General features: G+C 31.6%; 6 protein-coding genes and 1 pseudogene across 6 annotated transcripts in view; 3 read left to right on the forward strand and 4 right to left on the reverse strand.

Annotated features, from left to right (window-relative positions):
* LOC123194509 (developmentally-regulated G-protein 3) overlaps positions 1 to 545 on the forward strand; it is a 13,143-nt gene extending 12,598 nt beyond the window's left edge. Inside the window, exon 10 of the mRNA XM_044607736.1 lies at positions 64 to 545. Coding sequence (XP_044463671.1) covers positions 64 to 114 — 51 coding nt within the window. The 3' untranslated portion in view covers positions 115 to 545. The remainder of the gene's footprint in view (positions 1 to 63) is intronic.
* A 1,888-nt stretch (positions 546 to 2,433) lies between these two features.
* LOC123214563 lies at positions 2,434 to 4,018 on the reverse strand (annotated as a pseudogene).
* Positions 4,019 to 4,622: 604 nt separating this feature from the next.
* LOC123193830 lies at positions 4,623 to 7,627 on the reverse strand. Its single transcript, XM_044606893.1, has 3 exons — positions 7,418 to 7,627; positions 6,130 to 6,405; positions 4,623 to 4,899 (listed from the first exon to the last, which is right to left on the reverse strand). Exons 1-3 carry the CDS (start codon positions 7,433 to 7,435, stop codon positions 4,852 to 4,854), a joined length of 342 nt encoding a protein of 113 aa, XP_044462828.1. The 5' UTR covers positions 7,436 to 7,627; the 3' UTR covers positions 4,623 to 4,851.
* Positions 7,628 to 21,904: 14,277 nt separating this feature from the next.
* Positions 21,905 to 27,151, forward strand: LOC123228251 (ABC transporter F family member 5-like). Its single transcript, XM_044653597.1, has 9 exons — positions 21,905 to 23,051; positions 23,439 to 23,780; positions 24,440 to 24,580; positions 24,694 to 24,873; positions 24,993 to 25,148; positions 25,881 to 25,982; positions 26,111 to 26,239; positions 26,580 to 26,684; positions 26,760 to 27,151. Exons 1-9 carry the CDS (start codon positions 22,206 to 22,208, stop codon positions 26,853 to 26,855), a joined length of 2,097 nt encoding a protein of 698 aa, XP_044509532.1. The 5' UTR covers positions 21,905 to 22,205; the 3' UTR covers positions 26,856 to 27,151.
* Positions 27,152 to 40,750: 13,599 nt separating this feature from the next.
* On the forward strand, positions 40,751 to 44,288 carry LOC123211243 (programmed cell death protein 2-like). The gene is made up of 7 exons (XM_044629843.1): positions 40,751 to 41,042; positions 41,138 to 41,221; positions 41,748 to 41,845; positions 41,941 to 42,239; positions 42,545 to 42,779; positions 43,516 to 43,720; positions 43,921 to 44,288. Exons 1-7 carry the CDS (start codon positions 40,950 to 40,952, stop codon positions 44,044 to 44,046), a joined length of 1,140 nt encoding a protein of 379 aa, XP_044485778.1. The 5' UTR covers positions 40,751 to 40,949; the 3' UTR covers positions 44,047 to 44,288.
* Positions 44,289 to 44,921: 633 nt separating this feature from the next.
* LOC123213249 (DNA-directed RNA polymerase II subunit 4-like) lies at positions 44,922 to 47,615 on the reverse strand. Its single transcript, XM_044632646.1, has 6 exons — positions 47,455 to 47,615; positions 47,262 to 47,370; positions 46,619 to 46,696; positions 45,723 to 45,756; positions 45,564 to 45,632; positions 44,922 to 45,248 (listed from the first exon to the last, which is right to left on the reverse strand). The coding sequence occupies exons 1-6, from the start codon at positions 47,501 to 47,503 to the stop codon at positions 45,171 to 45,173; spliced, it is 417 nt and encodes a 138-aa protein (XP_044488581.1). The 5' UTR covers positions 47,504 to 47,615; the 3' UTR covers positions 44,922 to 45,170.
* Positions 47,616 to 54,379: 6,764 nt separating this feature from the next.
* LOC123214631 (alkane hydroxylase MAH1-like) lies at positions 54,380 to 55,897 on the reverse strand. The gene has a single exon (XM_044634571.1). The coding sequence runs from the start codon at positions 55,895 to 55,897 to the stop codon at positions 54,380 to 54,382; it is 1,518 nt and encodes a 505-aa protein (XP_044490506.1).
* Between the last annotated feature and the right edge of the window lie 16,192 nt (positions 55,898 to 72,089).

The raw sequence follows: 72,089 nt of genomic DNA on the forward strand, positions 1-72,089 counted from the left end.
TTGTGATGTTTTTTCCATGCCTATGTTCATTCACTTGGCCGATTGAAATTTAAATCTTACCAGGAGCATGAGCTTGAAGATGAAGATGTTGTTCAAATCATCAAAAAGGTGTGATTAAAGAATATTGAAATCCATTGGTATTGTGCTGCAAAAGTCTACCTGAAATCCTTATGTAAGGGTTCAGATCCTGTGATGAGACTAGGTAGAGAGACCAAGAGACAGGCTTGATATGTAATTAAGCCATTTTGTGATCAAGCGCTTCGAATGGGTGGATGATTCAACTTGTTTCTTGGTTAGTATTTTTTTAAGCTTGTGTTTTGTTGTGTATGAGATTAGAGAATTAAGAGAATTTAGCACTTCTGCCTCTTTCTGAACCTCTTTTTGCCTTTTCTTAGTCATCCCTGAATCTACATTTAAAAAATTTGAGCATTGCATTGTAAAAGTCACTGAGATGGCTTATTTGTAAGTTATTGACAGTTGTTACATGTGATAAGCACTCAGAACAATGATTTTGCATGATATACTTGAGATATACTTTATACGAATCTACTTGTTCTTATTTCGATTGAGGATTTGGTTACATAGTTGTAAGGATATGTATGGAGTATATATTACTTAATGATGTATGTGGAGGGCAATACTGCCCAGATACCGTAGATAGAACTTTAAGAATGGATTGAGCATCAGAAACAACAATGATATATGTTAGAGGATACGTTAAGCAGATACTGTAGATAGAACCTTTAGAATGGATTGTGTTTAAGAAATAGAAATGATCTCTGTGGAGGGAAATGTTACCCAAGTACTATAGATGGAGTCTTGCGGCTGGACCGGGCATAGAAAACAAATTTAGTAAAATTCCTATTTTATCACTGCAATAAAAGCACAATATCAATGGTGGTCATTGTTGTCATAGCACATGCATGCTACAAGATGTGACGAAAATAATTAGAAAGGCATTTAATCTCACAATAATAGCACATGTATGCCACTATCATATTTAGATCTTCATTATTCCAATCTTTATGTCAGCTTATTTCAACTATTATGTGTACAGTTGTATTTGTACTACTTATACAATTATATTAGCTACGAAAATAATAAAAATTCAATATGATGAATATATATATATATATGTGATCTTGTTATTATTATTATTATTTTGAATTAAGGATTGATTACTTTGTCTGTATGTCTTTTTGCCACAAGATGGACCGTTTGTGTGTGTGTTATTTTTTTTCTTTGAATTAAGGATTGATTACTTTGCCTGTATGTCTTTTTGCCACAAGTTCTGACCGTTTTGGTACTATTGCTAAAAGATCGGCCGTTATGTGTGTGTGTGTGTGTGTGTTTAACATTTTATAAATATAAATATAAATAAAAGGTAAGTATCACTTTCAATCTCTTATGCTATCACAATTCACATTATGGATGAACTTGTTTTAGCATCAATTTATAGGTGTATATTGATGGACTCATTACACTCTGTGGGTGTATATTGTCAGCGACGTATTATTTTTGTGGGTATAACATATCTCTACAAATGCATAGTCTATTTCAAAGATGTCTTCTCCTCGTAATGACTTTTTAGAAAACATATCCAAAACCATATGAGAAAATCATGTGGTCATGGGTGTCTACGGGAATTTTATGTCCTACACATACACTCAAGAGATATCTGAGTCTTACACATGTTCCATGGATTTTCTATATCCCAAATTATTGCACTAACTCTCATAAAATATGAAAAATCATTTTTTCTCAAAATTAATTCAAAAATCATCAATTAAATATATGTTTTCAAAATCATGCTCTTGAGGGCATGTAAATCTTATCTTGGGTTTTATCTAACATTCACATATCATGTACATGCGCATGATATTTCATATTCTCTTTTGGACACAACTCGGTACTTCAACATATTTTATCGTCTCTTAAATTCTCAAGAGATAGCTTCTATGAATGTTTCTGCATCTACCATGAACATGCGTCCATTCTCTCTCTTATGCATGATTGTGCATTATGTGTAAACAGACTTGTACTCTAGCGCGACATTAGATTTGAAAATGAGCAGGTGGGTTAGGTGTGAGTCTGGTAAAACAAGTACAAGTCAAAAATATATTGATTTATACGAGTAATATTTTTTAAAATATGTACTTGACTTTGTGGGTATAGATCAACTTACAAATTACCCAGCAATATTAATTTTTTACTTTTTTTTATTTTTGTTAGTCTAATGCATTTATTTTGTAATTTTCAATATTTTTTTTTTCAAGTATATGCATATTTTGTGGAGAAACGAAAATTTATCTCAAATTATAAAAAATACTTTCTATAAATTGGAAGAATTTTATTGAACACAGAATAAATATCTATAATAAAGTGCTTAATTAGTGTTTATATTTCTTAAATTTGTTTTCAACACAATAAATTCTTTAATTTTATGATAGATTTGAGTTTATTTCATATAGAGTTGAATTCGAACAGAGTCGAGCACGAGCTCAACCGAATTTAAACTCGACTCGGTTATTATTGAAATGAGTTTGAACTTACGCTCAACGAGTCAAAAAATTCAATTCTTGAATTCGGCTCACTCATGAGCCAAGTTACTTGTGAGCCACTCGCAAGTTTGGCGTGGATAGACCCAACAAGTCTGATCACAAGCCAAGTTTGACAAGCTCAAACGAGTCTATCCAAAGCTTATGTGCTTCTAGGCAGAGATTTAGCTTGAGGTGGTGGTTGTTCAGGAAAGTTGAGCTTGGCCTTGTCGCCACGTATGCGCTTGGCGGCTTCATTGTAGGCTCTGGTAGCTTCTTCGACTGTGTTGTAGGTACCAAGCCAGACTCGGGCTCCTTTGTGAGGATCTCTGATTTCAGCTGCCCACTTCCCCCATGGCCTCCGCCTTATTCCTCTGTACACGTGCTTCCGAGCTCGTTGAGTCTTAGGCTTATCCTCCATCTGCCTCTTCTTTTCACCATTTTCATTCCTCACTATATATTGTATTAGAAAAACAAAATAAAATAAAGTAATCTTTCAGAGAAATATAACTTTTTTTCCGAGAAAATATGAAGGAAATTATAAATTTATGGGCTGATTAAGATTTAATATTCGATTCTGGATCTGCCATATCCAAGAAAGGCAACTAATAAGAGAAACATATTAAATGAAACTGTAACTTTAATAAACCATCTAGAAGATCAAACAAAACAAAATGAAACGACAATATAAACAGAAATTTTTACAGCATCAAATCACAGAAATTATCAAAGAGCAGCTAAGAATATTGAACCTTTAAAGTTTAACTGTTGCAAAAACCCCGATGAAAAAAGAAATGTTACCTTGGCAGGCTTTTGAGCTTCAAACTATTTAGCGTAGTCCAAGCCCAAGAGGTCTAAATTGGTGTCAACTTCCGACCATAAGTCTTCCGCTGTCAATTTCGGCTACATTTCAGATCAACGAAGTCGGGAATAATGGCACCGCCACACATTTTTTCTGTGGTACTTTAAGAGAAAGCAAAGAGAGAAAAGAGAGATATTATGTTGTCTTGTAATGTGAGAGAGAAGGTCTGCTGCCCGCCTTGGCTCTCGAGCCAAGTCAAGCCGCTAGTCTCAAAGTTGGAGTTCGTTTTTTCAAGTATATAAAGTTTGGCTCGAATTCATTCATATATAACTCGATTTGAATCTAATTTTAATTTTATGTCAAGAGAAGAAAATATATGTGAAATTTGTATTGAATGTATTGTAAGTCTGATATTAAAGAAGAAAATGAAGAAAATGAATAAGAAAGAAATCACAAGTGACCTATGGGTATTCACAGGGTCCACTCAAAGGGGACAACTTACATTATAATACTCTTGTATAACACTCATAACAGGTTGAATCACACTACAGATTTTTTGTCTTAGTATTTCTTATAATTATCTTTATTTATTCTTGATCAAAAGACTTGTTCTCACCAAAGGTTAAGTGTACTCCCAAACCATACCATTTAACTTTTAAAAACTCCAACTCTCATTTATGAGCAAAATTCTGTTAAAAAATATTAGTTAAAATTAAAAGCAGAACCTTCATTAAATAAAAAAATTTTAAAAACTAAAATTTTATTACATTTTCCCTTCTTCAATTTGAAAATCTAATATTTTTCTCTTATCCAAAGTTTGAAAAGCGATAATTTTTTCTTTAGACTTCGTTGTCTCTGATCATATTATCTCTCCCTCCTGATTTATCTTCTCCTCTCAACTTATTTTCACCCACCAATGACATTGATTTCCTTTGACGAAGACAAAATTGTCTTCATTGATGGCAAGGTTTGATTAGCAAGAGAAGATACGCTAAGAGGAAAAGCTAACGCGGTCAAAGACGACAAGTTTTGTTGTCTCCCACAACGGTTTCAAAACTCTAGAAAAAAATTGTCATTTTTCAAACTTTAAATAAAAAAAATTTTTAACACAATCCTTATAAAATTGGTTGACTACAAAATACATATTTGATTATTTTTTTCTTTTAAATTTTGTTATAATAGAATTCCAAGATTGAACCTTCTAGAAAGAGATGATCATTTTTACTTTGTTAGGCAAGAGGTTGAGGTGGGTTATTTTTCATCTCATTATAATTGGAATTTCATTCAAAGGAAATCCAACAACCTGATAATTAGAGTAATAATTTGATGATACAAAAGAGTGGAAAAGATGAAGGTGAGAGTAGCCATTAAGATGAAGAGTGAAAAAAAAAAAATGAAAAGAGAAAAAGAAAAAAGAGAGGATTGGTTCAACTCTTCATTACAATTTATGATTTCATTTTCATTACACAAACTTCCCAAAACCATCCAAAAAATGGCGTTGCTTTACTTTCTTTAGGCTTTCACACAACAGTTGAAGTAGCTGAAAATGCCCCTCCTTGTCTGTCAAAAAGCAAAAACAAGAAATTGTAATGAGAATCAAATTGAGCCTACTTTGAAAAAAATTATACAAGTTCTTTTCTTTGGTTCCACCATTTGGGTCTCTCCAAACACGGAAAGATGCAAAAATCTTCTTATAGACAAGACTATGCAAACAATCAACATGCATAATATGTGGCTAAGAACAGCTGCGGCATGTGCACCATTTGAATTTGCGGCCTAAAAGTTTATCATCAAGATCAAGTTCCAACTCTCAAATATTAATGCTTTCAAGTTCCCTTCTCCCCTGGGAACACGTCTCTATTATGAATAGCCTCTTACATAAAATTGTAGCTTTCTAAACGGCTGACCTACAACCCATGGAATGAAGGTAACCAAACCACACCAAATAGATCAAACTCTCAATCTAATCAATTTGGTAAGTCAAAAGTTTGATTTTTATATGTCGTAAAATGAGACTTAAACTCATCTCATGCTCTTATATACACGAAATCTTTTTTGTTACCATTCAAACTACTCTTAAAAGTTAACACACTAGACTTAACTAGGTACAACGCAAAGTTAACTTACTATGCGAAGAAAAAGTCAAATTTTTAGCGCACTGCTTGAATTCTATTACACAATTTGTAACTTGTAAACTTTTCGAGTTGGTTTTCGAAAAAGACGTATCTAAATAGACAATATCCTATTCAGATGTGGCTAGTTGTCTCTGCCTCGGATCCTTGGTACACCACATGTTTCATCAGAGATTAAGCCTCCACAATCACATGGGACCATTTCCTTCTTCTAATTGATTAGAGTCATCTTGTGGCAAGCTTAGAATTTTATATTTGACACGGCAAAGTATGAAACAACTCAACACGTACAATATATATTTTCTTATGTCACTAATAACTATGCAACAACCAAATACATAAACAAATTTATGTCAAATTATTTATACAATGAGCGGACCATAATGTTCTAAATCCCCTGAATCTGTTGTCTAACAAGCCATAGGTTAACTGTCTTACTAAAAAAAATGCTTCAAGTTAATTGCTACCTACTAACTGGTTGAAATCGACCCACAGAATTTAATAGGTAACAAGTAAACAATTACCCCACCAGTTATATTATAAAATGTAAGCAACAATACCCACCTATTTATTATACAACAGTCTGAGTTTTAATCAATCATGTTTATGTTACCTAAAAATGCTCTACATTCAAAAAGGCTCGGCCAAAGAATCTTACCGTCGGAGAGTGGTGGCGGCTCTGATGATAATAGTGGGGCTGGTGCTGATCATGGTGACCATTTTGGGTGGTGGTGGCGGTGATGGTGGTGGTGGTTGTGGCCGTGGCAGAAGGATTAATGAAGTCTTCTTCGTTTCCAAGACTTGCTCTGGAGACATCTCTCTTGTTTTGCTTCCTCATTTCTCTGATTTTGGAGAAGTCCATGGAGTAATCAGGCAACTCTCCCTTCTGATCCCAGTCCCCAAATTGTGGCACTGAGAGACATGGACCATTTTTCTATAAAAAAACAACTTCCAATGAATCCAATATCCAAGTTTGCTTTTTTCCAGAAGTCTGAAGCTAAACTTAGAAGTTAAAACACCGCTGTACTAAATATGAAGATCTTTTGAAACACTCAACATGCATTAATGCGCCTTCAAACCCATGAGCAGGCAAAAAACCGAGAAGAGGCAACATTAATTTAATAAAAATTTGTAATTTCAAGAACACAGATTTGTGACAGAGGCCAGTGGGGCCAAATTCCTTAATTTTCAAATCCAATGACACAAAAACCAAGACTGGAGGAGAAAATTAGTATAAAAAATTAAATTTTTAATTCAAATGACCAAAAACCGTTGGCAGCTTTGACTGTTTCTCAGATTTGACCAAGTGTGCTGATTGCTACTTTGAGTGCTTCAATAAAGGTCAAAGAAAATTAAAAGAAAAATCACTACCAAAAAATGGTAAATAAATGTTGAAACAGCCAATCCAAAACGACGAAAACAAAGATTATTGTTTATTTTACTTAAATAATTTTCATGTCATGAATGAAACCCAGACTATGGTGAAAACTTCAGATTCATATGGTTTTTAAAGGTGAAAATTTTAATCATCTAGAGCTTCAAATTGGAAATATAAACTTGATCTTATGTCCGTTTGGTTTCTGGGAAATCATTTTCAAGAGAAAAAGAAACTAAACTCATAAGCACTTCCAGTCAGAAGCACTTTTGGAGCTCTCTTTGAAAGTAAACTAAACTACATGTTCTAAATCTACTTTCTGGAGCTTTTTTCTCAGTAAACAAACACCTTAACAATATAAAAGGAAAGGAGAATCCATTTTCCAAGAGAAACAACGAAATCAATGCATAAGGAACTTCCATTGAGAAGCACTTTTGCAGCTCTTTAAAACAAAAAAGAATTTCAAAACACATGCTTTTCACTCACCATATTGAACATTTTCCCGGCAAACAAACACCCCAGAACAAGGAAAGAAAGGAGAAACAGCACAGATAGAGAGAAAATCAATTACCTCCTTACGATCATCCATTAAAAGCTGAAAAGAGATAAGCAAAAGCTGATTGTTATCTCAAAGTTGATGGAAATAGCTGGTTTTTAGAATGGAGTAGAGCACGAGAGAGGCAGGAAAAAGAGATAGATATGAAGATGGTCGACGTGATGGAGAGAGAGAGAGAGAGTGCGCAGTGCTTTTGCGCTTTGGGATGGAAAAGCTTCCGAGGCAGAAGCACTTTTAAAGTAGGAACTGCGAAGCTTCGAACTATAGGAAAGTTACCGCGGAATGACAGCAAGATCCAGAATGCTCTCATGCAACCAATAAGGCAAACTTTGGTTAATACCTTAAGGTGCCTGTATTTGTATTTTTTAAAATTTGTTGCCAAAGCCCATACTGAATTATTAATTATATTAGATTTATAAAAGATTTTTATAAAATATTTTTATCGTGTTATTAAAAATATAACATGGAAAATGATATTTGTTTTGAGTGTATCAAATGAGTTTACTTGGTTATGGAGACGGTGTTATAAAAGGACACCTTAGTCTATTAGGTGAGAAGGCATATACTCTACTATTAGGGGGTTTTCTGGGATTCTTGGAACCATAAGAACGTCTTTGTAATCAAACTAAAGATTAGGGGATGTTGTGAACCGCCCAAAAAGTTTTATATTGAATTACTAATATGGGCTTTTATTTTACATTTATTAACGAGATTTCCCCAACACGCTTTCGGTTTGTACTTTCTGCGGACACCTTTAAGGTTCCGTGTGGCTCCGTCTCCTCTTCCTAGCTGTCTCCAACACGGTTATTTTTTCAACATTTCAACATTCAATGCAATAAGCAATTATTTTAAAATGATTATGACATATCTTCATCTCTTAAAATATTATCAATTAATATTAGTGTTAACGCTGAGCATTTAATAAATTAAATAAAATAATATAATATTTTAATATTTTTTATTATTATCAAATAAGTATAATAATTAGGGCTGGATTCGAGCCGAGCCGAGCTCGGCTCGCAGCCAGCTCGGGCTCGGCTCGGCTTTTTGAGGGCCGGCTCGAGTTCGGCTCGAGCTCAGTTCGAGTTCGGCTCGTTTTCAGTTCGGCTCGGTAACGGTTCGGCTCGGCTCGTTTTTATATCAAAACGACACCGTTTTGTATATATATAAAAATCAAAACGACGTCGTTTTATATAAAAAAATTTTTAAAAAAATATACCGAGCCAACCCGAGCCAGCTCGGGCTCGGCTCGAGCTCGATCGAGCCGAGCTGAGCCCGGCTCATTTCGGGCTCAAACCGAGCCGAGCCGAGCTCGAGCCCGAGCTGGCTCGGCTCGAATCCAGCCCTAATAATAATTATCAATTTAGAAATAACATTAATTTATATTATTTAATTTTTAATTTAATTTATTTTTACAGTAATTTATTTTATATTAATTTTTAATTTTGATAATAAAATATTATTTAATATAAAGATTATGTAAATATTTAATCAAATAAATGATATTATATTTTTTTATTAAATAATATAAGATTTTATTAATTTTTTATTATATATTAATATGTTAAATAATACAAAAAGTGTTATTATGTAAATCTAAAAATTAAAAAATTATTAAAATAATATTAATTTTATTACAACTTTATTCGATAGAAATACTATCATATTAATTAAAAATTTAAAATAACAACTTAACGTATAAGTTTATTATAACTATTTTATTTATATTTATATAATTTTGAGGATATAAATATTCTTGTATTTAATTAAAATTACAAATCACTTAGTCAATGTAACATTATCAATTACATGTCATCAAAACACTTCTAATTAAAATGAGATAAAACAAGATTAAGATGAGATAAGTCAAAATTGACCAACAACCTATTAGGGTCAATCGAGCCACCATCGCACATGTGCTAGACTTTTCATTTAGCTTTGTTGTAATTTTTCTCTTATCTTTATACTTTTGATTTAATTTAACATTTAAAAGTATTTCTATAAAATTATACCTCAATATTCTTTATCAATATCAATAAAAAAAAAATTATTATGTCAATAAAACTATGTATATCCACTTTGGATACACAAATGTATACACATGTATATGTGTCATCATGTGATTGGATGATTTTGAATTAAGAATAAAACAATAACCAATTATATAATGACACATATGAGTGTGTATACATTTGTATATCCAACGTGGATACACATAATATTACTCTTATTATTTATATATGTGAATTTTAATAAACACATTAGTAATTTACATCCTAGTAATATTTTATTTTTTCTATTAAAAGATTATCCCAGCCAAATGTATCTAACATTTTTGACCTAATAAAAATCATAAAATAAATAAGAAATTTATACATTGAAGTATTATTCATTTATTATTATTATTGATGGACAAAGGATTATTATAATATGACCATATTATAATTTTGGTAAGTCATCATATAAAGTTAGTCAGGTTATTCAATTCATCAAACTTGAAAGACGTTAAGCATTGATTCAAGGAGACATTTTTATTTTTTTGGTAACTAAGAATTTCATCCATATTTGTTGGACAGACAAACTCGAAATACAGTGATTAAACCAACACTACTATATCAGAAAAGTCAAAGTTTCATAAATGTAACAAAAACTTGAGTTTAAACCTTCACTTTGGAAGTTCTAATGCTCCACTAATTTTGTTAACACTTAAGATTCATGGAGACATTTTGAACTTAATTGTAAACATAATTTTTATTATTTAAAAAAACTATGTTACTTTTTTTTTCAGTAAAACGGGGGGCAAAGCCCAACAAAAAAAAAGGAAAATAAATCAAGAGAAGTTAAGACTCTCTTAAAATCACATTATATAATTTCTTGAAGCTAAGAAGAACTTTAAAAAAACATAAAGAAAGTATCTGCAGAGACGAGAGTCTTTTTTGCAATTCAAGCTGCTGCATAGTTTGTTTTTTGAGTAGAATGAAAAATTTTTATATTCTAATTTAATGAAAACATGCTCCACATGCTATTAATAAAACTGACATCATGACCAAAAATGTAATATTTATTAAGAATAATATCAACTGTATCCTTGTAATCAGACTATATCTGAAGACTAGATAGACAACGAGTCTAAATATACTTAAGTCCATGATAGATAACCTATAACTCTACAATAAAATGTGTGTAAAATTTTAACAGCATCATAAAATCACCTATGAACTTACTTCTATTATATCTAATTAACCCGCCAACAAAAATACAACCTATAACCATATTAATAGCAATATCCACATTAAGTCTATACCATCCAGCCGGAGAAAGTGCCCATACTTCATTATGGGATAACACACAACAATCAGGCATATTTTTTAAGGAAAAGTTTCAAGTTTTCAATATTTCAACCACCTATCTACGAATCTAAAAAGGGCCATCAATTGGCCTTAAATAATTCGGATTGTGAATGTTCTAATTTCTCCAAAACCATAGTGAATTGGTAACAATAGAAAATGTAATGTCTCAATTAAAACAGATTTGAGTCTTAGACAATAATAGATTACGTCATAACCTTTCCTCCTTACTTGACATAAAAGACCAAGCTCTCCAACTGGGGCAGATGAGACTCAACCAACCAAATGGACATGACATAGTAACAATCTCTAAGCACGTGAATATCATTTTCAGCCTCACAACTACACAAAGGGCAGGAACTAGTCAATTGGAAAGGCCTGATAAACAATTTGCCATGTTTAAAAAGCTATAGAAAAATTCACATTCTCTCTAATACTTTGAGGTGCCAAATATTTCTGCATACATTGTGTTACTGGTTCAAATAATGTTCGTGCACTAGAAGAAAGACAGATTTCAATGATGAAATACATTCCATTTATAATTATTAATCAATTAAGATTTAAGAGCGAATTATTGTCTGGTAATGAAGTATTTTTGGTTGGTTAATAATGTGAATTGAGAGGGAGAGATTTATTATAATTCATAGAATTATAATTAGTATGATATTAAGTTAAAGTATCGAACGAATCTTAATTTATAAATGAACAAAAATCAGATATAGTTTGATTGAGAGGGTGGTATTGGGGAGTTTTGTGTGAAAAAGGAAAATTTCTAATCCAGTTAAGTAGAAACTTAGCTATTAAGAGTTGATTGATGACTAAATGGGTGGCATGGTTAGCAAATAATAATTAGATAATACATATTTTTCTACTTAATAAATAAATTTTTATAATTTAATTATTTGAATTTCTCAATCCAAAGAGAAGTCACCTTCTTTCTTTTATAATTTAGATTTTGTTTTTGCTTGATTGAAAACAAAATTTCATCCAAAATTCTTTTGGCTTTTTATAAAAGAGAAAAATTATGTATATTTATAATAAATATCAATTTAGATATTAATAATAATATATTATAATATGATTTTAAATTTAAAATAAAAATAACAATTAATCACTAAAAAAAAAAATTCAATATATACTAATTATAATTCCACCTAATATTAAGGATTGAAGTCAAAATATTATAGGTCAACTCATCCTATCTTTTAAGTTGAAAAATTATACCTTAAGAAGAATTCAAAATAACAGTATTTTTAAAATTGTATAAAATATAATAAAAGGTCTAATAAAAAATTAAAGTGAAATGAAATAAGTTTGACCGGTTTATTTCAATTATTCCATTTTGAGACTCTCTGATATTAACATACTTAAGAAAAAAATTATATTCCTTTATAACAACACAAAAATCTTAAAATGCAGAGTAAAATTTCTTTAAAATAATAAAAAAACAAATTACGAACATTCTAATGATAATATATTATCATATCATTTGATTGAAAAAATAATTATTATATGATTGAAAAAATAAAAATATTATATTAAAAAATAATATTTAATTAGATAATATTATGTTAATTAATAGTTAAAAAAATAATTCTTTATTAAATAAATCACAGTTTGACTAGAAATTTATATATTGGATGACATTCAAAACTATGATTTAATTATATTTTATTAAATCTTTAATAAGTCTTTGCATTATTTTCAATGACATTGACCATTACAAAACTAAAAATTCTATAATACTTATCTCTCCCTAAATCAATAATATTATTTTAATAACGAGTCAAACTCAAAGTTCGTAACAAGTTTAAACTCAAATTTGATTTTTTTAAAACGAACCAAGTTCAAGTTTAATTCTATACAAATAAAGTCGACTTAAATCAAATCTTAATTTAAAGTCTATTATTAATTCGGGTATTTTGTAGTATATACCTTTTGCCTACCATGTATAATTTAATTTGTCACACTCTATCAACTTCAACTTCACAAGATATTATGTCACATCTTCTATTATATAATAAAATTTTGTAGAAAACATGATAGGAATAGGATTGTTGATTAATTAATTTTACGGTTTTTTTTAAATACAAAATATAATATTAGTCAAACCCAAGCCATAAGGTAATATTCTTGAGTGCTTTAGATGAAGTAAACTAAACTAATCCCTCAAAGCATATATCATAATGTAGATTTTTTTATTAACCTTGTTATATATTAATAATATCAGACATATTAAGGGAGCATGAGTTTCAATTTTTTCTGACAATAGCAAGATTAAACTTTTAATTTACATAGTTCAATAGTTATAAGGTTAATCACTAAATTTGGATTTGTCATACTCAGTGTGTGCCATTTTTTTTTTTTACGTGACATTAGTTATAATATGAACATATTCACCATGAATGAACATCACCAGACATATGGAGATTTTTATAGTTTTACATAGTTATTTTTTCTTATAAAACAATGTGTATATGTTTTTAGTATACAATTTTAGTATACAGATAATATGTCATTGTGTAATTATATGATTTTAAATTAAAAATAAAATAACATCTAATTATATTATAATGTATTATCTATATATCTAAATTGTATATAAAAAATGCGCATATATAACATTGCTAATTTTTCTTTCCTTTTGCCCTTTGAATATTTGCTTTCCCTTTTTCTTTTCTTTTTTATGGCTTTGCTTTTGTTACCAAAATTTATTTTTTTCTCTGATTGATTGGGTGTAAACAATGATCGACCCATGAATATTTGGAAAGGGGCCCAGCTAAATAAAGTATATGAAAGAATAAATACATATATCTCTTAAAAAAAATAAAATAAAAATATTTATACATAATATACTAATTTTGCAAAACTCAATACATTATTACAAGCATATATATTACAATAAAATAATATTATTTGTATTTATTTTAAATATATAAATAGATATATATTTATATATGTATTATTATGTGGTTTAGTATTATTTTATATTTAATTAAAATTATCTAATTATATAATAACATATCAAATATATATTTATTTATGTATTTAAAATAAATATATATAATTTTATTAATTACAATAATCCTTTTTAATTCTTTATATTATGAAATCATTGCGTGAAGGTTGCATTGACAATATTTGCAAATATATATTTCTCAATATATATATTATTAAATAACTATTTTATAATTGATCCTCCACTCGATTATTACTGAAATTTTGTTAATATTTATTATTAGAAAAAGCTTTTTCGATCGTCGTTATACCAATTAGCAAGATCAACGATAATTTGATTATAGTAACTATCTTTTTAGCAAGGCCTTCAATTTCTAGTAGTACATCAAAGTTTTTGTCATATCAACTAAAAAGTTCTCAAGTTGGCATTTAAGTTCAATTAGAATAGTTGCAAAAAAAATCATATTAACAATATTCTGCAGGATGAATCAATTTAATCTTATCAAATGCATCCAAATAAGTTATTTTCTCAACATTTGTAACACCAGTAGGAATGTGGCAAGGCTATTACTATCATTTCATGCTAATTGTGGTTTATCTCGAGATTTGATAAACAAAAAATCAACCATTAGTTTGAGATTTTACCTATTTCGTATAATTGATTTAGCTTTAATAAAGTTATCGGACTTAAATAAGATTTTCTTGTTATTAAAAAAAAAAAATTTGATAGAAGGATTTTCAAAATCAAACCCTTCTTGCTAGGATTCTAAGTATTAAGATTAACCCATAAGATTTAATTATATAATAAAAATTGTGCTTTTGTTAAATATTAGAATAATCTGCAAAAGAGTAATTTGTAAATAATTATTTACTAATAGTAGTGTAAATTTTAATGATAAACAGAAAAATTACTAATATAAGGATTTTTTTTTGTATAATAAAAAATCTTATCCAAATTAAATTATTTTTTTTGAAATTAAATTAACTATATTAAGAAGGTCAAACCTTGAGTTTACTGACCGATCATACAAATAATATAAAGAAATTGTTGTTATTATATAAACTTATAGAGATCGTTCATTTAATTTGGAATTTTGTGAAATACTAATGTCTATTAATCACAAATGTCCGTGGAAAATGCGAAAATCTTAATAGAATTAGGTCCCCTTAGGGCTTGCGAGCCAAACTTTGCTGCCAACATTTGAAAATCAACCTTCTAAAATTAGAACTTAGGTAAAAAGCCATTATAGCTTAGAAAGATTCTTATGGACCATGGCAATTTCGTTTGTCAAAAATGGACAAATCACGTTTTGTTAGCGATTAATTTTCCTTTGCAAAGTCTTCTCAACTACAGAGATCATAAATCACTTTAGAAATAAGCAAATAACAACAGAGTGTAGTGCAGTACTTCAATGTAGAAAATTTGTCAAAGATTCTCTCGTCAATGAAGAGATTTCTTATCCTCAATGTTGGACCCATACGAGAGAATTCAAGCGCGCATGCGTATCCAGAGAGAATTCCTGACATTAGATCAAGTAACACTCCAAATCTTACAAAAAAAAAACACTTGTTGGTCCCCATAAAATTAGAAACAATCATTTAGGCCGCTCGGACATGTAATATTAGAACATGATTTATAAATTCATATTTTTCCATTAAAAATTGTTGATTTAAAGTTTAAATTAAAGATGTTTGATTGCATATAGAAGTAACAATATTGATTTGTGTATAAATGCAAAGGATGAGTCTTGGTATGACATACAGTAATATGACATATTCTTCATCTTTTCTTTTCTCAGTAGTACATATAATGTATGTCATATTTCACAAATAAACGTATTAGAATTATTTTGTGAGAATTGTGTATTAATGTATATATTTGTTAAACATGACAAATAAATAAGTATACCTAGATTTAAAGACAGATGTAAACGACATATACATGGCCAAAGATAGTTTTTAAGTCACGTGTTCATAGAGGCCATAAGATTATTTTCTCATTCATATGCACAATACTAAGAACAAATTCACATAGTCAAATTGTAGCATCGAAGAAAAATGATGAGAAATGTTACATGTTGTTTAATTTCGTAATGATATTGTTATTGATTTTTGAAGTTTATTTTTCATTATGAATTGTATGTGTATGAATGGTTTTTAATCTAAAAGTGATATATAAAATATTAAAATTGACAAATATTAAAGAATTATTATAATTTAAAATTTATATAATGGAAGATTTGTTAGCCACTAAAGTGGTCAAATCTTAATGTAAATAAATTTCAAAATTATGAATGTTTTTAATAATTTGAATTTTATTGTAATTTGAAATTTATATTATGTATGATTTATTAGTCACCAAAGTGACTAAATCTTATTATAAATAAATTTTAAATTATAAATATTTGTAATGATCTTAAAGTTATTATAATTTTAAATTTATATTATGAATGATTTGTTAGTTACTAAAATGACTAAATCTTAGTGTAAATAAATTTTAAATTGTAAATACTTCTAATGATTTAAAACTTATTATAATTTAAAAATTTATATTATGAATGATTTGTTAGTCGCTAAAATGGTGAAATCTTAATATAAAAAAATTTTAAATTATAATTTATTGTTATTATTTTTTAATTTACCCACAAACTTTTATATTTAAAAATGATATTACAATTATAAAATGATGTTTATGGGTAAATTTATATTTGCACTATAAGACATTTTGGGATTAACCTAAAGGTTAGTTAATTGTTTTCATAATTAACAAATGTGAGTGTGATAATTAATATGTTCTATTGGGTTTATTTGTATATCCAAAGTTAGCAAAATAAATCTAATTAGTGTATATGTGTTTACCAATTATTGTTTATATTTGTATATCTTAATATCACCAAATGAGAACTTTTATATACTTTATGTTATATTTTGAATATGAATTTATGTGATAAATTAATGTGAGTATATTAATTTTATTTGCAAGTATTTTTTACTTATTTCACTTCATTCGCATGCTTCTTCTGTTCTTTTATTTAATGGATTGAATTTCTTTGATTTGAGTGAATAAGTCAAATTTCATTTAAGTGCTCTGGATCTTGATTTGAAATTCAAATTAAGAAACTCGTTGCTATTGTTGATGAGAGTAGCAGTGATGAAAAAACTTGATACATAGTTTGGAAAAGATTTGAACAAGTTTAGTGTTTAAGCGAATGATAGTTGCAAACAACTTAAAATCAACTCTTCTAAAATTGATGATCCCAAGGAATTTAAGAACATTCTCGAACTACTAAAAAATCACTTGTTGATACATTAATAAGTATATTAACCACTATGAAATATGATGGTTCATGTACCACATGCATTAGCATGTTCTTGAGATGGCAGACTTAACAACAAAATTAAAGGTCTCCTGAAATTGATATCTTAAGTTTAACGGAACTATCACTTTTTTTGGTTTTTGAGAAAATATTATTGATTAGTGTATGCATGAAGGTTAGTGGAAGCAATTTTTTTTTTTAAATTTTGTATGTTGACGGCAAATTGCTAATGAATTTGGTTTATCATATGAAACCAAGAAATATCTATCTAAGAATTTTAAAATGAAAGTTATAGGATAAATAACTTATGCGATTGGAATAGAAATATTTCATAATAGATCACAAAAATTATAAGGGTTGTCTAAAAAAAAAAAACCTATATTAATAAATGCTTAGTGAGGATAATTTCAATTTAGAATGAAAATAAATTTAATCTTATATAATGTTTGAAAGATGAGTTGGAATGAAAACAAATGTAAATATTCCTTATGCATCAGTTACTAGAAGTTTAATATATGCTCAAACTTGTACCAGTCTAGTCATTAATTTTGCTAAATAGGTATCAAAGTAATCCAAGTTTAGCTCACGTTAAAGTTGCAAAGAAAGTTCTAAAAATACTTACAACTAAAGATCATATGTTCACTTATAGAAGATTTGATCAAATTAAAGTGATTAGATATTCAGATTGAGATTATGTTGAATGTGTTGATAAAAAAATTGTTGAATCTGAAGATGTTAGATTCATTGAAAATGGGAACATTATTGAGAATGTAAGAATGCATGATGTTAGCATTTAAGAAGTTAGGGTGGAAGTTGTTATACCAAAAACTTTTATAATTGTTATTTCCCACTATTCAATGATTATAGTTGAGAAACCTTATTTCAGAACTTAGGGTTGTCAACAGTATTGCTAGACCACTAAAAATTAATTTTTTCATAGTTTTCTTCTCTAAAAACGACAAGTATTCTAAAAGTGTTAAGTATATAGAGATAAAATACTTTGTCGTTAAAGAAAACTTCAAAAACAAAAAGTGTCAAATTGAAAACATTAGTATTAATCTTATGATTGCAAATCATTTAACATATGAATTATCTCTAAAAAACATTTAATGAACATATTGAAAGGATAAAAATTATTAGATGTCATTAATGATATTATATTATATTTATACTAAGTTTATGCATTTAAAACTCTAAGTTCATTTATATGTTTATGATATTTTATGTTTTCTATTTGTATACATAATTGTTATAAAATAATGTTAACAAGAATAGTCTTATAATAAAGACATTAAAGTTGGATCATTATGATCATCTTTATTAAAGATTATGTTAAGTCGGAAGTTGGTGTTGTAGTACATAAAAGGGACTATGTTGAGAAAAGATGACATGCAACTACCATGACTCGTATTAATATTTTAACTTAATAATGATTTAATGTTATAAGCAATGTAAAAAAGATTTTGGTAGAATTTTTGTGCATATTACGTCATTTCTTATTAAATTATGAAAATAATATCATATAACCCAAATAGGAGAATGCAAGAATTATGACTCACAAACACATTGAAAATTTATTTTATCAAATATAATAGTATTTATTTGATAAAATAATTTATATTTAATAAGATATGTCACTTTGTAAGTATGTGACTTTTAATAAAATGTCACAATTAACTCTATAAATAGGACATAATCAATATACAACTAATAGTAATAATTTACAAATAGAAAAACCTTAAGTTATTGGTTTTTTTTTTTAATCTATAACATGAAACTTAAGATTTAAGAGTATGATAATTATTATAACTTATATTATAAGTATAATAGTTTAATATTTAATTATTTCTTCGTAATATAATTATGATTTATATGAATTATAGTTTGATGTTTAATTATTCATGTTTTAATGTAATTTATTATGGTTTTACATATTTAACCTAAGCTCGAAAAATCCACTGATAAAAACGTTTTAAAAATAGTGAAACATATCAATAGAACCAACTTAAGCCAAAAACAAACAAAAAAAAGCCCCCAGATAACTCATTTACAAAGGGAACAAATCACAACAAAACACCAAGCAAAAATTTTAATTTAATTTTTGGCGAGTTGGTTTGCACACGTTCTAAGGGCTATGGTCATGCTTAGAGATGACGATGGGTCAGGTTAGCTCTAGCATGACCCATTAACTCCACTCCAACATGACCCATCGGGTCCATAGACTAGGTCGAGCCTTAGGCTGCACAATGACAGACCTTTAGAGTAAGCCAATCTATAAAAATTTTAAGACCTAAGACTTGACCGTATATAAAATGGGTCCGACCTTAAACAAGTCAACCCACAGGTCCCTGCCATGCCAGCTATTTAACTTTAATAAAAAAAAAAATTTAATTATGTTTTCTTTTATTAGAAAATGTCTTAGGAAATTAAATTGTGAGTAAAAAGAAGACAAACTTATTTATAATAGATGAGCTGAGTTCTCATAATCAATCTCACTAATATGAGATCCAAAACACCAGTTTGATTAAACTTTCTACTTTGCTTAGTGTTTATTTATAGTACACGAATGAAATAAGTGATTGTATTCTTTTATATGTGAAACTTTTATACTTATATTTTTGCATTCTGCAAGAGTCTCATATATAAAAGAATAAAATCTTTTACTTTTTCACCCACAATAAATAAATGTTAAGTAATGTATTTCAATCAAACTAAAATTTTAGTTATCTTATACATGTGAAATTGATCCAAAAAACTTAAACTTTTTTTTTTTAAGTTTAAAATTTTTAACTCTTATAAATATTCATAATTTTTTATATTATAATTATTAATTAATTATATTATAATATAATTTTTAAATATTATAAATAGTAATGGGCTAGGGCCGCACATGAGCCTAACACCTAGACCTACTTTTTGATCAGAAAGGCCTATGGGCTAAGCCTTGCATGCTACAATGTTGGGTTAACCCTTTCAGGCCATGTCAATTTCTCGTGCCTTAGGCCGGGCTCCCGACCCAATTGTCACCTCTAGTCATACTCAAAACCTTTAGAAGGTGTTTGGTTTGGAGAATGTTTTATTACTAAAATTGAAAGAATACTTTAAAGATATATTATCTTTGTTAAAACTAGGTAAATATAAATAATTATTATATTTGGTTAAGGATAATAAAATAATATTAATATATTATTTTACTTAAATGCTCTTGGGTTTAATTATTCTAATATATTTTTTATGTTATTTGTTATATTAATTGAAAATGAGATTATTTTTATCTTAAAAAATTAATAAATAAAGATATGTTATAATAAAATTAAAATTACTTTAGTAATTTTTTAATACCTAACGTGAAAGTAATAATCAGATTCCTTTTTATGTTACCTATCACATCATCATTGATAATAAAAAATTATCATAATCTTTTATTGTTTATCAATCAAATAAAATAATATAAATAACAAAAAATATATTATTAAAATAATATTCCTATCTTTGGAATCAAACGTCCCTCTAATGTTACGGGCGAGTTTATCTTTTAACTAGAGGTGTCAATGGGCCTGGTCGGGTTGGCTTAGGCTCGGCCATCAGGCTAATGGGCTGGGCCCGAAACTCAAAAAGTAATGGGCTTTTGGGGCGGGCTAATCCATTAATATATAAAGACCCAAGACCCTACCTTTAAATGGGTTGGGCTGGGCTTTAAATGGGCGGTCCGACCCATTTAATCAATATTTTAAAAAAATTATTTAAAATTTTTAAACACAAATTATTTTTTAATTATTAAAACCGAGGACAGTACTGCGAATATTTTATTTATAATCTCCCACTTATGACGAAGGAATACCGTAGTTACTTGATGAAAAATATTATAAATTGTAACATAGTATAAATAAATTAATTTACATACTGTATAAGTTATAAAATATAAATAAATATATACTATGATAATATTCAAACGGATTGAATTCATTTGATACTTGATCTATTTATAATATTTTGTAATGATAAAATTAAAATAAAAATAAAATTATAAACATAAAAAATTATTATTTATAAATTTAGATATTTTCTAAAAGAGAGTTGATAAGAGAAAATATGACTGAAAATATAATAAAATAATTGAGATTGAGAGATTTATAAATGAAAGTGAAAATAAAGAAAAATTGAATAGGTTTATATAGACAAAAAAAAAAAAAATTAATTAATTAAAAAATTAAAAAAAAAATTAAGGAGGCCTAGGCTTCTGCCACAAGTAGAGGGAAGCAAGGCTTCTGCTTTGTAGCAGAAGTGGGGTAGAAGCAAGAAAAAAAATATTTTTATTTTTAAACAATATCGGATTAGGTCAGATCAATCCATAGGCTTAATATTAAAATCTGGGGCTTGGCCCAATAAGCCCATATATCTAGCCCGACATGTTACAGCACCGGATTGGGTCTTCTTGTACCATACTTTTTTTTTATATTTCATATTAAATCTTTATTCGATCTGACTCAATTAACGTGTCTATTTTTAACAAATATTTGACACGGTACATCTGATGACATAGTGGGCAGCCAAATTAGACACTGTCCAGGTTGATCCAACCCATCACATCACGTATAAGCAAACTCGAGTTGGCGACAGGAGAGTATTTTGAGGTGGAATATATAAATCCATGGAGCTCAATTGGGTCATACCACTCTTTGGGCCAAGACCTGACTTATTAAAAGTTGATAATAGTTTAGTTTATAATATTTTTCAAAAAGGCCAAAAAGATCATATGAAAACGTGGCGAGTTTAGAGTCTTGCATTAGATTACACATGGCAACAAATTACAAAAGGTATCGCAGCCAACAAAATCTACACCACAAGACTTGTAAGCTTGTTATCTGCGATCCTCCATCAACTTTGTGCTCTTTCTTTCTTTCTCCGTCGCTGTTTCCTTTGGCCATGTTGGCCATCAAACGACAACCCGTAGACCAATTTTGTAATTTTGTAATTTAAAATTTTTTTTCCAATATTAGCATCTCTATTTGTATGAATTTGCGAAAAAAACATTTCTCTAAAAAAAAATAATTTTCCCAAAATTTTTCATGGCCTGAGACTGTTGGAGACTCGAGAGGAGTGAGAGTTTCTCGTCATCTTCTTTTTTAATACAGAAACCCACTGAACACAAAATTTCTCACACTTTCTCGCTATCCACTCATGGACTTGACGACCAATCTCCACCGGCTTCACCTCCGGTCCTCCTTATTAACCACCTTCCAACCCCGTCACCGCCCATTTTCAGCCGCGAAACCCTCCGTCCCACTCAATTTCCCCAAACAACAGCAACAACAGAGACTCAAAATCACCAGCCAAGTCTCCACAACCACGCTCGAAAAATGGCCCGCTGAGACCTCCCAAAACGACATCGAATCTTTGTTCTCGAAGGACCCCGATGATAACAATTTTGATTATAAGAAGCGCGGGAATGGCAAACAATCAAACGGCGCGTCGAGCGTGTCGTCCGGAGTCAAGCTGGAGAACATAAGCAAGAGTTATAAGGGCGTGACCGTGTTAAAAAACGTAACTTGGGAGGTTAAAAAGGGGGAAAAAGTAGGATTAGTGGGTGTAAATGGGGCGGGGAAGACGACCCAGATGAGGATAATTACGGGTCAAGAAGAACCCGATTCAGGGAACGTAGTGAGAGCTAAAAGTAATATGAAAATCGCGTTTTTGAGCCAAGAATTTGAGGTTTCGATGACGAGAACGGTGAGGGAAGAGTTCATGAGTGCGTTTAAAGAGGAAATGGATATTGCTGCGCAGTTGGAGAGGGTGCAGAAGGCGATGGAGGGAGCAGTGGAGGATATGGAGTTGATGGGGAGGCTGTTGGATGAGTTTGACTTGCTGCAAAGGAGGGCGGGGGATGTAGACTTGAGTGTGTTGGATGCAAAAGTGAGTAAGTTGATGCCGGAGTTGGGATTTGCGCCGGAGGATGGAGATAGGTTGGTTGCTTCGTTTAGTAGTGGGTGGCAAATGAGAATGTCGCTTGGGAAGATTTTGTTGCAGGTATGTTTTGATGAAAAATTTGTTTTTATCATGATTTATGGTCACTCTATATGTGTGTAGATTATACGACAAAAATGGTAATTAGTTGCAAAGTGTGATTAGATTAACTGTGAGAGTGTTGCTGAGTGGTTATACTTTGCGCTGAATAGAACCTTCTAATTTGAGCTTGCTATGAGGATAACTGTTTGGTACTGTGACAGCCTGTGTGGAAGTTGAATTAATTCTTGAATTATTGTTATTACTGTACAGTTGCCATTGATATTATAAGTAGGACATATAGTTCACACTATGATATGCGGTTATTGTAGATTGATAGTATGTGTAGATGATGTTTATTATAATACACAATATTGATGGTTAATTGTCGATGTATGTCTCTATCTGCAGGATCCAGATCTGTTGCTTTTAGATGAGCCTACAAATCACCTTGACCTTGACACGATAGAGTGGCTTGAAGGTTATCTCAGCAAGCAAGATGTGCCAATGGTTATCATATCTCATGACAGAGCTTTTCTTGATCAGCTTTGTACAAAAATTGTGGAAACTGAAATGGGTGTGGCCAGAACATATGAGGGAAATTATTCTCAGTATGTCATGGAAAAGGCGGCTTGGATTGAAGCTCAGTATACTGCATGGGAGAAGCAGCAGAAGGAAATTGAGCAGACAAAAGACTTAATAAGCAGGTTAGGTGCAGGGGCGAATTCTGGGCGTGCTTCTTCTGCTGAAAAGGTACACAGATATATTCTGATGTTAATTAGTAAGGTCTTAGAACATTTTGGACTGTACTTATCTTGACCATTCTTTAAGCCCATTGATATCATCAACATTTTGTTTGAAATAGGTCAATGACATCATTGCAAAGCATTTTTTTAATTATGAATGGCAGAATTCATATACCTAGCACCATTTTTTTCTGGAGATGATGAATTTATATCTTCCTTGAAATGCATCTATCACATACTTTATGATTGAAAGTCTGAATTCACCCATCATCTTTTAGCTGATCAGAGACAATTTTTGTTTCAGTCAATTAGTTGATTAATGGATTTTCCTCTTTGATGTAACATTTGTTGGAGCTGGTTTTGTTTTGTAAAATTATATTTTTTTAGTCATTTGATTTAACTGTGATCAAATTGTTTCATAGTAAATTGAAACTTAATTTTGCGGATTTTTTTTCTTACTTGATTCCCCTTTGGTTCTTGTTTCTTTTGGATGGTATCTTCGTCTGGTAAATGACCACTATTTTAAGTGGTTGGATATAACTGGAATACTTGCTTACTACCAGTATTGATACTCAAATTTTTAGGCATTTATATTTTCATTCTGTGGATACTGGATTCCTGAACCTAATGCATCCATTTCTGAATTTCTTTTTTGGGTTAGAACAGAAGCTGGAGAGGCTTCAGGAAGAGGACCAAATTGAGAAGCCATTCCAACGGAAACAAATGAAAATTAGGTTCCCAGAGAGAGGAAGAAGTGGAAGATCTGTTGTCACAATAAAGAATCTGGAATTTGGCTATGAGGATAAAGTGAGTTGACATATTAGATTAGATTACACAAGGCAGTGGCTGCTGGTTTTTCTTTTTTCTCTTGACTTTTACCAATACAGTTTGTTCTGACATTAGTTTGCATTGTGTGCCAGATGTTGTTCAATAGGGCGAATCTTACAATTGAAAGGGGAGAAAAAATTGCCATTATAGGCCCAAATGGTTGTGGTAAGAGTACTTTGCTGAAAATGATAATGGGTGTAGAGAAGCCAAGTGGAGGTCAAGTGATAATTGGAGAGCATAATGTCCTACCAAATTATTTTGAGCAGAATCAGGTGTGTTACTTCTGTCAATGTTGCTTAATATGATGAATCTATGTCTCTTGGTATTACCAGCTAATCGCTGTTGGACTTATCACTTGCCATGCTGATCAGTTGAAAGGCTTTGCTTTTAGGCTGAGGCTCTTGATTTGGATAAAACAGTGCTTGAGACAGTGGCAGAAGTGGCAGAGGACTGGAGAATTGATGATATAAAGGGACTTCTTGGCCGTTGTAATTTCAAAGCTGATATTCTTGACCGAAAAGTTTCCCTTTTGAGTGGTGGGGAGAAGGTAAAACAATATGGTGTGCTTTTTTATTAGCATTTTATGTCTTCTGTGAACAGTTATTCAACTTTCGTGGGCTGACTAAATTAACATACTTTAAAGGTGCATTTGATTCAGATAATCTCTTATCATCAATAATGAAAGATTAATGAAAAATTGTTACAAAAATAGATTACTTTAAAGATTATTAGATATAAATTAATATATTAAATTTGATAATGATTGGTAGTTATAAATCATTTTTGTATTTGGTTAAAGATAATAAAAAAATGCTAAAATGTTTTTGGGTATAATTATTCTAAAATATTTTTTATGTTTTTTGTTATATTAATTGAAATAATATTATTTTTGCTTTAAAAATTTAGTAAGGATAGAATTATAACAAAATCAAGATTACTTTAATAATTTTTTAAATATAAAGTAAAGATGGTAATCAGATTATTTCTTGTATTACTTGTCACATCTTTATTGGGAATATAAAATTACCAGAATATTTTATTATTTGACAAACTAGATAAAATAATATCAATAATAAAAGATAGATTATCAAAATAATCTTTATATCCATAAACCAGACCCTTTTATGTCTTAACTGAAAACTGCATTTATGGTATTAGAAGGTTTGTATCACATACTTACCACCCATTTTCCATTTGTGTGTGTGTTTGTCCGGAGTTTTGGTTTAATTTCAACTAAATATGGCTTTATTTTTTATTGTTGTCCTCATCTTTCATTTAGGCACGCCTGGCTCTTTGCAAATTCATGGTAAAACCATCGACTCTTCTTGTTTTGGATGAACCAACTAATCACTTGGATATACCTTCAAAAGAGATGCTTGAGGTTTGAACTTCACTTTAATTTGTTCTGTTAAATTGTTTTAAAATGTTTAATAATATACTCTGTCAGGAGCAACTTCGCATGTGACCCCCCCATAAATTTATTCTACAAACTCTTATTTGTTCTATCAGGAGGCGATAATGGAGTACAAGGGCACAGTCATCACGGTTTCTCATGATCGATACTTTATAAAGCAGATAGTTAATCGAGTAATAGAAGTTAAAGACTGCAGTTTACAGGATTATGCTGGCGATTACAATGTAAGTGCCTTATTTCAATTTTTGTTCTTCCTTTCTTTTAATTTTGATATGTTTTCCGGCTCTTTTTAAAATCATATAAAACCTGATTCCAAATCTTAAAATTTGGTGCCTATACAGGTCTGATTAGCAAGTAAGACATCTGCTTGGGTACTTTGTGTGAGATCGTGTCTCTAGATTACTTTTTTGTAGAATTTAGGTAGCCTATAGTTTTCTCTTAATTGGAATACATTGAAGGGAATGCTGCACTATGCCCTCTTGCTTTATCTCACTTTTAGTCGATTTTTAATATAATTTCTGGTTTGATTGATGCTTCTGACTCACTGAAATTATGTATTTACAGTATTATTTGGAGAAGAACCTTGACGCCAGGGCAAGCGAGCTTGAACGTGAGGCAGAGCTTGAGGACAAGGCTCCTAAAGTCAAGGCTAAATCTAAGATGTCAAAGGTATGTTTGACTCTGTAGTCACACTCAGTCACCTCATATTAAGATAAGTAATTCTGTTCATCTTTTAACAAACAGGCCGAGAAAGAAGCGAGGAAGAAACAGAAAATGCAGGCCTTCCAGGCAGCGAAACAAAAATCAAAAGGCCAGAAGAATGCCAAGAGATGGAAATGAATGTATTTTTCTGCATATCATACATTTACTGATGATCACCATCCATTGCTAAAGCTAATTCAACTGTGCAGAAACATAGAAGACAATGCAGCCGGCTATGATCAAATACCTATTCTTGTGTATATAACGTAAACAGGCACACAGATTTTAGTACAAGATCAGAGGCTGAAACTGAAATGTGTAACCAAAAATCTGTCCCTTGAAAAGTGTATGCAACGGCATAAACTCAAGTTCCTGAGTTTCAGATTTGTTTAGGTTAAGATTCATGCTGTATTCAAGTGAGCACTTTGAACCCATTTCCAGATCTTCTTTTCTTATGAATTGAAATCGAATGTTAAACACTGTGGGCAAATTTAGTAAACACCATGTGATGTGAAGTGTTTAAACCTGAAGAAATTTCAGCCTCAAAAGAAAGAGAAGAGGATTTAATTGCCCATTGCATACTTTCATTTCCCTGGATTGGGTAAAATTTATTTTGTATAAATAACATTATTTATTTATTTTAGTAAAAATACTCTTTAAAGTATTCAAGCTATTCCCTTTTCGTTTAAATCTAGAAATTTCCGAACTTAACTTGATCCTGAAGTTATAATTTCCATTAAACTTTATAATATTCAGAAAGTGGGAAACAATTAATTATTTTGAGAAGCTGAAAACAATGGATTTTAATTATGGATCCATTTAGAGTAAACCTGGCCACGGGCCGGTTCGGCCCGTGAACCGGACCGAAACTAGTCTGGATAAAACTAGAACCCGATTTTGACGGTTAGGTTCCAGTTTATACAATTTTAAACCGTAAATTGCCGGTTCATATCCGGTTTATGAACCGGTAATTTTATCTTTTTTTTGAATTTTTTTATTTTTTTAAATTTTAAAATAAAGGAACCAACGGTTCCTTACATATTTCAAATTCTTTTGCAGGGGTAGTCCCCTGCAAAAGATTTAAATTTTTTCAGGGGACCCCTGCATTTTGCAGAATTTTTGCATCTAAATTTCTTTTCACACCCCCCCCCCCCCCCCCCCCTTTTTTTAAATTTTTTTTAAAAAAATTTTCCTATATATATCCATTCAATCTCTCAACTCTCCCACACTAAATCCTTCAAACTCTCTTATTTACTCTCATTTTCATTCTTTCAATTCTTAATACTCTCTCAATCTTTCAATCAAATTCTCTCAAATTTAATTAAATTTTTTTTATTTTTTATTAATTTCAAGAAGATACGTAAGAATTTAATTAAATTCCTACGTATATAAACCCCAAGAAGATACGTAAGAAGCTTAATTGAAAAATTAAGTTCAAGCCTTTCTTTTAATTTTCAATTATTGTAATTAATAATTTAAAAATTAAATCAAGATTATATATTAGAATTAACAGTTCAATATCAGTTTCGAACCGGAGTTATGAACCGGAACTGTCAGTTCCGAACCAGTTACAAACTGTCTTATTACGGTTTCGGTTCATGGTCCTTATTTTTTTGAACCGTGAACCGACGGTTTCAAACCGAAACCGCCGGTTTATGAACCGTGATCAGGACTATTTAGAGTTATGAATTTTCTATTAATACAAGTAAAGATGATTTCAAACTCCTTTTTCTTTATATAAAAGGTTTTTCATAAATTGATCAAAATTATGGGATGTATATGAAATTGACTAACTCTTTAGAGGTTATACGACATGATTTACACTCAGATGAAACCGTCTTTATCTATAAGTAGGTCTTAAATTTAGTTTCCACAATTAAAAACGTGCATGGTAAACCAATGTACTGGAAAAAAAATTTCACATACTGAATTTCAGTAAGATTTTTGGTGATTTCAATTATCTTTAAGTGATTACAATGGCAGAAAAAAGTTAGTATATTGTTTTTTTACAATGTTGTATTATTTAAAGGTTTCGAATAACGAAGTTTTAGTTGAGTTTTTTCTTTTTTGAAATAGATTGAATAACTACAAACATCGTCTTCAATAATTGTTCTAATGTCGAGTCCTTACTTGTTTATTATGATGTAACTTTAATTTCTCGAACATATGTGGTGAGTATCCATAGATGGAGTAAAAAATAGTTACAACCTTCCAACTTAATTGTTTGTGCAAGTCATCTACATTGTTGTGAGGACATTTTATCTTCTATCTAACTTTTGCAGATTTATAAACTTTATATTAATATCCATTCTTTAAAGTATATCATCTGAATGCATCTTGTGAACATACTTTGTTTGAGAAAATGTGCACTTTGAAAGACTATATGTTACTCTCTGTTTCTTGGGCATTAGTGTTACACCCTACTTTGGGAGTGGTAATTATTATTATTATTATTATTTTAAATAAAGAAATGATAATAATAATCATAATATACAATTTGATTCTTATGAATAATCATTATAAAATATTTATTGGAAATCAATGAGTATGCCAAAATGTCCCAAAATACATTCAGTACTTATAGATATATTGATAATTTTGGAATGCATGAATTCCACAAAGCAAATTACTATAATAATGAATGAAATAAAAATAAAAATAATTGTAGCCAAAAGCAAAGCTCAACGAGCTGATCCAGTCACCTCTTCCCTTGCTTTGTTGTTTTTCCTACCTACAATACTCCAAAATAAATATATGAGTTGTAAAACTTAGTGGACCTTTATAATAAATTCAATATTCTTTATAGATATTCTCGATGGAGTCTTACCATCATATGTGTCTCTGATGCACCCGGTTGGACACTTGTTTTAGGTGCCTCTTACACCATCGCATTGGAGGGACATTTGTCTTAGATACACTGTATGCCCATTTTCATCAAATTCGAACACCCGTCACAGGTGTTGGTCATGGTATTATCATATATCAAATTAATTCCATTTTCTCTTTATTCGGAAATGAGACATCTCATCAATTGGTTTGAATATACTCAAGAGTAGGACATCTCATCAACTAGCCTCCGATATGACTCACAATTATGTCATACATGTTTGAGCTCGATCCTTTACGAACCTTTACAAACACTAAATATATCCCCACGTTTATAAATAGTACTAGCCTTACCTTCTCAGGATTCGACCCGATTGTGAAATGCTTGGCATGGATGTGTTAGGGTTGCTAGAGTGTATTTGAATGGTGCAGGCATACCACAACATGTGTAGTTGCACATATGGAATCCCAACCTCATCAAAATGCAATTTAAATGGTATAGGTGCATGTTAATTCATGTAAATGTGCACACTGGATCTCAACTTGTAGAAATGCATTTTAATTAATGAATGTGCACCTTAACGTGTGTGGATGTGCACACTAGATCCTAACTTATAAAAATGTGATATAAATGATGTATGTTCACCTTAATTCCTATAGGCTTACACACGGTATACCAACCCAAATGCATGGTTAGCATGTTGTGTAGACTTCAATTTCCACCCAAGAATTTCATCGTGTGTAAAAGACTCCACCTTTTAGAGATTTTACTAGGCTAGACGTGTGTGATGCTTTTCCAACATCCTCATCGCACATCTGACAAGCGCGCAACATACCGATAACAAGAAATTTGTTCAATGTGCTACAAATCCAATATGCATGTTGTATGTTGACAACGAAATATTAGCCTGACGTGTCACACATCCAACATCATTCACTGTTAGCCAAGCCTTTAATGGCATCGATGGTGACCCAATCAAGAGCCAACATAAAATCTTGGCCTTCGGGAATCTACAATTGCTGATCATCATCACAAAGACATACATTTTCATACTTTAGAATATATATATATATATATATATATATATATATATATATATATATCTGTGTGTGTATGTTTGTGTGTGTGTAAACCATCAATTCATAGTGATTTCTTGTTGAATGATCACCTTACCAATCCTCTTAGTGATTTTGAATGACCCAATATATGATGGTGCTAACTTTTCTTTTCTGTCGAATCTCATAACATGTCGATAAAAAACAATCTTAACAAACACATACTTACCAACCTCAAACTCTAAGTTATGTCTCTTCTAATTGGCGTAGCTCTTTTGTCGATCTTAGGCCTATTTCATCCTTTCCTGAATTATCCTTACCTAATCAATCATTTGTTAGGTCACCTTAGGCCCTAAAATGCTAGTCAATTCATCTCTCTCTCCAGTCTTATCTTAATGCAATGGTGATAAACATTTCCTCCTATAAAGGGCCTCATATAAGGCTATCTGAATAGTTGTTTGATAGTTAATATTTTAGGCGAACTCCATTAAAGGTAAAATATCTATCCAACTCTTTTTGTGATCCAGACAACATGCCCTTAACATATCCTTAATCACTTGATTGACTCTATCAATTTGACAATATGACTAGGGGTGATATGCCATACTAAACGATAACTGGGTACCTAATACCTTCTATGCTAGAAAGCTAAAACAAGTTATGTATCCTTATCCAACATGATCCTTTTCGGTACTCTATAAAGTTTAACTATCTCTTTCATATAAATTTGTCCAATTGATCCATGCCTATATTATCTTTAATTGGAATGTAGTTTGTTGACTTGGTTAATTGATCCACAATAACCCACAAGGCATATAATCTACCTTGACCTTTGGTAATCCTATTATTTCCACTTGGATATGGTCAAAGGTTGCAATAATTCGGAAGGTTGTTGATTCTCCACCTTAACCTGTTGACAAACCATGCACTTTGACATAAAATCTGCCACTGCCTTTTTCATACCAAACCACTAATAGGTTCTTCTCAAATCTTGGTACATTTTCATACTCTTGGGGTAGGCAATGTAAAGTGCACCGTGTGCCTTTATCAGAATCTGAGTTCTCAAGTCATCATCCTAAGGGACGCATACACGATCCTAAACTTTAAGACCTTATTAATCACTTGAAAGTTTGATTCAACTTCTTTAGCAACCTTTGTATCATATATGCACACTACTCATTAGAAGTTTGCCTAACTCTGATTTCATCTAATAGAGTTAATCTGATATCTAATCTAGCCAACAACCTAGTGACCATCTCAATTTGCTCGCAGAGGATATCCCGTTGTAACTCAAAGGATATAGTTATGTGAGACAACATTATCTTTCTATTCAAAATATTGGCTACTACATTAGCCTTACTCGGATGGTATCTGATATCCATGTCATAATCCTTAATCAATTCTAGCCACCAACATTGTCGCATATTCAACTCTCTTTGAGTGAAGAAATATTTTAAGCTTTTGTGATCAATGTATACATTTGTCTTCACCCCATACAAATAATAGTGCCAAATCTTAAAAGCAAATACCACTGCAGCCAACTTTAAATCATGAGTTGGATACCTATTCTCATAATCCTTTAGTTGGCGGGAGTCATATGCAATTACCTTGCTTTTTTGCATCAAGACAACTCTAAATCCTTGATATAATACATTTGTATAGAGGTCATATTCCTTACCATCAATTGGTAAAGTCAAGACCAGAGTTGTAGTTAATCTTTATTTCAAGGCCTGGAAACTATCTTTATGATTCAAAGACCAATGAAAAGGAACATTTTTGCCAGTCAATTCCATCAATGGTGGGGCTAATTTGGAAAATCCCTCGATAATAGCCAACTAACCCTAAGAAACTTCTAACCTTCTTATTTGATCTCAGTCTCTGCCATTTCATTATAGCCTCAACTTTACTTAGGTCTATGAAAATATTATCAACTGAGACCACATGTTCTAGAAAAGTTACACGATCTAGCTAAAACTCATATTTAGAGAATTTGACATATAATTGTTGATCCTTTAGTTTTTGTAACACCAATTTTAGATGTTGCTCATAATCCTCCCAAGTCTTGGAATATACCAAAATGTCATCAATAAAAACTACAATGAAACTATCCAACCAATCTTGGAACACTCTGTTTATAAGATCCATGAAAATTGTTGGAGTATTAGTCAACCCAAAGAGCATCACCACGAATTCATAATGTCTATATCTAGTTCTAAATACAGTTTTCAGAATATCCCTCTTTGTAACTCATAGCTAATAATATTTAGACCTCAAGTCTATCTTTCAAAACATTGTAGCTCATCTCAACTGGTTGAACAAGTCATTGATTCTTGGTAGTAGATATTTATTTTTAATGGTCACTCAATTGAGCTCTTTATAGTCGATACACATGTGCATCGATCCATTCTTCATTTTGATAAAGAGCATCAATACACCTCATAATGAATGACTTGACCGAATAAACCCATTATCAAGTAGTTTTTACAATTGCTTTTTTAGTTCCTAAAGTTTTGTTAGAGCCATATGATAAGATGCCTTCGATATTGGTGTTATTTTCGAGGCCAACTTAATGTTAAACTCTACCTCTCTCTTAGATACTAGTCTTGGCAAACTATCAGGGAACATATATGAAAACTTATAAATCACTTAAGTACTTTCTACACTTGAAGTTGACTCAAAATTATATTTATTCACCACTTGTGCTAAATATCTAATGTATCTCTTACTCAACATTTTTTGAGCTTTGACACTACTAATCATCATGCTTAATAGTCGATTCTTACCAAATAAGAATTTGTCACCATTATCCTAGTTGACCTAGACCTTTTTCTTCTTACAGTTGATCACAACCCCATACTTGTTAAGGAAATCCATTCCTAAAATCATATCAAATTTAAGCATCTCAAACACAATCAGATTTACTATTAGTTCTCAGCCCTTTAACATTATTGTTTGACGCAACAACATTTTATCACTCAGTACATTGTCACTATTTGGCATTTCAATACTAATGTGGTTCACTATTATGGGTTTTAGTACCAATCTCTTAACTAATCCCTAAGCTATAGAAACCTATGTGTGACACTTAAATCAATCAAAACATACAAAGAAATAGTATAAAAAAGCAACTGACCCATCACAACTGATGGGTGGGCCTCAGCCTATACTTGTAAGATGGTGTATACCCTAGCCTATTCTTTACTTGTAAGTTGCTTTGGTCTTGTTGAAGTCACCAGCTCTGGTAGGGCACTCTCTAGTAAAACGTCTTAGTTGCCCACACTTGTAATAAATCCTCTGACTGGACCTATATTTACCCGGGTGCTTGCGATCATATTTCTAACATGCGAGAGGTTTCTCCTAATGGGGCCTCTTATCTTTATCACTTTTTCTTAGGCCTATCGACTCAAAGGTTCTTTTTCCATTTTGGTCTTTATTTCTACTAATACCTCGATTTGTTACCTTCTTTGACTAATTCCTTTATTTGGTACCTGTAAGTCCCTTTCTCGATCTATACATTCCAGCAATATCTCTACTCGTATAACCCTGTTTAGAGCCTTAGAATAGGTAGCAGGGCATGCTGCCCCAGCATCACCTCTTTAGTAAGATTAGCTCGGAGTCTGTAGACAAACATCTCCATCCTGCCCTAAATTATACCAATTACTCTTTGGGCCTACACAACAAGAGCATTAAATTGAGCAAAATATTCTTAGACTATCATGTTACCTTGTCTCAAACTAAAGAACTCCTAGATCAAAAATCTCATAGGATTTATTAACCTGTATTCCTTATCAAACATCCGCTTGAAATCGACCTATTACATACTGTAATACCCTCAGGTATATTCCAGGGGTAATTATGTCTTTTGATACTGTTTTGAGATTTTTTCCATTTTAAATATATATATGTATGGGTGTGTTATATATATATATATATATATATATATATATATATATATATATATATATATATATATATATATTTATAAATACACAAAAAAAAAAGAAAAGGAAAAAGACAAAGAGAAAAAGAGAAAGAGATAAGGCTTTATATAAAAAGAGAAAAAGAAGACAAAAGAAGGAAACTTCAAGAATTTCCATCTTCTCCCGTAAAAATTCCAGCAGCCAGCCCTTACCTACTTGTTTTCTTCATTTTTAGAAGGAAAATGGATGATTTGAAGAGTTTGAAAGAAGAGTAAGGAAAGGAAAGAAGAATAAGCACCTTGGAAGCTTTGGTAACCAAATATCTCCTTCCTTTCCCTTTCATCTATGTTTATATGCATGTTATGTGAATATGTTAGTGTGTTTTGGTATTGATTTAAAGTTGTCTTGGTGATAAAGGAAGCAAAACAAAGAGGAGGAAGCCAACTTGCAAAGATTTGGCTTGAAACAAGGTAAGGGATATCATCCTTGATATGTGACATGTTTTAGGCTTTTGGTTCCTTGGATCTATGTTATAAATGATGATTTTGATGTTGAGGAATATTGTTTTGCCATTTGGGATGTCTATGTATGTGATTTTGGTCATGGCAGAAAGTTGCATAATATTTACAGTTTTTGTCACTGAGTTCGTCCCATGTTTTGGCTGCCTTATTTGATGAATTATGAGTTCTATTATATCTTTTTGGAAAGGTCTTTGAATCCTCTTTCCAATGATATATAGCTTGTATGAATTAGAGATCATTTGGACTATTAAAGATTTGTATGAACCGAAAGGACTGGTTTACTAAATAAACAGAGGAGGCAGTTTTGTCATCAAGTTTATCTCACGTTTTGACTGCCTTATCTATGGAATTATGAGTTCTATTATATCTCGTTGGAAAGCTCTTTGAATTATCTTTTCAGTGATATATAGCTTGCATGAATTGGGAATCATTGGGATTGTTAAATATTGCATGAACCACAAGGATTGCTTTATCAAATAAACAGAGGAGGCAGTTTTTGCCACTGATTTTATCTGCTGTTTTGACTGCCTGATTGAATGAATTATGAGTGCTCTTATAGCTTGTTAGAAAGCTCTTTGAATCCTCTTTTCAACGATATATAGCTTGTATGAATTAGGAACCGTTTGGACTGTGAAATTGTATGAAAAAGAAGGCTGTCCTGTTAAATGAACAGGGTTGTAAACAGTATTTTACAGTTTTGGAAAGGAAAAGAAAGAAAAGAAAAGAAAGGAAAGGAAAGGAAAGGAAAGGAAAAAAAAAAAAAAGAAGAGAAAAAGAAAAGAAAGAAAAGCAAGAAAAGGTTGGGACTCAAGATTTAGGGGTCGTCACAAGAGTAATGTCTGGTGAGTTATGAATAAATTTAAATGGAAGCAAAATTAGTAAGATATAAGACTCGTATGCATGCTATAAACTATGAGAGGACACTTTACACTACACCGCCCGCAGTAGGGCACGTCTGCAGTAGGACACGTCCGTAGTAGGACATAGACCCCCAGTAGGGTCCGTTTGCAGTAGAGCATGCTCGCAGTAGAACTCAATTCAGATTCAGAAATAGTGTAGTGAAAGAAAAAAAAAGCTTGAGTTTAGAAAAGTGCCAAATCCCTATAGTTAACTTCTAGAAAGCATTAAATAGACACCGGATGGGACAAAGTATGACCCAAATAGTAAAGAGTGAACTAAATTACCCCCTCAATCTCTTATAGAGGTTAGGATGTGAGGTTGAGTCCCAAAAGTGAGTTAGAACAGGAAAAAAAAAGATAGTTTACTTGATTCTTTCCCCTTACTGAGTGTTCTTATCACTCACTCCCTTTTCTTTCCTGATTGCAGGTACAGGTGCTCGAGGTAGCTGCGAGGCAGGGTCAGGTCAGCGTAGGTAGATCCGGCTGGAGCACGTTATCTCTGGTTTATATTACATGCATACAGTGACATGTTCTTATCGACTTTTGACTTTTTGAGATTATGGTACAGTTGCATATGATTACTCCCTGTTTTCAGATACTTTCAGATGAGTATATACATTGTTTGTTCGCTTCCAGATTTTCAGTTTTCTTGGAATACTTCCTAAACACTTTTAATGATGTGTTTATTTTAAAGTATTTTTAAAAAGAAAAAAAATAGACGCTCCGAATATTAATTCGTAACATTTCTCCTTCGGTGGGTAGTACTTCTAGGGAGGGATGTTACACATACCCTCTATGGTTTGAGTGGCATACATAAGCCTCTCCCAAGCCTTGGCATCTTCTTTGAGTAAGTAAACAGTAGACCTCACCTTTTCCTGGCATAGGTATCCCCTTATCTATGTGCCTTTTTAAACAAAAGACATATATATACATACATATATTTATTCAAATATTTAATTCATATATAGGTGTGTGTGTGTGTGTGTGTATTCATATTTATATCTATAAAAAATATAGCCATGAAATGCTCTTCCAAGTTCTCGGCATATACACACAATTAATACAAACAAAATAATTGGGCGATAAATGTAAAATTGAATGATAACAAAATGATTAAATTGCCCTTTTTATTAATTTAAGAGTATTACAATTAGACATCGATGGATGGTTAAGAAAATGAGGTAGCCAACATACTACACCACCAACAACATTTCCGACCTTTGGTGGTACATTAATGTTAATAAGATGTACATGCTAGTAACCACTCGTATCTTCAGTATTATTATTAACATTGATATTCTCTTTGAGCATAGATTCTTTAATGGGAATAACATCTATTTCGTCACCACGATCCAAGACACCCAAATTTAGAACATTTTCTTTATTTTCATGTACCCATTTCTTTGCATTTTTCAATATATCAACATTGTGCTTATTTGTCATCTCATCTTCGTCAACATCTTGATTGGTATGTAATTCGACATGCTTAACCTCTTGTAAAACTATCATTGTCTACTACATCATTATATGACTATTAAATATCAATGTTGATGGTTTCATGAGATGTATTTCTCGATCTAGGGGTACTTGTCGCATAAATAGGAATAAATTCTCTCGATTGTTGAGAAAGAACAATAAGACAATCAATGTCTTCATCATCCACAATCTTGATAGGCCTCCTACTATTGACATTTTCTAGTTTCATGCTTATTAGAATATAGACTGCTTATAATCATATGAAAATGTTTGCTTATTAATCGAACTAATCCTTGAATGTCGTGTTTGCAAAGATTTTTACACTTTTCTCTTTAGCTCCAACGTTTTACTCTATTACCATTTATCCTAATTTATTTCCCTTTATACTGAACCAAAATAATAACAAAACTCATAATGCCAATCAATCCTACAATATTAATATATAATTTTGTAACTAAATTAACCAGGAATTGCTTAACTGTGCAAATATAATCTTAAAAAAAACGCAATCATTTGAAAAAAAAATCTCATTCTTTTGTATTTGACATGAATGTTGGAAAGTATCTATTTAACCCTAAATGATAGAAGATCAAGTTACCCCTCACATGATAAAATATCACTTAACCTAGTGTATGTAAAATATTAAAAAACCTCCTACATATGTAAAATATAAAAAAGCCCCATATGTGCAAAAATATCATCTAACCCTCAATGATTTTCTACTGGAATAAATATCATTTCGATCCTTTATATCATTCTTGAATTTTTTTGGTTGACTAGGGCCCTTGTTTGTATTTGTTGGATGGTTAAACTTAGGACATAGTGATTGGATCCACAACCACTGTATTAAATAATTCAATATTTCACAAATATGATAGAGACTCAAACTTAAGTTTTTACCTTGGAAGTTCTAAGACTTTACTAATTTTTCTAACTCTTAGAGCCCCTTTTGATTTTACTATACACTTCAAACTTATCAAAGAAATTCAAAACAACAAAAAAGAATATACAATCATCAAATCAATGAAAATTTGAGTTAATGTTTATATAAATACTTGGATGTAACTAAATCTTTGATTGGGTTGAGCAAACTGGAGCCCTAATTATTCAACATGAAAAAATAAATTCTGATTGGAAACAAAATTTAGGTCTTAGACGACCCTAGACCAAAAAAAAAAAAAAAAGCCTAATAAATCATAAGGCTTGGGCTTGAACAATGGTTATTTAAGCCTAAGGCTCGATAAAACCCAAAAAGTGTAGTGTTTATTAATTTATAAGAAGGTTATATTTAGGTAGTTTTGTTAGTTTGTTTCAAGTTTGAAACATAACAAATTTGAAATAAATTTAAATGTTATAATTGAAGTTTTTAATTTACCTATATATATATATGTATGTATTTATGTATGTATGTATGTATGTATGTATGGGATTACAAGGTTTTTCTAATTATATATATTTTAAATTGTTATATTTTAGGATTCAATTGTTTTATACATTAATCTGATGTCTGAAACTATTATTTTTTTTTCTTATTTTTGTCTTTCAATGGGGCTCAAAGAAGTTTAGATATAATCATAGTTTATGATTGTTTGAATTTAGTATTTTAAGAGCAATTCTAGATATACCCATTTTGAGTATATATATATATATATACACACTCTTATGTGTATTATTATTTGATTAAATAGTGTTTTATCTTTGATTTAAAATTATCCAATCATATGATGACACACATAAGTGTATACCTATTAATGTATATAAAGTGAATACACATATATTTATTGTATTTTTAATTTAATTACTTCAAGGATGTTTTTATATGTTTTTAAATTTACACAAATATTTTACAAATTTTTAAAATTGCAAGGTATGCCCAAAACAAACTAAAAGCTCCATTTAATTGAATGAATTGACCTGAATCAAAATTTTGTGAGTCAAATGGGTAAGCCCAAAGCCCAAACTTAATTTTGATTTTAGCTTGAGCATAAACAAGTTACACCCAATTCAACAGGTTTGATCGAGAGACTTAGACATAATAGACTTCCTTCCATGATTTTGAAATTATGTTATATAAGAGTATGAAAATGAGACTTTTTAAAATTTGTAGGCTTGGTTACAGCATTAGAATTTACACTATTTAGTATTTAAAGAGTTGGTTAATTTTCATACACCTCTATAATTTTGGTTATTTTTTGATGACCCTATAATTTACATAAATATTCAATTGATTGAAATGTGTAGACTTGCTTGCAGTAGTCTACTTTACATTTTCCTTTTAAATACTTAAAACGGCCCGTTTTGCCTAGCCTCCCTCAAGTCCTCACTCGCGTAGACCTGGCCACGGGCCGGTTTGGCCCGTGAACCGGACCAAAACCGGCTCGGATAAACCCGAAACCGGAACCGGCAGACCCAGAACCGGACTGAACCGAAACCGAAACCGTGGCTCTACGGTTCGGTTCCGGTTCACATAAATTGAAACCTTGGAACCGCCGGTTCACACCGGTTTATGAACCGGCGGTTTACTGTGATGAACTGAAAAAAAATTGAAATTTTTTGAAATTTTTTTGATTTTTTTTTTAATTTTATTTAAAAAGGCAACGGTTCCCTGTGCAGGGAACCGTTGCCTTTTGAAGGAAATTGCAGGGGACCAATCCCCTGCAATTTTCAGAGAAAATCAGGGGACTTGGTCCCCTGTAATTTCTCTGAATCTCAATTCACCCCCCTATTTTTAATTTTTTTTAAAAAAGTTTTTTCCTATATATATTCCTCCAAATTTCATTCTCTCAAATTTCAATCTTTCTACTCTCTCACTTAATCCTTCAAACTCTTATTCTCATTCTTTAAACTCTTAATACTCTCTCAATCTTTCAATTCAATCAAATTTTTTTAAATTTAATTAAATTCTTTCTTAATTTTTTATTAATTTCAATTTCAATTTTAATTTTTTTTATACAATTCATAATTAATTATAGAATTTATTTCTATAATTAATTTTATTTATTATTTATTTATTATCTTTTATAATTAATCATATAATTTATTTATATAATTAATTTTATTTATTGTAATTAAGTCCAAGCCTTTCTTTTAATTTTCAATTATTATAATTAATAATTTAAAAATTAAATCAAGATCATGTATTAGAATTGACTGTTCAATATCGGTTTCAAACCGAAACCGTCAGTTCCGAATCGGGGCCATGAACCGGAACCGGCGGTTCCGAACCGTGGACGAACCGTCCTGTTACGATTTCGGTTCAGAATCCTTATATTTTCGAACCGTAAACCGATAATTCCGAACCGAAACCGACGGTTCATGAACCGTGGCCAGGTCTACACCCGCACTCACTTGTTCTTGCACCATCTACTTTTTATCTCAACTCTACTGAAGCCTTAAAAAACCAGCCGTCGCCTTCTTCGGCGCAACCGCTTAATTCTGAAAACACTGAAAACAAAAACAAAACTATACTTATTAAATTCATTAATTTATCAAAAGAAATTTTCTTTTTCTCTTTTGAACAAATTTAATAACCGAATGAGTAAAGTTATCCTCGGCTTGCCCGGACCTTGGGCTGACGATAACCGTGAGCCCTCCGATCACTACACCTCAAAAATCGGCGGACTTCCTGTAAGTTGAACTTCTAATTCCCTTTTATATCCTTAAATTTTATTTTATTTTTCTCAATCGTAATCGTTTTTTTTAATTTTTTGAAATATTAACAGGACTGGCCCTTTGATACGGAGAGTTTAAACCGTAATTTGCTTCAGTGTGCTGCTTGTGGAAGTAAACTCTGTCTTGTTGCTCAGGTTTGAATTTAAATTTCGTTTTATTATTATTTTTTTTGAGATTTTATGATACTGGAGGTGCAATTCCTGCAACGTTACAAGAATTTCGTCGGAAAAAAAGTTGTTTTGTTAATTTTGTTACAAATTGTTTTTTCAGTGTTACTTAAAGTAAAATTTTATGTTTCAAGGAGTTTCGGTATTCAATTACCTAAAATACAAAAACATGAAATATTTGTTAGTAACATTTAGCCTCAAAATGTAACAAATATAATGTTGCTGGTTAGTGGCTTGTGCTTTACTAGTTTGATATGGCCATATACTGGAGAAACTTTAAGTTGCTTGTAGGGGGGGGGGGGGGGGGGGGGGGGGGGTGTTAGGGGCGGGCGGTGGGGTTGGGTGTGGTGTTGTAATTTTGCTTTGAACCATTGAATGTTTGAGCTGGCGGTAATGTAATATGACCTGAATGTTACTGAAAATACTTTTCTGGTAATGTTATTGGGATTTTGCATCCTGGTGGTTTTTTTGTGTTTTTTTCCTTTGGCTCCAGGTTTATGCTCCGATTGCAAGTGAGAGTTTCAGGGTTGAAGAGCGTGTTGTATTTGTTTTTGGATGTGTAAAGTTGAACTGTGGGAGCAGTCCCCTTAGGTTGTTATCAAGAATCTTTTTTTGATCTCTTTAAGCAGTGAGACAGGTGTGTGATTTTGTTGATCTTATGGTATTATTGGTGGTGATACATGCAGTTGGAGAGCTTTTCGTGTTCAGAAATTAGATGCTTCAATGGAACTATGTAGTGCCTCTGAAGAAGTGGTTCCTTTGAATATATCATCTGTTTCAGGTCTGAAAAAAAACTTGTGGGATAGTTTTGATGATGATGATGACGATGATGATGTGGATTTGGAGGAATTAGGTAGAGCACTGTCTGAAGCATCAAGCTTGGCTTCTCATTCCAAGAAACCTAATGTTAATCAGCATTCTAAGTCTATTGTGAAGCCTTCACCTTTGAGCCAACAGAAAAGAGTTGTAGATGTTGATTCACCAGGTATAATCATTTTGTGGAACTAATACCTGAGGATATTGTTGCCCTTCTTTTCGCATTTTGTTGTAACAGTTTTTATTAATCTGATTGAGTCTCTGTATCATCCATTGCGTCCATGCACTTTTGTGTGGGCAATTAGTCTTTTCTTGTTTGATGCAGATAAATTCTAATTCTGATTTGGTATGAGTTGCTGCATAATTATTGAAATTATTTGGATTTGGCTTCAGTTTATTGCATATAATTAAGTTTACATGTTCAAGCTATGGCTTTTCAATTAAGTGTTTTCTCAGTTGCATTTCTTTGTGCAGTTGTGCCCTGCTTTTACCTTTATAGTCAGGAAGTGCCATCATCGAAGGATGTTGCTTCTATATGTTCAAACTACTCTTCACTTTCCCTTAAGGAGAGACAAAGTGATGTTGATGATCAGGTACAAGAAGAAAGGTGGGAAGAGGAACGCTATGAATATGATAAAGCTTTGACTGTAGATAGGACATACCTAAAGTTCAAGAAACAGTTGGATGCTCACCCAGAACAATGTTTCAGGTATTGAGCTTCTGCCAACTCAGACCTTGAGAAGCATATGATTTTACCGGGCTTACAATATGTTTTATTAATTCATCATGGACCTGTGAAATTATTTCATGTATGGTGTCAGATATGAAGATGGCTATTGATTGAGGTGCTTTTTACACTAGCAAATTTTTGGAGACGCTTGGTTGTAGTAAGAAGCTTGATCATAATCTAGAAAAATCTGAAATGGATAGTTTCTACATGGTCACTAATTTAATGCAAGGCTAATTAAAGGCCATGGGAAGCTGCTATTTCTAATAAATTATTTTTTGGATGTTCATTAAAAAATTTGGAGTTTCCAATTATTGTGACCTATATATCTCTGATTGTGGTTCCCTTGTGGTTAAATTCAGTCTATTAGACCAGGTGAAAATAAATGAATCTTTAAATTATTCAAGTTTAAAAAATTCATGATGTTGGAAATCAAGTTTGATGTATTAAAATTCTCTGAATATGTGATACATCATTGAAAGTTTCCTATTTTTCAAATTCATTTGTATAACTTACATATTTTCAGTTACAATAGATATGTTTTCACAGCAATATCCATAGTTCTTTGTTAACTATCAACTTCTAATATTTTAATGTTTTTCGTTTTACCATGTTGTATTGTTAGCTTTGTTTCTGTTAGCCTTAGATATTCTCTCAGTTTTTGACCTTTTTTTTGGTTCCCTATTTTGGTGTGATTGTTTGATCTTTGTGTGCTCAGATATTCGTATGGCAGCAAGCCCCTTATGGCTACAACAGAGGAGGAAGACCCTGGAAGGTGCGGGCTCTGTGGAGGTTCAAGGCATTTTGAAATGCAGCTGATGTCCCCATTAATATATTTTCTACAAGAAGCTACTGATGATAGTCAAAAATATTCTTTGGAGAACTGGAATTGGATGACACTCATTGTGTATACTTGTTCTAAGGTGAGTTTTCAAGAATTCCAAATCTGAGCATCTTTTTCTCATGTTATGGCTTTCATTGTTTAAACTGCCATCCTATGACTGTCATCTTGACCTTTGGTTTCTGGTGATCACTTAAAATAAGCTTTTTATATTTTTCATTGAAGTTTCCAAAGTCAGGTACATCTATACGGTATTGTTTAACTTTTATTGTTCACTTGCAGAGCTGTTCCAACTCAGTGGATCGAGAAAAGTCCAACAATGGGGGCTGGATTGTGACAGAGGAGGCTGTTGTAGTACAATTTGAGAAATCCTTAAATCAATCTGCTCAGCTTAACTATTTCTCGTGATTTTTTCAGCTCACTTAATAGAGCCCAAGAAATTCAGAAGAGTTGAATTGCTCTGATATTGGTTTTATTTCTAAACTGTGTTTGTATCAGGAAAATGGATATATAGTGAAACAATATTCTGTGAATGGTGAGTCAGATGTGTAATTACAGGCATGGCTCTCAACAAAATGTGGGATTTCTTTTGGTTTGATTTTAAGATGGATTTCTAATAATGGTGGGAATTTGATGATGATTTATCTCCAGATGTTATAAAGTGTTTGTCATTTACCAAAAATACAATGTCTACTTAGTGGCAATCAATGTTTTTAAAATTGGATTGGGCTAACTGATTTGACCAATTAAATTGTAAATTAACCTATGATTTAGTCTTGTTTATATATAAATATTGACTTTTAAAATTTGATTAAATTTGGTAAATTTATTGCACTAAAAAAATTATTTAAAATTAACAAAATTAGGTTTATATAATTCAACACAATTTGTCTTATTAAAACTTAAAAATGAACTTTTGTAAGATTTTAATTGACTTAATAATAAAATTTATAATTAATTTTTTTTCTATATTAATGTAATGGAATGTCAATAATTTAATTAATATATTTGAAATCACATTTTATATGTTTTATATTAAAGAATGTAGTAATATTTAATACCATTCAGAAAATATATAATAATTTAATAATAAATTAAATTGGTTAATTGTCTATTTAAATTGGTCAAACTGTAAGCTAGTAGGATACCTGGTTTGACGACTGATCTGATTTTAAATACATTGCTTACAATATTATTACAGCTCTCTTAGGCCAGCTCAACATATATACGAAAGAACCCCAAAGTTTTATTCAGTAGGTTACATGCATTAGCAGGAATGAAGGTTTAAAGCAATAATTCTCTAAAATTTTATTCAGAATAATTTAATTCCATTGCCACCATCACTGGATGACACGTTTAATCAAGGGGAATGAATACAGACTTGAGATTCCATTATCATTTAGTAAGATATACAGATTCATAAAATAAAAGTAGAGGAAAACCATAACAATGTTGATCTATGGCGATATAGCAAGCTGTATTCTAACATTACAACAATAATAACTCAGGGAGGCCTCAAATGTCTCAGAAAGCTACTCAAACTTCTTGATTAGTGACAGGTCATTCACCATTTTCTCAATTGCCTCATCATCGTGAGCACGCCCTTTGGTCTGGAAACATAAGTGATGCTTAGGTAGAGGGTAATGCATTAATAAACTCCATAGACGAATTGGAGAGTCAAAAGCTAGCATTTGGCTAATGGGACATTTTTTGAAGAGAGACCAAAAAAAAAAAAAAGGGCATGAAATCATAGAAAATTCTTTCTCATCATTAGATGGTACCATTTAAAGAAGGTACACCACCTTTATTGCTTTTTTCATTTGTACTTAATATAATTTCCTCTCCGAATAAAAAATAAAACGAATGGAGGGGATGTGACATGCTAGAATGATGAAAGAAATGAGCAGTCTGTGATCAAAGTATACCTTGATAGAAGGTACCATAGCGATGGCTTCCTCCACAGTTTCAGGACACAGGTTGCCAAGCACACATAGCTGCAAAAACAAGCGTAAATCACAAATTTGGAGGTATAAAACGTAAGATGAAAAAACAAATCCTAGTTTACAAATTTAGAGGCACTTTACCTCGAATTCAGCCAACTGGTATCTACTCAGGATTCTGAAAACCATTTAAGATCAACATTGTTGATTGGAAGATGCAAATGATTCAAGAAGAAAATTAAACAAAACCTGTCATCACTTAATTAACAGAAAACACCTTTCCTCCATAAAGGAATTACCTTAGTACTTTTTCAGAACTCCACAAATTAAATGATACGTTGGCAGTATTGTTAATTGAACAGTGAATCAATTCATAAAAATAAGTAAGCTCTTCAAATTTAACATGCATGGTCAAATGAAGCAGAACAATTTAAAAACAGAAAAGGGAAGGTAAACTATCTCAGCCATTCACTAAAAATTCGAGTGATTAACTCCATAATTGCTTTTGCAAGTCATTGTGGTCAGATCAGTGATGTTAAAAATCAAAAGGAGGGAAGAAACCTTCCTTAAGCAAGGCGACTGGTCTATCAAAGTTAGAAGAGATGTATAAGAGTGGTCTGAAAAGAATTGTAAGAGATTTGGTTCTTAAACAACCCAAATTTGAGAAAAACTGAACATCTCACATGTTAGCAATTTCAGCAAAAAACATTCCATATCCCAAACAAGGGCTGAAAGTAAGTGGGAAAGAACATTCCATTTTCCAAACAGCAAAAAAATTTCATCATATTAACTTCTCAAATATGGGAAGGAACCAAGAAAGTCGTGCCACCAACCTCAAACTAAAATAACAATCTTGGTCAACTGAGTCAGAGCTTAAAGATTCTCTTTTATCAATGTTATTAGAGAAGCAACATAGTTCATCAATCTTCTTTATCATGAACATTCACGAATTGGTATGTGTGTATGAAACATGCTTGCATAAACTTAAGCAGGAGCCCATAATAAATTAAACATGTATCATTCATCAACTTGAAGGATACTCTCTTACTTGTCTGACAGCATCAGGATTCTTATATCGACTGAAGCGCTTCACATACTGCAGTGATTTCTCAAACACCCTGAAAAATTATTACAAAGAGAATCTTGTTATTAAAATAAATTAGAATCTCTGACTACCGCATTTGATGACAAAAGTCACAAGTCTCACAATCTTTAATGATTCCCCGGCAGCATTATCTAAGAAAAACCAGGAAAACCAAAGAGAACCTGAGAAACTTCAATGCATGCAAATTCCTTAAGATCAACCCTTAATTATTAATCTATGTATTTTTAATAACCTACAAGTTTTTGAAACTGCCAAAACAAACTTACTATCAAAATCGCCCTTTGCTGAACCCTAATTAAACATTCCTTTTACATAATATTCATAATGTAGATTTCAATCAAGAAGGCTGCAACTCAAATTACATTTTATCTTTATAAAACAAAAGAAACCCATCAATCCTAGGATAATTTTTCTTCTATTAACATAATCTTTAACCCATCCTAAGAAATAAAAAAAAATCTGATTTCGACACCAAATTTCAAGACAAAATTAAATTGTAAATATCCCAAATAGCCCATTTAAATCACAAACAAATGGAATAAAAATAAATAATATATAATAAACGATGAGATACTAACTGGGAGACTTGATTCATGGGATCATCAGACGTCTGCTGAAGCTGCTCATACTTGTGTTCAAGAATCAAAGCAACTTCACAATTCATCAAACACTTGGCCCTCAAAAATTCTGATTAAACAAATAATAAAAGAGAAAACATCACAATTTTTTCCCCAACATTTCTAACAGAGCTATAGAAGTAAAAATATTTACCCTCTCCGATCTTAAGCTCGGCCGCATTCTCTTCTTCTTCCCCAGACATCTTTAGAATCTGGGTCTGGCTAGCTAGGGTCTGCTTTTTTCCTTTTAAATGGTTCCAGAGACAGTGAACAGAGAGAGTTCGATCCAAATTGGTCACATTTTCTGTTAGTTTTCAGTTATTAATAGGTAGACGATTTTAGGTACCTCCTTAAACCTTTTATTTTTACAAAATAAACCCCTTAATATTTTTCCAAAATATTTTATTTTTCTCACTCCCTTAAAGTTTAAAATATTTCACTTACACCCTAAGTATCTTACATGCACCCCTAAAACTTTAATTGTACATCTTCTTGCTAAACTTTTATGTCTGAATATAACAAATTTTAATTGGACGCTTCAACTTTAATAATTCGTACACCCAACTCAACTCTGAATTTTCATACGTATATTTTGCTTCACATTATTTATTTATTCATTAAATATATTGCATACATGTAAATTGTCTAGATGGCATAAATCTTTAGAAGATCGAATCATCAAAGTGTTCCTTACGTACCTGATGCCAATGGGGCAATGACATAGTATAAGAGACATGTTGAATGTTTGTAACAACCCTAGTCCAATAATCTGACCCATTGTCAAGATATTGTTCACTTTGGACACATAGTCCATCATGGGTTTGCTTCTGAGCTTTACAACCAAAAACACATCTTAACATTTAAGGAGCTCACAGACTATTTAACCACTCAAATTCTCCCACCACTAACCAATGTGGGATACATAGACAGACCTAGCATCTCTCCTGTGCATTGTCGATGTGGGATTCGTCTAAGGGTATCACATACACCCCCATTACAGGACTCAGCGTCCTCGTTGAGGTTTGCCCCACCATCGTTCAAGAGGACACATGAAGCTGCTCTGATACCATTTGTAACAACCTTGGTCCAATAACCCGGCCCACTGTCAAGATATTGTCCACTTTGGACACACAATCCATCATGGGTTTGCTTCTGGGTTTTGCAACCCAAAACGCGTCTTAACAGTTAAGAAGCTTACAGACTATTTAACCACTCAAATTCTTTCACCACTAACCAATGTGGGATACATAGACAGACCTAGCATCTCTCCCGTGTTTTGTCGATGTGGGATTCGCCTAAGGGTATCACAATGTCTTTGTTGACTATTATGAGATGATATTAGTGCAGGTAATTATGAAAAGTTATATCATTAGGGCAATAAAGTGGATTAGCAATTAGTGAACTATTTTTCGAACATTACTGGTTATGATGAATCACATGGATATTTAAAGTTTAGTAAATGATTTATCGTAAGATTGTAGTAATGTACCATTGATCCTTAAATTTGGGATGTCACAATTGAATTTGATACAAATGTATATGTTTCATATGGTGTCATGTACAAGGCTATTCATGTCATGTATAATAAGTCAGATTGGTCATATGTTTTTGGTATGCGGAAACCAGTGATAGTCAAAAAGGAATTGGTTGGCTCAAAATAATTTGATTTTGAGTTCCTAGATGAATGTCGATAAATATTAGAAACATAAATATCTAGCCAAAGTATATAGAAAGTCACACAATAGGTTATTTGTGATAACATGTTTCGAATATATTAATTGATGATTTGATAAACTATTAAGGTTGGAGTTTTGACATACCATCAACCCGTCCTTAATTGAGATTCAATAATAGAGAGATTTTACTATATAACAAGTACAATCAGAAAAAAGGTTCTATAGAGTTTGTCCTTATTATGGGGTTAAAGACTACGGTACTATAACCTTTTTTTGGATATTTACTATAGTTGATGAGCTTTTAGACACATTTTTTGAAAAAATCGATTTTGACCTCATGGTTAGACCACAATGAACCTTAAAGGTTACAGACAAAAACTTGAGCGATTAGATAGCAAAATGAGAAAATTGATTATCCGATGATGACAAATACTTTCCAAGAGTAATAAAGTTATTTCATATGAAATTAACTATGAATGTAAATATAACATTTTGAGGTGTTGAAATATTAAATGAGATATTGTATCGGCCAAAGATATGAATAAGATTTATATCAAGAGTTTTTGAATAGTTATTACTTTGCATAAAGGGAATGTGAGCAATTTAGAAATTGTTATATAAAAGCCTTGTATTAAAAGACAAACATTATCTTGTTTAATACACAAATTTCATTTTGAACAAAATTCACTATCACAAAACCTCTCAAATTTGGCTTCTCTCTCTAGTTAGTTAGGGTGTGGTTTTTTTAAGAGGTCTTGTGGTTTCAAGACTCAACTTCATTTATACTAGAAGAATTAAACAAAAAATTAACTAAGAAATAAGTAATTTTTACACAAATTTCTTCTATTATATGCTTGTTTTTGTCATACAATCATACTGTGTATGTTATGAACATGCTTTGAAACTCTAGGGAGAAGTAGTTCAATGTGCATGTCACGTGATAAATAGGTTGCCTTCTTGACTAGGTAAAGAAAAATCTCCATTTGAAATTGTGTACAATGTAAAACCAAATGTGAACTATTTTAGCGTTTTTGGTTCTATTTGTTATGTTCATATCCCTAAAGCTAATCGAACCAACTTGATCCGAAAGTAAAGAAGTGTGTCTTTATTGGCTATGACCCATATAGGAAAGGATTGAGATGCATGGATCCAAAGACGAAAAAATTCATCACATCTAGAGATGTTGTATTTTATTAGGTGTCATTTTGGTTTTTTGCCCAAAATCTGATTGTTAAAAGTGCAGCTTATGATGATGATCAATGAAATTTGGAGTCATTCCTTCAAACTAATTCATAGACATCTTGTAATAATGATTCTACAAGAATTGATGAATCTTTAACCTTAGAATTGAATGCTTCAAGTTCAAAAGAAACTGGGCAAACAATCAAAAAATCACCAAGGAAGAAAAAAAAAAAAAAACAACTGGATTACTTTAAAGATTATGAAGTACAACTCAATAACTACACTGTGACTTCATGCTTCTTTACTGAAACTTGTAATAAAGGAGAACCAACATGTTATGAGAAAGCTAAGGGTTATTGAGAATGGGAAACAACAATGTTAGAAGAAAATGAAGTATTAAAGAAAAATGAAACTTGGGAGTTTATGTCAAAACTAGAAAATTGTAAGTTAGTCACCTACAAATGGATTTATCGGCTAAAGAAGAAATCAGAGAGGACAATTGATAGACATAAAACTTGTCTAGTTACATGTGGTTTCTTTCAAAGTTATAGATTAGATTATGAAGAGACTTTCAGTCTAGTGGCAAAATTGGTAATTGTGAGAGTAATTTTTTCATTTACTACCTTTAAAGGTTGGAAGTTATGACGACTTGATGTAAAGAACACCATTAAAGGTTGGAAGTTATGAGCTAGATCATGAAGTATTCATGGAACAACCCCAAGAATTATCCTCTGAGCAATTTCCCCACCATGTGTGTCAATTAAAGAAGGTGTTATATGGTCTTAAACAAGCACCACGTGCCTGGTATGGTAAAGATGCTCAATACTTTATCTTTTGTGGATTTAAAGTTTCTAATTCAGATTCTAATTTATTTGTAAAATTAGAATCAAAGATGCATTTGCTGGTTTTATTGTATGTAGATGACATGATAATTATATAAGATAATGAAGCTGAAATTTCTTAGTTGCAGTTTAATTTGTCCATTCGGTTTGAAATGAAAGATTTGGGTGAGGTTGGATGTTTTCTTGGCCTAGAAGTGGAGAAATTAGATCAGAGATTTTTTATATCTCAAAGAAGTTATGCTTAGAGCCTTTTGGAGTGTTTTGGCATGGGTGAGTCAAAAGAAATGAGTACTCCTATGGAGCCTTATCTCAAGTTGAAGAAAGAGGAAGGTAATTTGTTAAAGGATGCAAAAAGATTTTGACAACTTGTTGGTAGTTTAATTTATCTAACTATCACAAGACCAGATATTGCATAATCAGTTGATATTATCTCTTAATTTATGCAAAGTCCAAGAACTCCTCATTTAGATGCTGCAAAAAGAATTTTATGTTATGTAAAAAGTTCTCTTGCATATGGTCTTATGTACATGAAAGACAATAATTTCTTGTTGAGAGGATTTATTGATGCAGATTGGGTAGGTGATGCAATTGATCATTATTTAACTTTAGGGTATTGTTTCAATACTGGTTTAACTATTGTTTCATGGTGCAACAAGAAACAATCTATTGTTGCTTTGTCTAGCACTGAAGCCGAATACATGGCAATAACAATGGCTACCCAAGAATGCATTTGGTTAACGTGTTTGATGAATAATATTTTTTGTAAAGTTGATTATGTGATGCAGATTTATTGTAACAATGAAAGTGCAATTAGACTTGCTTCAAATCCAATCTTTCATGGGCGAAAAAAACATATTGAAGTTCAACACCACTTTGTTCTAGAAAAAGTATTGAACCAAGAAATTGAGTTGAAAGAGGTTCTTACCAATGATCAAATTACAAACATATTTACAAAGGCTTTACCAAAGGTTAAATTTGAAAATTTCAGAGCTAGTCTTGGAGTTATTGATCATAAGTTTGCACTAATGGGGAGTATTATAAATTAGTGCAACTTACATGCTGATATTATTTTCTATTAATAAGTATTTTTATGTTTTTATTATTTTGGGTCATGACCAATTCAAAAGTGAGATTTAAATAAAAAAGTAATTTACTCTATAGTGCAAGTAGTGGGAGCCTATTTAAGGATAATTTTATGCAGTAATGAGAGTCTATTTAGGGATAATTTTATATGGTAGTTGGAATTTGTTTATGCAATAGTGGAAGTTTATTCAAGGAGAATTTTATGCATGAATGGAGAGTCTGTTAATTGTAGAGTGTATAAATTAGAAACAATTTATATATTTTAAATTCATTCATGAATAAAAAATCAGTAGTTTATTCTCCAAACATAGTTATCTTCATAAATCAATTCCTACCATTTCTTTGTCATATTGTGGAGTCAACTGGGTTGTACGTGAAAATATTGAAGAAATAAGATTATGTTTTCCAGATGGGTTGATGTAAAACGCATATGGTATTTTTCTTGAAGTTTTGTAGCTATTATTGACATTTACATCACATTAATCTTTTGTTATTTTCTACATGGTAAACATATAAATTTCCCTAGAAAACTACCAAGTGCAGCCCGCAGGTGAAGATGAAAGATGATCATGGTACAGTAGACCTGGCCACGGGCCGGTTTGGCCAGTGAACCGGACCGAAACCAGCCCGGATAAACCCGGAACCGGAACCGGCAGACCCGGAACCGGAATGAACTGGAACCGAAACCGTGGCTCTACGGTTCGGTTCCGGTTCACATAAATTGGAACCGTGGAATTGCCGGTTCACACCGGTTTATAAACCGATGATTTACTGTGCTGAACCGAAAAAAATTTGAAATTTTTTTGAAATTTTTTTGAATTTTATTTAAAAAGGCAACGGTTCCTGCGCAGGGAACCATTGCCTTTTGAAGGAAAAATTGCGGGGGACCAATCCCCTGCAATTTTCAGAGAAAATCAGGGGACTTGGTCCCCTGCAATTTCTCTGAATCTCAATTCACCCCTCCTATTTTTAATTTGTTTTAAAAAAGTTTTTTCCTATATATACTCCTCCAAATTCTATTCTCTGAAATTTCAATCTTTCTACTCTCTCACTCAATCCTTCAAACTCTCATTCTCATTCTTTAAACTCTTAATATTTTCTCAATCTTTCAATTCAATCAAATTTTCTTAAATTTAATTAAATTCTTTCTTAATTTTTTATTAATTTCAATTTCAATTTTAATTTTTTTTATATAATTCATAATTAATTATAGAATTTATTTCTATAATTAAATTTATTTATTATCTTTTATAATTAATCATATAATTATTTATATAATTAATTTTATTTATTGTAATTAAGTCCAAGCCTTTCTTTTAATTTTCAATTATTGTAATTAATAATTTAAAAATTAAATCAAGATCATGTATTAGAATTGATTGTTCAATATCGGTTTCGAACCGAAACCATCGGTTCCGAACCGGGGCCATGAACCAGAACCGGCGGTTCCGAACCGTGGACGAATCGTCCTGTTATGGTTTCGGTTTAGGGTCCTTATATTTTCGAACCGTGAACCGGTGGTTCCGAACCGAAACCGGCGGTTCATGAACCGTGGTACAGTATTTTATCATGTTAGATAGAACAGCAAGTTAAGCAAAATGATAAATTTGGAATAGCAAATAAATAGTTAATCAAAGATTTGGAGGTGTTTCTGTATTGTGTTGGTATTTTCCTTTTGCCTTGTTGAAGAAGTATAAGAGAATATGCTACTGGTAAATCTAAGCAAGATGCACATGAGATGAGGATGATGGTTTTTCTTTGAAAAAAAAGGGTATTTGGTCAATACATGAAAAAAATAGTAAATCAATACTTTATAATCAAATTATCCGAAAACATTAACTGAATTAGACGACGGATAGATATTTTGATTCTTCAAAATTAACTGATGAGATTTTGTTAATTGAGTAAACCTTGGTGGGATTAAGTCTTTTGGCCCTACTAGTAAGATATAAACTAAGACCACATCAATTGAAAATTTTGACTCAAATGTAGACATAATTTTTTTAATTAGTTTTTTGAAACATTCTAATCAATGGTTCTGGAATGAATTAAACGATATTTGCTATGCCAGTTTAACAATTTAATTATGAACTGTTAAATATGATTATGTGGAGAATTATAGATTTTGAAGTAGGCTAAAATTAAATAAAAATATGGAGTTACACGTATATACCAGTTATAATTTAAAAAAAATAAAAATTATAATAAAGTATTGATAAATCTGTAATCATATTGATTAATATTTAATTAATCTTTTACACTTTTTAGTTGTTTCGAAATAACTTTTGATCTATTCTCAGTACGATTTCCTATTAATCTTAACCATTAATCCATGTTTCATGCGTAAACTGATACTGAGACTAGGAATCACAGGCGGATTTTCTAGCACTTGAATATCATAGTTATATATTATAGCTGCTGCAATGGCTTTCATTATAACAAAAGCAATTTCTTTGCCCAGACACATTCTTGGCCTCGTACTGAAGGCAAAAAACTTGTGCGATGGCTCATGCTTAATCCCTCCATCGTCTGTTATCCATCTCTCCGGCTTGAATTCATAGCAGTCTTCGCCCCACACCGTCTCCATTCTCCCCATTGCATACGCACAAATTATCACAAATGTCTTCTCGTTCACCCTATGCCCGCTTGGAAGCTGGTCTTGCTGTGTTGGCGTCCTGGTTTCATAAGGAATCGAGGGGAACAGCCTCAGGGATTCGCATAAAGCTGCATGCAGATAAACAAGGTTGCTCAGCTCATCGAAATTGAACAAACGAGGACGATCCTCATCGCCCTTGTTGGCGTCTTTTGGCGTTGCATTGAGTTTAATTTCTTCTCTGATTATGCTGATAGCTTTCGGGTTCTGTGAGACCAACCAGAAGAACCAAGTAAGTGCAGTACTTGTTGTGTCTTCGCCGGCGAAAATGATGCTGATTACGTTGTCTCTCATGATCTCCTCATCATTATCTCTAGGTAGAACGATAGCATTTCGGTTCAGGTAAAGGTTCAGGACATTGAAACTCTCTTCATCTTTTCTGGGTTCATCTTGTTTAACCAGAAGATTCTGGTAAAACTCATTAATAACCCTCCACCCATCTCTGTATTTTCTTTCTTTGCCAATTCTCAACCATCTTTGCAACTTCCACAGCGTTTCCGGTACAAAATGCCTGAAAAATATCGCTTCACCCGCATCAGCAAACGCCTTTGAAAATGGAATTTCCGGCATTCCAACAGAAAGAGATTTCGGGTTACATCCGGTGGCGATAATCGTCGCATAATCAAATGCATACCTCTTCAACAAATCCTGCAAATCCACTTGTAAATTATTTTTACAGGCGTATTCCAAAACAGGGATGACTCCCTTCTCAATAATTTCCGGGACGATTTTTGCAGTGAGCTGATGAAATTTCGTGTGAGTAAAGAATCCACGGGCAGCTTTTCTCTGTAGCGTCCATTCTTCAAAATCAGAATTGAAAAGGCCACGGCCAAAAACGTCGAATCGCTTTCGCCATTCAGAACCTTTGGGATATCTTGAGAAGTTTGTGGTGAGCATGTAGTGAACATTGGCAGGATCACTAGTGATTAAGATATTGTAAGGGGAGAGCCAGTAATTGATGAGAATTGTGCCCTTTCTAGTCCTCAAAATTTTACTGAGTTTGTCATGGAAGAGGTGGAAATCAAAAAGCACTTCAGGCAAAATTCCGAAGATGGGCAAGTGGCGGAGGACCAGCTTGTTTCTCTTTCTGTAAAAATTAATAACAAGAAAGAAAATAAAGACCAAGATCATGCATTGAAGGTAGGCTACAAGTAAAGGCATAGTTGTGAAGATTGTAAAGCAATTTTCTTCAATTGAAGTGTTAATGAAGTTACTTAGAAGAGATAATTTTATACTTATAATTACTAGTCATAGTAATTGTGTTTTGTGTGTTTTCAGCAGCAAAAACAGCTGAAATGGAGTAACAATGACTGAAATTGCAGAAATGCGACCTAATATATGCAGTATACAAGTAGAAACCATGGAAAGGTGCAGATGAGGCTTTAGTTTTTAGAAGTAATAATTTTTTCTTATAATTGTTTGTAATAAAGGTGTTTGTGGGCTGGCCGGTCCGGCATGGTTCATTGGGCCCATGTGCTTGGGATGAGCCTTCTTGTTGGGCTAGTGTGACAAAAACACAAGACCTCTACGCTTGTGTCCCCATGACCCCTTAGCGGGCTAACCTATGTGTTTTTGTAGAACGATTTACTAATTATGATTTTTTAAATATTTTATAAAAAGTATAAATTTTAATATTTTTTTTGGGTCATACTAGGTTGGCTTACAGGCCTTATCTCACAGCTTGAAACACAACCCAATAAGCCTGTAGGCTTGACACCACTTTTTTTTGTGTCAGGGCAGCATAGATAGTGCCAAATCATAACGACTCACAAATTAAGTTAAACTTTATCTCACTCCCAATGTTTTTAAAATCAAAATAGACATTGACCCAATGGAGAAGGCGGTCTGGTTCAACCGGTGGTTGGACCGATTGACTAGTAGTTGAACCATTTAACTATTTAAAAAATAATATTCAAAATAATTTTGTATAATTTATCATTAAATATATAATTTGAAATATTTTGGTATTAAAATAAAAAGCAATGCTACATGTATATCCTTTGAGTATACAAAAAGGGTATATAACGATATGTCATCATGTGATTGAGTGTCACTTTATTTTTGATTCAAAATTACCCAATCATATGATGATATATAATTTATATACTTATTTTATATAGTCGAAGTGTATATATATAGTTTTATTGTAAATTAAACTTTTTTTTGATAAGTAATTAATTAAAGGGTTTCATAAGCGTGACAGAGACTCAAACATAGACTTTTCTTTAAAAGTTCTAATGAAATAAATTTAGTTTGATGCTATACATGTTCAAAATTGATAAATAAGGTCTTGGGTTCAATTAGTAATGAATCTAGATAAATTATTTTTTATGTTAATTGGGTCAAACTCGGTTTTTTTACTTTGTTTAATTAGATAGTTCAAATGGTTTAGTCTAGTCTAAAGTGGTTTAACTTTAAAAACTATTTTCGAGTGAATCAAAACTGTTTTGGTTAGTAAGTACCAATCTGTTTGATATGGTTTTCAAACCATGCATACTCTTATAAAATACAAGTATACTTAATCTGTCTAAAATTTTCTATAAGAATTTTTCTCCTTATCCTTAATAGGAAGTTACCTACACTTTCCCAATCTAGATAGGTCCAGTGTATATATTCACTTTTAGTTCAAATATTATAGGAATAACTATTTCGAATCGTACTTAAATTATGTATCTCCTGAATATCTTAAATTGAATGTAATTTTTCCACAATAGTCCTAAAAATGGACTATCTGCAAACGAAGATCCTGACAGAAAAACTAGAGATTAGACATAGTCAAGCTCATATTGTTCCTCGTATTCATTCTCTATAGAATACGTCTAAACTAATAATTACAGCCTGAATGTATGCTTTCTGACTGGTGGGATCACATTAAAAATCTTGTATCCCATTTTTTTATTCCTTGATTATTTCTTCTATATTTATATTATATAGAAGTAAACATCAAAGTCTATTCAGATTTTAATTGCTATCACCTTAGTTTAGTTTGCATCAAGGATATAAATCATGTATATTAGTTGATGATGAAAAATCACATTTACAAACTTGTACGGATATGTTTGTTTCATTGTCTATATCATATTTTACAAATATAATTACTTTTTCGATATTTAATTAATTGTTATTATCATATGCTCAATTGTACTAGGTACTGTTCTAAATACCTATGTTGTATAATACTGCTCGATAGGAGTGTGTGTGGTTTGATTTGATATGGTTTAGGAAATTTTTTAAACCAAATAAAAAAAATCAGTTTAACATTATCTTAAATTGAACCAAACCATTTTGTGTTTCAAACAAAATCAAATTGGACAAAAAAATTATAATTTTGTTTTGTTTAGATTACAATATAAGCCTATAAAATTGAAAGTTTCAACACTATTAGTATAGGACTCAAAACACCCAAATATTCTTAAGCAAACTTTAAAAAATGATATGGTAATGAAAACAACATTGCTTGATATTCCATTTAAAACTCACAAACACACGCACGCGCGTGCACACACACACACACACACATTCTTAAGCAAGCTTAAAAAAATGATGTGGTAAGTAAACACACACATAGAGACAAATATTCTTGTGCAAGCTTCAACACACACACAAAAAAAAGCAAGCTTTAAAAAATGCAATAAAACTATTTATATCAACTTTGAGTGTATAAATGGTTATACGTTTAATGTGTGTCATTAAATAATTGATTGATTTTGAATTAAGGATAATGTGACATCCAATCACATACTAATACATTATTTGTGTGCTTAAAAATGGGTACACATAATATCACTTCAAAAAACGATATGGTAATGAAACACATACACACACACACACACAAAGCAAGTTTCAAAAAATGATATGGTAATGAAACACACACACACAAAGCAAGTTTCAAAAAATGATATGATAATGAAACACACACACACCAAAGCAAGCTACAAAAAATGACATGGTGATGAAACACACACACAAAACACAATACACACACATACACACACAAAAGCAAGCTTTAAAAAATGATATGATAATGAAACACACACACATGCGCACACACACACACATATATTCTTAAGCAAGTTTTAAAAAATGATATGGTAATGACACACACACATGCGAATATTCTTATGCAAGCTTTAACAAATGATATGGTAACAAATACAATATTGCTTGATAATCCATTTAAAAACTCTCACACACACAAATGATATGGTAATGAAAACAACACTGCTTAATAATCCAATTAAAATTCACCTTCAATTTAAATATTGAAAATAGTATAGCTTCAGATTCCATTTAAATCATCAAATAGACCTCAAATAGCTAGAACTACCAGATGAAATTTCAAATTTCACATACGACATCATATAGTTCTAAATTACTCTAAAAAGGGTGGGTTATGCATACTATGGTGTGTTGTTATTTTTGCACATATTAAGGGTCAATAATTAGATTGATATTATAACAGTTCATAAAGCTCCGGACCGTGCAGACAAGCCTCTTGTGACACTGAGTCTCCTAAGTTTTCTATTCCAGTTTTATGTAAATCTTCATACTTCTGTACTAATGTCGCATATCATTTAGTTAGTAGTTCTATACTTGTTGGAAATAATTAAACATGTCAGGATGAAATTCTGTGAAATTTGTAAATACAAATTTGCATACCTGTTTCAATTTTTGATGAAGCATCTTCGAATACCGTATGAGGTGTTGACGTTAGTCTATTTCCACGACACCATTTGCCTACGTAGTGATTTCCAATTGGGAGATAGGATCTGTGCATTGATTTTTCAGGGGAAAAGAGGGGAGAAAATTCTGCTTCCTTTTAATAATAACGTTATATCTATTGAGGAGGTAGTTCGGACAATTTATATATGTCCAACTGCCCTCCAACTCCTTCTCATAACTGCCCATGACAGTTATATTAAACCGGGTTAGGTTGACCTGTCATGGGTGGACCCGTATCCAATATCTCCCACTCACACATGACAGAAGATCCGAATCAAATACTTAGCCACAAAAATCCCAAATAGCAGTACGTTTCATACTTGCAAATGTGTCGTGTGACCTCGCGAGCAACCTGCACTTAAGAGCTAAATACTATGCATCTGTTAGGAATAACATAACTACTTCAACGCGAATAAAACAAAAATAAAACGTTAGGCTCGCAGCACCCCATACTTACTCGATAACACTAGCTCCCTTTAATCCCTCATTTATCATTGTGTTATTTTCTTATGTATCTATAATCAAGTCCAATCTCCATATGAGTGACATGATCGGCTGGCCAATGGACATACATAACATGTAAGTCTTCCTCTTCTACTTGAAATTCTTAATTTAAACTTAGCTGCTTTTTTAGTTATGTTCCATAGACCGAATCAAGCGTGGCCATAGGTTCCAAGCTAAGATAAGAACACTAAGAGTAAATATCGAACAACAGTAAAGAGTCAAAGGGTACCAGCATGAGGTAATCCTCATAAAGTCTCACACAGTGAGGGAGCAGGGATTCATCCTCTTACTATTTTAACTGGTCGTCTTACTTATGCACACATGGTATGAATAATGTGCTATAGTGTGTATTTTCTCAAATGTCATTCACAACACTGTATAAATCTTAGTTTAGTCACTACACCCAGCGCCTAACCTGAGTTCTTAATCATCTCACACTTGCAAGTATTTATCTATATTAAAAACTCACATCTGTCATTCACAAGTTATTTAGACGTGGGGAATCCAAATTGGTCATTTTTCAAATGTATCTATTTATGACCTCATCTTGATCAATCATCAGGGTGACATTTTTATTTCAATAAATCTTTTTTTGAGAAATTTGCCTCCCATTGGTATGCTCTCTCAACATCACATTTCTCAAGAATAATGTCTCATCTTTGCTCACTCTCTCAGTGCCAAAGGCGATTGCTCGTGTGAGTGAGCCAATCTCTAACTTGTGTGATATTACAATCTTGTTGAGCTAAAAATGATGTGTATGCAGTGAAAACCCAAGAATTTCGGGACATAAGTTCAAAACATAAAATAAACTTAAATTAATGGTTTTTGACATTGTGTCATCAGTACAATATATAAGCTCAACACTCATCAATCATAGTCTACGCAATCCAATAAATTTAACATGTGCAAGATATACTTTTTTTGGAAGAATCTCGATCAAAGGATCAGTGACTATACAATGCGTAGAATTATATTGTACGTTCATTTCCCTCTTAGAAATTGAGTCTCTTATTACGTTATGTCTAGTATTGATACGTTTGGTTATCTTATAAAAAATTCAGGATCTTTCATTTCAACAGACAACCATTGCTCCGACTATTGTTCTGTTTACTCAGATTCACGAAGAATCTTCTCAACCAAACAGTTTCTTGCACATTTACTAAACAGGCTATATACTAGGCTTCTGATGTGGATACAGCTACGCATCTCTGTTTCTTATCATTCCAAGATATGAGCCCTTTTGGAGTAAAAAAACTTAGTCGTAATTTAATTTGCATTGGTTTTAAAACATTTCCCCAACTGGCATTTCAATAGCCAATCAAACGCAAGTTCGATCCTTAATCATATAATTAATCATCCACAGAGCCTTAAAAATATCAAAATTCTACATATAACCTTTCAGTGCTCTTTTCAACATTTACTTATATCAACTAACTAGCCCAATCAAAAATAAATATTTGGGCATGTATGTACCATAGCATACATTATACATCTGATGACATCTGAATATGTAGCCTTTGACATTTCTCTGCTTCTATCTTAAGTTTTGAGACATATCTCTTTTGGCTCAATAATTCATCATTTGACATAGGAATATCAACGGGTTCACAGTATACCATATTGGATTGTTCTAGAATCTTTTGAATATTATGCTCTTATGACAGAGTCAAAAGTTTCTTTGAACAATTCCTCTAGATTTAAATTCACAATATGTAATCTGTTTTCCCACATCCTGCAAGTCAAAAGTATGGACAACCATCCTTTGATGATTATCACTTATTTCAAATCATTTCTAGCTATTTATGCATTATCATACACATTGATAGAATTATAAATTTGTCATCAGACTTTGTCACATAGATATGATAGTCTTGATTAATCATTTCAAAGTTCAAGTACCAGTATCTAGATGACAGTTTTAGGTCATTCAATATCTTTAAAGCTTGCACACTCTGCTCTTCAGACCTATAAAAAACAAGATTTATATCTCATTTCATGCAGATTTCTTTGTCATGTTTTTCACTAAGGAAAATTGTCTTGACATTCATCTGGTCTAATTCTAAATTCAAATGTGTTATTACAGTTATAATAAAATATATTGAAGTAAATCTCATAAATGACAAAAATATCTTTCTACACAATCTATACCTTCTTATTGGGTATAGTTTTTCGCTATTAAGCGAAATTGTATCTATTTATTGAGCCATCCGCCTTACGACTAATTTAGGAAACTCATTCATTCCCAATGAATTTTCGATCTGGCGATAAGTTAACCAAAACCTAGAATTGGTTTGTTTTCTTTGTTATTCTATCTCTTATTCCAATGCATTTCAAAATTTCCTATCAAAGGATGAGACATTTATTTCAAGTTCTTCATCATCTTGGAAAGTGGTTATGAAAACCTTGTTTTCATTTTAAAAAACGTCACTTGAATACTTTTAGACGTCCACTCCAATGCAATTGAGAATTAATGCTCCCACTATCTGAAATAAATTAAAACTTAATCTCAATGCTCTCATTAGGGTGAGATGAACAAAACAAACAATTGAAGATATTGCTAACCACTAAGGTTGTAATCAATTAACTCATATTTTCTACCAGACCATAACTCATAGAGAGTGGAAACAACTAGATTAGTAGGAAATCGATTAAGTTCTCAAGCAGCAATAAATATCATATCATCACAAAGTGACTTGACGTTTTGCTTGTGCTTTCATTGACTTAACCATTTTCAATAGAGTTTAATTACCTTTCTTCATTACACTGGTTGTTGCGAAGTTTTGGAATTACTATTTACCATACTATTTCTTTCATTACTCAGTTCTTTAAACTTTTGGAACAAATGCTTAAGATCTCGGTGAGCTCATAAAACTCTTATCTATTTTGTCTAATTGATTCTCAACCTCAATTATATATAGTGTCCAAAGTAGTCTACTGCTTTTGACTTATGAGAAATCAAGTAGATAAGACCAAATCGAGCATTGTTATCATCATTAGTAATGAAATATGAGATACACTCTCAAACTTTACATTCATAGGAAAATATATACCAAGTATATAGATTGCAAAGGAAGTCAAACTCTTATAGCTTTGTCAAATGGTTTTCTAGAAGTTTTTCCAATTAGGCAATGCTTACATATGGCAATTCTATTTATGTGAAAGTTTCTAATAAACTTTCATAGGTCAATTTATTCAACCCATCCTGGCCGACATGCCTTAATGTAACATGTCATATATTTGCATTCATTTCCATACACATAGGAGAAGCAAATAATGAAAAACTTAACATTATAAAAAATGTAAGGTGACAAACACTATATAACTATTCAACCAACAAACCAAATCTGTAGAAATAAATTCTATCATATTTCAATAAAACACCCAGAGAAATTCAAATTATATCCTAGTTTAAGAAGAACAAGTACTTTGACCAAGATTTGTTAAATATTTAGAGTATATTGGATTTCGTGTAGGTATAGGATTGGATCATCTACAAAACTTATTTGCTCATGTCTATTCCTCTTACTACAACTTTTGTGTTATTGCCTACATATATCCAATTCACTTTATTCAAAATTCCACAGAAATCTACTAAAAATCTTCTATCATGAGCTACTTGGTCAGTGGCTTTTGAGTCCATAATCCACGTAGGATAATACTCAGTTAATATCATAGCACTAGAGAACAAAGTTTCATCACTTTATGTTACATAAGACTATCATTTTCAGCTCCGTTCATTCACAAGCGATATAATTCTTGTTGCTTCTATTGTAACTATTGATCTTGTTTCCGTCTCTACTTCTAGTACTTTTGCCACTCTTCTCATTTTGATTCCTTGTTTTTATTCTTTGAGCATTAAACTATCTCTTTCCTGTATATGGTTATTGAGCCACTCATTTTTAAAACTTGATTTTGCAACGTATGCATGAGTACTAAAGCTCCCTCAAGGGCGCTTGTCCTCCAATTTTATGTGGCTAGAATAACTAACAAAAGTCTTTCTTTCCTCATTGTGGGTATATGTACCTTTAAACGCTTCCACTATCGAGAAGAGATCGTTTTTCTAAATGAACCTACTGTTCATGTATTAGGTTACACGTAGTTGACTTTAGTTTCATACTCAGATTTGACATTCAATCAAATTCAATAATCAACTATCTTTATTTGGGGACTATAGATCCTCCAACCTTTTTCAATTAAAACCATACTTATGGCATATGCAGTTGAACATTAATGGTACTTATATACCAGATCGATAATCATGAAACTAATCAAGATATCACACGAAGTGAGTCTTGCTTCTTACATGCGTGATGTGCGTCCATAACACATTTGTGTAAGACATTGATTGGGTTTCTATCCCTTAGCCAGCCACAACTCTATCTTAACTTGATTCACGACCTCCAAAGCCTTTTGCTCATCTAGGATATTATGCATTTCAAATGCCACACGTTGTAATTCTCTTTATTCAATATCATTCTTATTCAAATCAGCCATCATTTTCTAAGATGTTATAGTTAACTAGATCATAGAAACTATGTATTAGACACAACGCTATCAATGCAATCAAAATACATATCAATTGTCGTAATTACGCATTAAAATTTTAAAATATCCCACATAAGACACAAAATCGAAAGTTCACTATGTTCCCAATCATCTTCCATAACACAAATGCTTGACATTTTAAACTTTAATATAATTGTACCAATATTAATTCTGGATAAGAATTTCATTAAATTCTATCAATCTCAAAATTCTCACACTTAACTAATATATATGATACAACAAATGTATCATCTATTTTGACTAGGACCATTTCATCAACCCGTATCGATCTTTGAGTCACTTTATCCATGATAAAGTCTCTATTACATTTGCGTTAGGTCAAATACCTCGCATTACATTAGTTTTTGGAATAATGATAAACTAATGGATATTCTCTCGTACATTACTAAGCGTCGCTCTATAACAAGTTGTAATGAATCCACTTAGTCCCAAAAAGTTTCAAATTCTTGTCCCGAATAAGATCAGTGATTATGGGGCTCATATTCATGCATAGATATTCTTTCTTTTCCAATTAAGAGAATTCAATAGAGTATTAATAGTTTCAACATGCAATGCGATGGTCCCTAGTCAACAAACTTGCATAAAGTAGAAACATGTATTTCAAAACACCAATATATGTTTTCGGGAGTCAGAATAAGATATTACATGTCATTATGCATCGTAAAACCCATGGAACACATCTCATATACAGATCTGAGTACTACACAACTTCCAAGGATTCGAAAATAGAATTCACATGCCAAGACGCGTTGGAAATGGGTGTTCACGCTCTACCACGTGCCAAAATAATCTCATACAATCTTTCACATGCCAAATCGACGTCACACGTGCCTCCACGTGTTGTATATATATCTGTGTGTGCCTTCACGCGCTAGGAATGAGTCAAATGTGTTGTCATGCCTGAAACTGGTTGTCACACGCCCACACATGTCGGTTAACGGTGGTGGTCAAACGTTGACCGTTGATTGATCAACTGACCAGATGGGCATTAATTGGTCAACTGACCCGATAGGCACTGATCGGTTCGGGGTGAGTCAACGAGTTGACCCATTGATCGATGGGTCTTGACCAACCTATTGACCACTGGGTCGAGTAATCGGGTTTTCCCAAACTGATTTCGATTCGGTTCTATGCATAAACCCTAAATTTTATGTCTTTCTAATTGGCCTTCTTTCGGTGATTTTTTGACGATCACACCATAAGGCTTTTGTAGCCCAGACGACATTAAGGCGTATCGTTCCAAGTTCTGACGCCGATGGTGCTGAAATTGATCAAAATGGCGATGAAGAAAAAGACGCCTATAGTCTCGATTTTGGGTCAATTTCATCGATTCTGACATTAATTCGAGTCATTTTTCAATTTAAAACATGTAATATCATTCCAAGCATTCATCCAACATGTTTCCCAACACTAATTTCATACAATTTTGACCGAATTAAATTCATGCCCAAAAACAAAATTTTAAACAAAATTAAATATATAAATTCTAATTTGCATAATATATGCAATACGATTCATAGAAAACATAACAAATACGTATCCTAGGCTCTGATGCCAATGTTGGAAATAATTGAACATGCTAGGATCAAATTCTGTGAAATCTATAAATACAAATTTACGTACCCGTTTCAATTTTTGATTAAGCATCTTTGAATATCGCACGAGGTGTTGACGTTAGTCTATTTCCATGACGCCATTTGCCTACGTACTGATTTCCAATTGGGAGACAGGATCTTTGCATTGATTTTTTAGGAGAAAAAAAAGGAGAGAATTCTGCTTCCTTTTAATAATACATTATATCTATTGAGGAGACAGTTTGAATAATTTATATATGTCTAACTACCTTCCAACTCCTTCTCATAACTGCCCATGGTAGTTATATTAAATCGGGTCAGGTCGACCCGTCATGGGTGGACCCGTATCCAATAATACTTAAGTCATAATATGTAATTCATTTCAAGTTCTTCTTATGCAACATAAATATAAAACACAATTTCTATACTATTGAATATAATAAATAATTAAGGTAGAAAATAAAAATGTAGAAAAATAAAAGAAAGAGAACACAAGAATTTATGAGGTTCGATAAATATACCTACTTTCTCGGCGTCGCTGACTACTTCAACTATCTTTAAAGAATAATTATAAAAGAAAAATAAACTATTAGAGATCCCTAATAATAGGATTCTCTCAATACAATTGTGTTTGACTACAATTGTTTTAGGATGATTTTGAATCAAAACCAAGACCTCTATTTATAACCTTTGGTAAAATATAAAGAGAATAAATTAACCAATATGAGACTTAAAGAGCCAATTTTTTAACAGTTCTGAAAGGGGTGAAAGCTTTTTCATTATGCCATAAGTCATTAACAATAAGATCTTTTGTTGCATTAGACGAACAAATTATTGTCAAAAGAAACAGAAAAGACTTTATAACTATATTCTCATATGGTTAACAGTTTGGGTATAATTCTAGCAATGTATAACAAAACTTGGAGGTATCGAACTTTTACCTTTTTTCTATATAATTGATTGAACTTTGTTTTTCTATTGAAAAGATTGAACTCTTAAATTTTCCTATTGAAGGAATTGAAGTTTCAAATTTTCCTATATAAGGGACCAAACTTTTAGTGTTTCCTATTGAAAGTGTTAAACAAACACAATTAACATTATTTATTTTGTATTGGAAGTAAGGTTATCAATTTGTTAACTTAAAAAAGTTTTGCTCTTTTCATAAGAAAATATGAAAAGTTCAGTCCCTTCAATATAAAAATTTGAACATTCAGTTTCTTCAATTTTAAAAACAAAGTTGGGTTCCTTTAATAGAAAAAGGTAATAATTTGATACCTCTAGGTGTTGAGCAAAAATATCTATAAAAATTGTCTCCCTAAAATTCAACCTCTAATAAGTATGTGTCTCTTTCATTCTAGAAACAAAAACTCAATCCCTTTAATATTTACTAGGAAAAATAAAATTTGAAAAACTTCCCCTAGAATCATAGCAAAGGCAGTTCCACAACTTAGTAAGTAGTTTGCCTTTAGTACGAACAATATTCACAATTTATCATGAGAAATTAACATGTGATCAAGATGATTGGTTACATTGAGAAATTAACATCCTTGGGTTTCATAATGGATAATGGCCTTGTCCTTGACTTGATCTTGTAGTAATTGCTTAACTCGTATTCACAATTTATCATGATCTATAATAAAAGCATAATGGAAAAGTCCCTTAGTGAGTTTATGAACATGTATCATACTATAAAGTGAGAATAGACTGTTAGTGTTCTTCTAATGGTTTCCAAAGCACACAAAGGCAAAGGTAAGGGCAAGGATAATACCAAGCCTAAGTCCAAACCTTAGTAGTAGACCTTTACTACTTTATTGTTTGTTGGTGGTGTGAGAAAATGAAAGGTCATCTACTTCTTCTGTGGTAACTATAACTATTGGAGTTTACATTACAAGGGCTTCTTAGAAAGTAAGAAGAAGAAATCAATTGCTTCAACTTCAAGTATCAATATGATTGAGATTAACTACTTTCCTCCAATTTCTTGGGTCATTAACAATGGATTTGATTCTTAAATTTACTTTGATGTGGTGGAAATAAGATATAGATTGCTTGCCAAGGGAGAAGTGGACCGATGAGTACAAAAAAAAAATACAAATGGTTGCATTAGTCTCGTTTTATATTTATATTAATAAAACAAGATTTTCTTCATCACATTGTCTTAAATTAAATGAATGCTCTTAGGATTGTGGAACTATGATGAAGGGATCAATGTGTGTCAACTTTGTTACATACTGCCCTAGAGCTAATCATCACAATTAATATTTGATCCAATCTTAGATATTTAATTAATAAAATGCATTTATGTTATCTATATTTTATTTAACATAGATAATTGTTTTAATAATAATTGAATTGAGATGAGTTATTAGTGCTCAACACCTAATTATAAGAACTTTATGTACATATTAAGTGGTTGTTCTTAAAACATTTGTAACTCTGATATTACAATGATAAATGGCACAGGTAATAGTAATAAAGTTATTATAGCGTTGAATAACCTCATCGTAAGATGATGATAGTTCTTTTATGTCAAAATTGTTTTATAACAACTTAGTGCAACACATGGGTGCACGTTATAGATGCGTCAACCAGACTAACCCACTAAAAGGATTCTATGTGGATGGTTGATCTAGTGTCTATGCAAAATATCCTCTTAGTGAATTGAGGTACATATAATCCTTAGACTTAAGGTTATCGGATTGTCTTATACAAGAATTGATATGGTTTGACACTAGCCCAACATAGTCTGGTCAGAAAATTATTAAAAAGATGGTGATTAGCTATATCAAGATTTATACGAAGGCTATAGGAGATCAATAAAAGATTCATTACTTCTAAGCATTGGAGCTAATATCTTAGTTAGGATCTACTAATGGATGTCAATGACCTATTAAATCTGTGGCCATAGTGGGATTAAATCTTAGTTAGGGCCTATTAACAGAAAAAAAATCCATTTCCAAAAGAACGAGTAAGAAGAAGATTAAACTCAATGAAGTTCATATACCATAAGATACTAAAGATATAAGACAGGGAAATGTGACACCATAAGTGTTAAACATCGTGAAAAGGTTGTTATATAACCAACTTAACATACATATGAGCCACATAGATCTAGTTGAGCAGGTTGTAAGCCTAAAAAGTTTGGTTATCTCTTGACTCAACACAATGATGTGCCAGTCATTCAAGATGACAAACCTAGAACTTACCAAGATGATATTTTAGATCCTAACTTTATTGAGTGCAATGAAACCATAAAAATCAAAAATAGAATTCATGTATCAAAACCAAGTATGCACTTTTATAGATCTACCTAAAGGGGTAAAACCCATACGGTGTAAGTGAGTCTTTAGAAAGAACACCAATATAAAAGGTAACGTGTATACCTATAAAACATGGCTGGTTACAAAAGGTTTCACACAAAAGCATGACATAGACCATGATGAAACCTTTTCACCAATTGTGATGTTGAAGTTTGTTCGGATTATGCTTATGATAATTGCCTACCATGACTATGAAATTTGGCTAATGGATGTCAAAACCACTTTCTTGAATGAAAATCTAGTAGAAGATGTGTATATAACACAACTTGATGGTTTTGTTATTGATAGACAAGTGAGTAAGCTATACAAGTTACAAAGCTCCATTTATGAACTCAAACAAGCTTCTAGGAGTTGGAACATTCATTTTGATGAAGCCATAAAAGATTCAAATTCATCAAAAATAAAGATGAGCCATGTGTATACAAGAAGGTCAGTGGGAGCAAAATAGTATTATTAATATTATATGTTAATGATATACTAATTATCGAGAATGATATGTTGAACTTGCAATCAATAAATACTTGATTATCCAAGTGCTTCTTCATGAAAGACTTAGGAGAAATAACCTATATTTTTGGAATAAAGATATATAAAGATAGATCACGTAAGTGGCTTAGACTAAGTCAAAATACGTACATTGACAAAGTACTAAAGAGATTCAACATGGAGGAATCCAAGAGAGGATATTTTCTAATGAGTTATAGTGTATATATCTCCAGTGAAATGTGTCATAAAACACATGAAAAGAGAGATAAGATGAAATTGATCCCACACGCTTCTACAATGGGATCAATCATGTACACCATGTGATGTACAATGATTAATATCTCATATGTTTTAAGTGTTTGTAGTAGATATCAATTAGATCTAGGAAAACATCACTAGGTAGTTATCAAGTATATTCTAAAGTACCTTAAAAGGACTAAAGATACGTTCTTGGTTTATATAGGAAAATCTGAGCTCATTGTGCAAAGATACAATTATGTTAGTTTCCAAATAGATTGTGCTGACTTCAAATCCTAATTGAGATTTGTATTTTGCTTAAATGATAAGATAATTAATTGGAAAAACTCCAAGCAAAGTACAATAATTGATTCAATGATCGATTTTGAGTACATTGCTTTGTTGGATGTGGCAAAAGAAGTAGTGTAGATCAAGAAGTTTGTCAACATACTTGGCATAACTCCATCTATATAAAATCCTATAAACTTTGTTGTAACAATAATGAGGCAACAACATAAGTGAAGGAGCCATGATCTCACCAATGATATAAACATATACTTAGGAGACATTACCTAATTAGAGAAATAATTCAATATAGAGATATGCAAATAGGAAGAGTAGATACCGATGATAGTTTGGTTGACCCATTGATGAAGCCACTATCGCAGTAGAAGTATGTTAGACATGTAACCTTGTATGATATTAGATAAATGTTTGATTGACCATAATACAAGTGAAAGATTGTTAGGGTAGTGCTTTAGAGCCAATCATCATAATTAATATTTAATCTAATCTTTGATATTTAATCAATAAAATGACATTTTTATTATCTATATTTTATATAAATTAGATAATCATATTAACAAAAGTTAAACTGTGACGAGGGTATTAGTGTTTGACACCTAATCATAAGAACCCTATGTGAACATTTGATGGTTGTTCTCAAAACATTCGTTACTTTGATATTACCATGATAAAAGGCACATGTAATAGTAATATAGTTATCATAGTGTTGAATAACCTCATCATCAAATAATGACAGTTCTTATGTGTCAAAGTTTTTTGTTGACAACTTGGTGAAACACATGGGTGTATGTCATACACATATCCATTGGACTAACCTACTAAGAGGATTTTATATGCATGATTACTCTATTATGTATGAAAAATATCCTTTTATTGAATAAAGGTATATGTGATCCTTAGACTTGAGATCATAAGATCGTCTTGTACAAGGATCAATATGGTTTAATACCAGCCTAATGTAGTTTAGTTAGAGGATTTCCAAAAAGGTGGTGATTGGCCATATCGATATTTGTATAAAAGTTATAGTGGATCAACAAAGGATTCATCGCTCTTGAGTATGAGAGCTAATATCTCAGTTAGGACCTATTGATGAATGTCAATGACCAATTAAATTTATAGCTATAATGAGATTGATTTGATGTTTGATTCAATTTTATCTAGTTATTGACAAAAGTCAATCTATGTAACTCAAGGAGTTTTGATGGAGATACTTAATCTACACCTCAACCTTGAAAAGAAAATGTATAATGAAAGGATCAAATTGTATGAACAACCATATCAGTAACAGGTTAAAAGAAGTCATATGTTGACCTTTATTAATTAGGTGGCCATGATGCCTTAATAGAGGCCAATCTTGGTTTGTGTTTAAACAGATGCTGGGTCGAGAGCTTAACACAAATAAGATCACTATTGACTTAATCGAAAGCCTATAGGTCACGTACAAAAAGAGTTGATGAACTCTAGAGGCATGACAATTGTTCAAGTTAGGTTTGGTCAAGATTTCAAATAAAGAATTTAGAGTCATAGAAAGACCTATAGATCTGAAGTATATTTTATTATACTTTAAGACCTTAGTATAATAATCCTGAGTTACTAGGGTGTATGCAAGAATTGGCAAGATTAAGTTGGACTAACTCAAAT

This window comes from Mangifera indica, chromosome 1 (genome assembly GCF_011075055.1).
Source record: "Mangifera indica cultivar Alphonso chromosome 1, CATAS_Mindica_2.1, whole genome shotgun sequence".
NCBI classification, from domain to species: domain Eukaryota; kingdom Viridiplantae; phylum Streptophyta; class Magnoliopsida; order Sapindales; family Anacardiaceae; genus Mangifera; species Mangifera indica.

What these genes read in the sequence shown, in the direction of transcription:
- LOC123193830 (XM_044606893.1), bottom strand. An exon ending in GCCGCCACCACTCTCCGACG is followed by an intron (nt 4,900 to 6,129) that starts GTAAGATTCTTT and finishes GCTTTTTGACAG; the next exon opens with ACAAGGAGGGGCATTTTCAG.
- LOC123228251 (XM_044653597.1), top strand. Translation starts at nt 22,206, where the DNA reads ATGGACTTGACGACCAATCTCCACCGGCTTCACCTCCGGTCCTCCTTA. An exon ending in TTGGGAAGATTTTGTTGCAG is followed by an intron (nt 23,052 to 23,438) that starts GTATGTTTTGAT and finishes CTCTATCTGCAG; the next exon opens with GATCCAGATCTGTTGCTTTT. An exon ending in TTTTGAGTGGTGGGGAGAAG is followed by an intron (nt 25,149 to 25,880) that starts GTAAAACAATAT and finishes TCTTTCATTTAG; the next exon opens with GCACGCCTGGCTCTTTGCAA.
- LOC123211243 (XM_044629843.1), top strand. Translation starts at nt 40,950, where the DNA reads ATGAGTAAAGTTATCCTCGGCTTGCCCGGACCTTGGGCTGACGATAAC. An exon ending in CAAAAATCGGCGGACTTCCT is followed by an intron (nt 41,043 to 41,137) that starts GTAAGTTGAACT and finishes AAATATTAACAG; the next exon opens with GACTGGCCCTTTGATACGGA. An exon ending in TTGTGTATACTTGTTCTAAG is followed by an intron (nt 43,721 to 43,920) that starts GTGAGTTTTCAA and finishes GTTCACTTGCAG; the next exon opens with AGCTGTTCCAACTCAGTGGA.
- LOC123213249 (XM_044632646.1), bottom strand. Translation starts at nt 47,503, where the DNA reads ATGTCTGGGGAAGAAGAAGAGAATGCGGCCGAGCTTAAGATCGGAGAG. An exon ending in CCCATGAATCAAGTCTCCCA is followed by an intron (nt 46,697 to 47,261) that starts GTTAGTATCTCA and finishes ATAATTTTTCAG; the next exon opens with GGTGTTTGAGAAATCACTGC. An exon ending in CTATGGTACCTTCTATCAAG is followed by an intron (nt 45,249 to 45,563) that starts GTATACTTTGAT and finishes TTATGTTTCCAG; the next exon opens with ACCAAAGGGCGTGCTCACGA.
- LOC123214631 (XM_044634571.1), bottom strand. Translation starts at nt 55,897, where the DNA reads ATGCCTTTACTTGTAGCCTACCTTCAATGCATGATCTTGGTCTTTATT.